Source organism: Ambystoma mexicanum, chromosome 3p (assembly GCF_040938575.1).
Source record: "Ambystoma mexicanum isolate Mex_15411 chromosome 3p, UKY_AmexF1_1, whole genome shotgun sequence".
NCBI classification, from domain to species: domain Eukaryota; kingdom Metazoa; phylum Chordata; class Amphibia; order Caudata; family Ambystomatidae; genus Ambystoma; species Ambystoma mexicanum.
Window position 1 is genome coordinate 176,264,190 of NC_090925.1, and position 72,089 is coordinate 176,336,278.

Genomic DNA, 72,089 nt, shown 5'->3' on the forward strand with positions numbered 1-72,089 from the left:
AACCAGTTTACCAGGCAAACTGACGCTGCTTGCACACCCTCCCAGCGCATTCTACGAGCAGCAAGAACCTGAGTCAGTGACCAAAGGTGAGTCACTTGTATTTTAAGCCACATTGTTGGGTCGTGGGAAAAACTATATAAAGTATAAGAGGGGTTCTTTTACAGCCACGGTTAAAGTCATCTTGTACCAAAACTGCATTGCCACAGAACGGTTATGATATGATGTAAGTAATTGTGTCATTCAGATCGCGCAAATATGGGGAGGAGGGAGGTGGGGAAAATCCAGGGGGTTAGGGGGAGGGGAGAGTGCAAGGAACGCGTAAGTGCTGCCAGGGAGGTGGCTCATAGGTGCAGGGAGTAGGCGGACAGTAGAGTTGCAGATACAGTCTCTAGATGGTTGGGACGCCCGGAGGCAGTGCAAGGGCAATTGATTGTGCACAAGCCTGGTCACGTAAGTTCATTGGGTGGCCAGGTAACCAGTTTGTGCAGCAGACAGGGGCATCGGCAAGGGAGAGGGAGGGAGAAAGCGGAAGCGAAAGCAATAACTTGAGTTGCTTCTGAAACCTTGGGTGGTCCCGCTTAAGTTTGAGAGAGGCAGGTAGGATGTTCTAGAGGGAGGCCCCAGCCGAGGACAGAGATCTACCGCCCTCTCTTCCTGCAGAAGCGCCTGACCCTCAGATTGTTGGAGGTGATGAGCGGAGGGCTCGAGAAGGAAGATGCTTAGAAAGAGAATGTTATATATAGTGTGGTCCCCGGCCACAGAAAGCCTTGTGGACAGTCGAAAGGGTCTTGAACTTGATCCCTGCAGCCACAGGGAGCCAGTGGAGAGATTTCAGCGCTGGAGAGATACGATCCCTGGGCTTGAGCCTAAGGATGAGTCTCGCAGTCCTGTTCTGGATTAGTTGTAAAGGGCGAAGAGTAGAGGCAGGCAGATTTAGAAAGAGGCTGTTGTAGTAGTCCAGCCTAGAGACAGTGAGCTTCTGAGGGAAAGTGAGAAAAGTAAGAATACCACTGAGGATGTGCAGCTGATAGTGTGACTTCTTAGAGACGTCAAAGAAGAGGGTGGAGTCAAAGATGACACCAAGGTTCTTAGCCTCACCGGAAGGTGCAGGTAGAGGGGCCGAGGGTGGGCAGCCAGAGTGTGCAAGGGAAGGCCATAGCAGGTTTCCCAATGAGAAGAATCTCAATTTTACTGCCATTAAGGCAGAGATCATTTGGAGGCACACCATTCCTGAAGTGCGGACAGTCAGGTATGAGAGAAGGAGCAGAAGAGGCTAAGGGGAGCCTGAAGGAGAACTGAGTGTCATCTGCATAACACTGAAAGTTACAACAGAAGGTAGAGATATGGTTGAAGTTAAAATGTGTCTTAGCAGCAAGGAATCCGGTGTGGAAATGTAAGATGTCTGCAGGGCCCTCTTGAAGATGAATCGAGGGGTTCTGCAGAAGTTTGTTTGTTTGTTTGTTTATTTGTAATGCGCGCCAGACCCATGGGTAACTGGGCGCAGTAAAGAGAATATGCAAAGCTTACAGTGTTACATAAAATTACAGTGTTACATAGAATTACAATGTTACATAATTTACAGTGATAGAGAGATAGGTATGTAGAGGCTTAGCAGGAGGCAGATCTTATCAAGACATGGAGGCATTGCTATAAAGCGAGGCGGTCAGTTATATACAATGTTACTATAATTATTTACATTTATAATATAGTTCTAATAATACATATATACATACAGATAAAGTAGCATGACACAAGTGTCTAGCAGTACATTACATATTTCTGTCGTTGAGGTGTTTGATAAGATTCATTCTAAAGTGTGAGAAAGGTTGGTCTGTTCTCAAGTTGAAGTATGAATAACCCGGATGGAGACTGCGCCCAATTATCGAAAAAGGTTTCTTTATTTTGTTCTCGGACTCGGGTTCTGAGTTCTCTAATCGTACTGCCTATATACACCAATTTACACACACAGATGATTGCATAGACCACATATTTTGTCCTACAGTTGATGGGTTGTCTGATTTTCAAGATCTTATTATTGCTACTTGAGAATGAGTCTGTTTTCTTGTGTGCATATTTGCACATCGTGCAGGCCCCGCATTTTCTAAATCCGTTGATAGTTGCTTTCAGCCAGTTCGATGATTCCTCCATCGTGTCTGGTAGATTCGAAGGACTTAGTCCTTTCAGCCAGTTCGATGATTCCTCCATCGTGTCTGGTAAATTCGAAGGACTTAGTCTGTGTGTGTGTAAGTTGGTGTATATAGGCAGTACGATTAGAGAACTCAGGACCTGAGTACGAGAACAAAATAAAGAAACCTTTTTGATAATTGGGCGCAGTCTCCATCCGGGTTATTCATACTTTTCTTTATGTTCAAGGGGGTTTTCCTTGGCTAAACCCACAATCCGGTGAGACCCGACCATTTGCATCAAACTAGTCACGTTTGAAAAACACCTAATCTCAACAAAGCTGATGTCGCCATGTTAGACAAAACCGCTGCAGCCAAGACTGCCTAAGAAAACTGTTCTCAAGTTGTGTGGCAGGGCATTCCACCATTTAGCGGCTAGCACGGGGAAACTGGTGCCGTCAATTTTGGCAAGTTTAAATCTAGGAATTACCAAGCAGTTGGAGTTGGGAGTTCTTGTAGGCCTACTGGAGATTTTTCTTTTTATTTTGTCAATCAGGTAGCTGGGAGCAGCGTTATTGAGGGCTTTGTGCGTCAAGGAGATCATTTTTAGATGAATTTTATTGTCGGTGGAGAGTCATTTGTGTTGCTGTCTGATAGAGGAGATATGTTACCTTGTATTTATGCCTAGAGCAGCTCTGAGGGCATTGTTTTGTAAGATTTGTAGCCTTTTGGTGATAGTTTTGTTAGCACCACTGTAAAGGGCATTACAATAATCAAGTCGGGATAATATTAAGGCTCTCGATAGGACCATGCAACTATCGTTAGATATGAAGGGTTTACCTGCTCTTATTAATTTACAGGTATAAGCTGTAGTGGAAGCTAAGGAGTTAACTTGTTTGGTGAAAGACATAGTGGAATCAAGATAGAAACCTAGTGTTTTTACTTCTCTTGAAACCTTAATGCTATTGCCATCTATGTTAAACATGGAGTAGTCCTTGCCTCACTTGTTGATATTGGCCTGCGTGCCTAGGATAATCAGCTCGGTCTTATCATCATTCAGGCAGAGGCCATGGGATGCCATCCATGCCTGAATAATGAGGTACACCCTATTCACCAACTCCCTGTCCTTACTGTGATCCCCAGAAAGCAGGAGGAGAATCTGTGTATCATCTGCATAATTAGTATAGGTGATACCTAGAAGGTCCAGATCATCGAAGAAGGGTTTAGTGAATATGTTGTATAGGGTTGGTGAGACGCAAGAGCCTTGAGGGACTCCGCACGTGATTGGTGAAGGGTCGGGAGAAGACTCTCATTGTTCTCTCGCTCAAAAATGATATAATCCATTTAGTGGCATGGGTGGAGAAGTGTGCAGCAATGTCCAGGTGTTTGCAAAGGACCTTGTGCTCCACTAGATCGAAAGCAGCTGAGAGATCAAGTAGAAGGAGGAGTGCTGTCTTACCTTGGTCTCTTAGTTCATCTATTGGGGTCTTTAAATCAATGAGGGCAGTTTCAGTTCCATGGAGTGGACGGAAACCAGATTGTCTAGATCCCAATAGATTATGTAATTCAAGGTGTCTTTGAATTTGTGTATAGGCAACCTTGTCTAGTATTTTCAGTAGGAAAGGTACCGTAGTAATGGGCCGATAGTTGGTGGGGATGAGGGGGTCTAGAGTTTGCTTCTTGAGAAGCGGGAGCACCCATGATTGTTTTAGATAAGCCGGGATGTTGCCTGTGGCGAAAGAGGCGTTTATCAGTTTTGAAATGAATGGTGAGAGGTCTCTGGCAGCATCTTTTATTAGTTGTGCTGGGCAGGATAGTTTTCTCTACCTCTAAGGCGGTGGTTTTAGTGAAGGAGAATTTGTTGGTAAGGTCGTTGGTAAGGTCGTTGGTGGTGTCATTGAGTGGCGGCCTATTTGGGAGGTTTAAGGATTCTTTTTTGAGTTGGATTTTGTTTTGCAGCGTGGTAATTTTGTTTGCTAGGGCAGTTTGGATATCTGTACACCAGTTCTGGTCCTTAATACAGGTATCTGGTGTGGCAATGGGAGACTCAAGTTCTTTCAGGATGGAGAAGAGTTCTTTCATGCTTGAGTTAGAGTTGGCAATGCGAGCATTGTAAGAGTTATGCTTTGCTAGGCAGATTTCATTTTTATAGTGCCGAGAGATGTTGGTTAAGTTAACTATTTTCTCCTCAGTTGGACAGAGTTTCCAGTCTGATTCACATTTTCTTTTGGTTAAGCGCAGGGCTTTAAGTTCTGGTGTGAACCAATTGTTTAAATGTGCCTTGGGTTTGCTTGTTCGCATTTTGAATGGGGCGACTTTGTCCATAGTAATATGCATGATATTATTGTATTTGTTGACCAATGCACTAGGGTCGAGATTGTCTGGCAGTGCGTTTAAGGTTGGAAGGATCAGGGGAATAATATTATCCACTGTAATATTCTTTTTGTTTCTTGTGGGGCAGGGTGGAGCCACTTGTAGGACAGGAATGGGTGATTTAGTGGTTAGTAGGTTAAAGGACACCAGGGAGTGGTCGGTCCAGGATAGGGGCGTAATAGAGGAGATTATGGCTGAGCAGTTGGAATCAGCGATCCAGTCAAGTATTCTGCCCTTCACATGGGTAGGTGTGTTAACCTTTTGGGTTAGCCTTTAGGGTTAAGGGTATTGGCAATAGTTGATGCATGAGCAACTGCTTGGTCATTGAAGCCAAGGTTAAAGTCTCCTAGAACCAGCAATTGTGAGGTAGTTTTGGTATTGTTGGACAGAAGGCTGTGCAAATCCTCCTCGAAAGTTCCAAGTGGACCCGGTGGTCTGTAAATTAGGTGAATAGACAAAGTGTGGGTATTGTTTATGGGGATTTTCGCAGTGAGAGTTTCACTAGATTGCATGGTTGTGGCAGGGACTAATCGTAATGATAGGTTTATTTTGGATATAATGGCGATTCCACCTCCACGGGAGCCTTCCCGATCCTGCCTGGATATGGTGTGACCGTCGGGAATGGCCAACATGAGTGAAAGACCTGCCGCATTGTGTAACCAGGTCTCGGTTATAGCAATAAAGTCTAGATTAGCTTCTATAATTAGGTCAGCTAGGTTGATGGCGTGTGCCACTAGGGATCTTACATTAAGGAGTGCTCCTTTAAAGGAATGTCCTTCAGGGTCCATTTGAGTTAGGGCGGTGTTTGATGAGTTAAAATTTGTCTTGAGCTTGAAAGTTTGGATATTTATGTTCACTGGAAGGGAGTGAGGGGGATTGGGACCATTACATATCTTGGTATGTTGGCCTTTCATTATACGCTTTATAGCGGGAAGGGATCTTCTAAGTGGTTCATAGAGTTTATTGAGTCTGGCGCGTAATTTGAGGTTTCTCCCGTGAGTTGGAATAGGCTGAGAAGTATAGGCTAGTTGGCCTGTATAGAAGTGGTATGTTAAGTTGATTTATACCCTGTACTGCTGCCATTTCCATGGTCTCCAGACACTACGAGTGCTCTCTAAATCCATACGTACTGGGAAGATGCTGAAGGTTCGCCCCTCCCATGTGAACAGTAGGCCAAAAGGAAATGTCCATTTGTATCTTGTCTGCTTCGACATATATCTTACCACTGGGCCCATCTGTCTCCTTTTTTGGAGGGTGGAATGTGCTAGGTCTTGGTATAGGTGTACCTCGTTGCCGTTAATATGTACCTGCCCCGCCTCCCTTGCAAATCTTTATCCTCCACTGCTTCTGAGAGATTTTTTATCCAAATGTTCGATAGCATTGAACGATTTTCCAAATACTCATTTTGTATTTCGAGATTATGTGTTAGGCGTGCTAGGTGGTCCAATGTTTTGTCATTTATTTGTGTATCTTCCTCTATGTTCTGTTTAGCTTTTTCCAGTGTGTCTGTCCTCTCTTCCAGCTTGGCCACATCTATTTTGAGTTCTTGCAAAGATTGTCTCATTTAATATGTTAGGGACTTGAATTGTGTTTGAAAGGATGACATAAATTGGGTTTAGAATTCCTTGAACCAGCCCTGCATTTCTTCTTTACTTGGCATTGTGCCTTCTTCTCTTGTGGTTGGCGTGGGTAGGTGTTGGACGTTTCCCATCTTCTTGGGTTTGATTCCCTAGGCCCTAGGCCCCACAGCTGTTTGATACTTGGTTCTTGTCGTGGGGCTTTGTTGAGCTGTTGATGCTGCATTCATCCTTGTTTTTGACATGTGAGTGCTCTGTGGGCCTCTTTTGAAGATCCCCACTTATATCTAGCGTGTTTACCTTTTGCTCAAGCAGATTGGTAGCCTTTTGAGGTCTTCCCTCATTTGCCTCTTTTCGCAATTTGCTTTCAGGCTCCGGGGGAGGGGTATTCTTTATTATTGTGGCCTGTTTCCCCTGTCTTTCTTGGTCACCACCTCACTGGTATTCTTCTCCTGTGTTCTATTTGGACCGTGGAGGGGAGGGTGATTGGTATCGGGGCAGCCCCATCTCTTTTATTTTCACCTAGTTACCCCCTACTGGAGTCTCTTCTCCCCTTGATTGTCGTCTCCCAGTTCCCCTGGTAGTTCGGTCCTTATCTTCCTGTTGAATCCTGTTGCCTAGGAGAGTACAATTTGCCTCCCCACTTTCTTCGTTTTCCTTGATGACTCAGGCTTTCTTAATGTTCTTTGCCCCTCCTCCACCTTCTTTTGCCCCTACATACCTGGGCCCCTGGCCTTTTATCCCTTCTTTTTTCCCGCCTTTGTTGCCAAGCTCCTCTTCCTCCCCCTTCCACGCATGGGGAGCGTTCCTTATGACTCCCCCACTCACTGGTTGCTTGCACCCTTCCCTCCCGGGTGGGGGAGGAGTTTGGGGAGGGGGAGATGGCTTCTCTGCTGCTCTTCGGGAGCTTATGCTTCCCTGGTACAGGATCGTTCTATTGATGAGGCGGCCGTACCTCAGTTCTTCCTTTGTGGCTGCTGCATATTTTTGCTTTTCCGCCGGGTGCTCCCGCTTCCCCTCTGTCCTTTAGCCTTGCCTCCTACTGCTTTTGCTACTCCGCTGGGTATATCGTTGTCAGGCTTCTGCTCCGGTATCACCTACTTTTCCTCCCGCTGTCCTGATAAGGGCTTTTGTTTCCGTGTATCGCTCTGTTCCCTTGGGCGGGGGTTTTCACTTGCCCATTACTCTGCTGTGTTTTTCTTGCCCCCCAGTGAGGTTCTTCCTCCGTGTCCCACTTCCTATGTGGAGGAGTTGGGTTTAGTGCAGTATCACGATCACGTAGGTTATGATGTTTTCTTCTGTTGTGGCCCGGTGGGGAGAGACGCTCACGCACGTCCGCCTCCAGCGGCCGCCATCTTGGAATCAGAGATGCAATTTCTAAACACAAATAGGAGATGCAAATACTGATGCATTTATAAATGTAGCAATATATGTAAAGCTCAATACTTAGAATACATGTGAACAATAACATGATGTCTGCACAGGAGGTTCATCAATGCTAGTGGAATTGGTCCTCCTACTGGTGCAGTTAAGCACCAGACAGATGGCATTTGTTCAATATCAATGACAAACGTAGCTTAGTGTGAAATAAAGTTCCTTTAATGTTACTGGCTTAAGCACATAAATAAAACTAACCTGGCTAGTTACATTACAGACTATTCTAATGGGTGTACTAATACGACAACATGATTAACCCATGCGCCTGCCCTAAACACTCCCAATTTCAAACTCAGCCCCACTTGTACATGACAACTTAAAACCTTTGTTCCACGTTTTCCAGAGTATCTTTGAAATAATGTCACCCTGGATCTCTTTAGCAACTAATACCTATGGGTCACTCTCCTTCCGTCATCTCTTACCATCTCTCCTATACTAGGTTTTTATCCAAACCAAGACCATGCAGTACCTCCAGTCCTCCTTCCAACTGGAACCTCCTCTGGCCTTACCATTACTCCTTTTGACTCCTGCTCTTAACTTACACCCTTAGTCATAACCAGCCCCAAACACTTCGGTTTCCATTCCCACAACTAGCTTTTCAGTCCCTGAATAGTGCCTACCATGCTCTTTCTTCTGTCCCCTAATCCAAGAAAACTCCCAACAATACTTATTTTTTTTTATTTAAAATGTTTATTGGTTTCCACATAAAATGAAAATTAGCAAGCTCTACATTAGTATTGCAATTTACAATTTAACCATTTACATTCTTTCCTTCTGTTTCCTAATCAACCTTCTCAACTTAAAAAAAAGAGGAGAAAAGGAGACCAATCAATCATCTTCGTATTTTAGAAGGAAAAATAGGAGAATTGTATAGGTCAATTATTTACAACTAGCAGAAGGATTTTCAAGAGTACAACTAAATAGTTTACTTCAGTCCAATGCAGGAATTGATGACTTTTGATTTCCAACAGAATTACCTCGATGAAATTTAACATCTCTAGGCACAGGTAGTTCTTTCTACCCGTAATTATCCATTCCCACCACATTCGATCTAATTCGGTAGGAGCCATTAGTTGAATCGTCGTCAGATGTAAGGTTTGTAAGGCGACTAGTTTTGGACAGGCTGTTACCCAGTGGCATAAAGTTTCAATAAATCTCATATCTCCACAAAACTGGCAGGCTGCTTCCTCTTGCATTATCATTTTCCTCTCCAGGGCTATTTCTTTTGTATGTAGAATGTTTAATCTTACTCGTAGTAACAAGTCTCGATAAAAGGACGAATTCAAGAATGTGGGTACGTTGTTTATACCCCTTTTTTCTTTTCCTTTTGATGGTCTATGCCAATCACGGTTTCTGGCTTGCACTGTTTCTATCCAGTCTTGTTCAATTATCTTTCTTTTTATTTTCATAGGGTTAGCAACGAGATCATCTTCACTTAGCTGGCGTTTGTGCATTATAATGGAGATTTTCGCGCGCCAATTTTGATATGTCTTATCATGTTCCCCAGTTTCATCTGTAAAGATTCCAAACGGTGAATTTATTTCAATTAACTTGGTTTTTCTATAGAGGGCTATTGATTTCCACAATACCATGCTCTCTAGTGATTGCAGTTTTAGTTCTTCACAAATTACTGCTATCTTGAGGGCGTTGGGGAGATTTAGGCATTTATGCCAAAAAAGCCCTCTGAGGACGGCCAAATTTCCCCATGGTAGACAAATCATACCTTCCGCTCTGTATGTTACTATAGCTGTGACCTTTTGTCTATAAAAGGTTAAAAGTCGTATCAGGGAGTATCTACCATATTTTTGGTGGATACATTCTCCTTGAGCAGCTAATATTTTTGGTTTTAGCCAGAGCAATTGATAATGTGCATTATCATTGCAGTTTTTATTAATCAATACTCCTAAGTAGGTCATTGAGCTGACTACTTCTAGTTTGATGTTATTAATCCACCAATTTTGGTTCCTAAGATTCGACAGACGAGCAGGACCTAACTGTAGGATCTTTGATTTATCAGCATTAATTGTCATTTCGTTTGTCGCTAAATATTGGTAAAATTATTGTAGTCTTCTTTTGTAAGCCTACTTGAGTAAGGTCTATGAACACAATGTCGTCTGCGTAAAGGATCCATGGGATTGGTTTACTATTTATTTTTGGTGGAAAAGCACAAATCTTATTTTGAGAAATTCTCAAATCAGCAATGTAAAGGCTAACGAGGAAGGCGGCCAGTGCGCAACCTTGTTTTTATCCACGCCGTGTAGGGATTTTTCTAGAGAGCGTTCCTCTGTTTGACAATCTGATTTGCACCGTGGTATTAGTGTAGAGAGTTTGGATTGCCTCGATTAGATCAATTGGACAATTCCAATTGTTAAGCTTCAGCTATAGTTTCTGTTGATTTACACAGTCGAATGCTTTTTCAAGATCTAAAAAGGCTGTGTAGATTCTTGAATTTGCTTCCAATGCCTTTACTTTAAAAATTCCCAAATATACAAGTGTTTAGGGATGTTCCTACCCCCTAAATAAATCCTGTTTGGTGTAGATCTAAGATTTGTGCATTATTTGCCCAGTTTGTTAGATCTCGCAGAAGTATGGAGGCAAATAATTTCGCCATTGAATCTAATAACGCTATTGGACGATAATTGTGGGGGTCTGAGTGATCTCCTTTCTTGTAGATTGGAACTATTAACGCCTCACACCAGGAAAGTGGAACTTTATTTATTGTTAAGACTTGTTTATAGATTTGCAGTAAGACCTTGCTCCATATTTTAGGATTTTTTGTCAAGAGGTGGTTTTATAATTCTCAACTCAATATCTTCTTGGTCTATGTTTAGTTCCCATGCTTGTGATGGTTTTAGATGTGTAGGGTCTGGTATTGTTTGTTGTACATGTAGAGGATTTGGTAATTTACTGAGTTGTAGTTCCTCATGTACTGCGAACAGGTTCGAATAATGGTCACACCAGATCTGCTCGTTAATTTGAGTTAGCATATTTTCTGCTCTAAATGTTCCCCCCTTGTTTAACAATGTCCAAATATTTCTGGTATTTTACGGCAAATTGTTTTTAGCATCTCTTCTGCTTGCGTTTGCAATCTTTGGGATTTTGTAGCAATCAACCAGTTCCTATATTTTTGTTTTCTTACCCACACCATCTCTCCAATGAGGGGGTCTTTTCTTATTTAGACTACTAATATCCGCTTGCATGGTCCTTTTAGTATTATATACCATTGGGTCATAAAGAGTCTTTCGAGTTGTTTCTCTGATTTTTCAAGGTTTCATAAAGTCTCTTAAGATCCACACATATTCTATTTGGTTTGAGTTGGTAGTAAGGGCTTGTTTAAGTGTAAAGCCAATCTTCGTGATTTCATCTGTATTAATTTTTAGCCTATTTGTGGCCCATGATACATCTACTGGGCTCCTGATCTTCCTGGGTTTGTTGCTACATTCAACTTCAAAAGCCATTCCAATTGAATCATGATCACTTGAGGATTGTGGTTCAATTACCAAAAGCTTAATTCTGTCTTTTAGGTTGCCCGAAACAAAAAAATAGTGAGACAGTATCTTAGGGGGCCCGTGCCCCAAGTGCATCCTCCTGGAGTAGCACCAGTTGTTTGACCATTGAGCATGTGTAAATCTCTTACATTTATTTGGAGGCACCAAAAGCCTGCGTTGTCAGTAAGTTCTTTTCCACTTTTCGGCAAGCCTTTATTATCTAAGAGATGGATATTAAAGTCTCCACAAACTATTATTCGGGCGTCCATTTCACCAGTTATCACCTTGCCAATTTCTTCACTTACAGACTTCATCAGATTTTTTCCTTGAAGTGAGTTGGAATTCCCATAAAAGTTTATCTGTGTGATCTTTTCGCTGGCATTGTTGTGGGTCCTTAGTAAGGAGATAATCTAGATGTATTGATTTGGACAGCTGCGTGAGAGCACCTGGTAATCAGAGTCCGTTTTTATTAAAGTTAGAAGGGCTGAATAGGGTCTTCAAAATAACCCTTTCCTTGCTGGATTTAGAAAGGGCTCAGAAGCATCACAAGCAGGGATGTTTCGCAACCAGGTCTCTTGCAAGCAGATTATCTCATATTTTAATAGGTCCTGTCTCTCTTCATTAAACAAAGCTTTAAAGCCATGCATGTTCCAACTGGCGATCCAGGACCAAGAGGTTACATCCAAGTTCTTCTTCTATTGGCTGTTGCGTTCTGCCAGGGTTACCACTAGCCAGGTCCAAGCCATCTCTTTGTTTAGAGCAACTGATTGTTTTTTGGTCTCAGTGTTACTAACCATAAAAGATATTTTCTTTAAGGCTTCTTTATCTATGGCTTTCTGCTTTACCATAGACTTTACTGGCTCTTGTGACTTTGCCGGGAGGTCCTGTTGGTTGTGCTCAGTGCGGTTTGTTAAGTGCACCTCATTTTATTTGTTTGTTGAACTTTTGGTCCTTGTGTCACGGGACCATCATTTTTCTGACAGCTCCAGGCTATAAGCAGCATATAATGTACCAATAAACAGAAGCAATCTTTTATGGAGATAATTTGAATTACAGACAGTGGTGCCCACCTCTTCCCAGCCTTATTCAATTTACAGATAACATGTGAGCACAACACAACAATTTACAGTGCAGAAATAGCAGTTTTAGTGATGGACACTGGTACATGGAGTGGATCGTTGACACGTCTGTGTTTAGGCCTATAAGAGGAACCTGTTAAATGAAGTTTGCGAATGGATGGTCTTTATCAGGACGGTGGAACTGGTTGTGGAAGAGAGTGTCCTGTTAGTCTTGTATGTGAAATGATGTTACAGTAAATAGCTCGAAGGCTAGTCTGCTGTTCCAAATGCAGGAGGTTCAAACCACAGGTAGCTGAGTGGATAATGATATGTCCAAATGCCGGAATAGGTGAGTTTTCGGCAGTCTCTAGTTGGTGATCCTGTCAAGCTTCGGGGTCTAATCCCGGTCGCATGTTCGAGGATCTCGCGTTCGGTGCGGTGCTGGAGGACGCTGTTAGTCGGTCATGCGCATGGAGTGAATGCCAGCTTGGATATGGCGTTGTAAAAACGACATCTGCGACAAACTACCTCCAACACACCGAAATACTTCTATTCGTAGACACCTGTTTGAAGGGGTGCACTTTGTGCACTTTTGGTGGAAATCAATCAATTATATACATTTATGTGTATATGTAAATGTGCTTCTGAGGCTTGTGGAATCTACTTAGATCACATGCTATGCATAGGCAGACATCTAGTGAAATCTGCAGAGTATTACAGCTGTTGTTTTCGAAACAAGAAAAGGGACGTCAACAGTGATTGCCAGTAATATTATCCCTAGTGTGACGTCGACTGTACCAATGGTCATACACGTGTCGAGGTCCCTCAGACTGGTTTTTTCCACCTTCATAGTTGGTCGCATATCACAGAGTTGCTTCTTGGCTATCACCATTTCTTCGAAAAAATTAAACTTAGAATATTCTTTCTGTCCTTTAATATCCGTCCACCGCAAGTTCTTTGGCAATGGCATAGAGGACGAATTACCATTGTCGACGACTACGACAACTCGTCTCGACAAACCTTCCCATGGCCTCGGAAGGCCTCATCGGGCCTCAGCCCTCGCAGTAGGGAGAGTGGGGGGTGGTTCATTCTTTAGTCTCACTAAGAGAATGCATATTCCCTTATCCACCCACTTATTTCACCAGGCTGCCTTCCCCATACATAATGGAGAATACACCTTTTAAGTTTTGCCCCTCCTGTAATCGATAATTCCCTTGGAAAGACTTGTACCAGGTGTGCAATCTCTGTCTCCCAAGGGATCACGCCGAAGGACAGTGCAAGTCGTGCAAACTGTTCATGCCCAAAACACTCAAGGACTGCAAAACAAAACACTGGGCCCACCACGCCATGCAGGCCGAGGCCGCCATGGACACCGATGGATCCTCCAGCAACAGCAGCATCAACATCTAAAGTAGCGCCAAGGGCGATTGGGTTACGTTGGATACCCGCATGCAAGCCCCCAACCCCAACAGGCAGGCCGGCGATTCTGCTTCGGGGACGACACCCGGCGGCACTAGCACGACTAAGTTGCACCACACAAAATACACCTCCCATGGCCGAAAGTTGATCACGACGCAAACCGGGAAGCCACACATATCGTCAAGGGGTAGGTCTGAAAGTTCCCTGTCCTCTGGGCCATCGCGTTCACTGTCACCACATGACAGGCCCCCGAAGCAGACAGGTAAGTCAAACAAGTCTGTTTCAGACACTTTGTCTAAAGCAACGAAGCCCTCACATGCAGATGATCGGGCGTCAAATGACGCGTTGACGGCCCCCTCCCATGCCGACCAACGACCGTCAAAACACGTGTCGAAGGCCTCGTCGAAGACTACACTGAGCTCCAAAATGAGCAAGCTCATTAAAAAACATGTCCCAGACACACTGTTAAAGAACAGGATGTCAAAAGATGTCTTCTTAAACACAGAAAGAGGGCTCTATTTCCGGGACTATGACCCAGGGCGAGGGCACCATTTCAGGGGCTATGCACAATAAAATACCCCCTGCATCAGAACCAATACCCACTCCCCCTGCCCTTGTTCCCCAAGTAATCCCAAATTCATCTCATTGGACAACAGATCAAATTGTCATGACGTGGAGGTCCTCCCTAGCTAATTTCTTTACTGACCACCCTGAGGTCTTGCTTAAACCTTCAGGGTAACCCACACAGTGGGTCAGTACCTACTCAAAGCGGGCCAGCTGTTACCCAGACTTCCACCAAAGAGCCCACTCAGACCTCGCTCAAGCTTCCAACTCGCAGCAGGACTTAGGGCAGCATGCTTATTGTTATACCATGCAAGACTCCCAGGACACTGGAACTTACACAGACCCAGATGACCAAGGGGACATGGGCGATGTCAACAAATTCTAGGATGACAACGACGAGGGTGTCTATGTGATTCAGCCGCCAGATCACTCAGACCCACTGGTGGCAGACTCACCGGTGGATTATCAAATATAGTACAATGACCTGCTCCTAAAGGCGGCAGAGCATTTCAAAATCGATACACAAGAGACACATGTGGATAAAGATTTTGTTGAAGACATTTTAGGGGATAAAAGTCACCTACCCAGTTTATCCCCCTACTTCAATCAGTACAGAGATGCATCCAGCCCTCTCTAATTACTCTTAATTTAACACGGGCAGTGAATCCGTGCTTTGAGAAAGTATTCCGCCCAGCACCCTCAGACCCCCTTTACATCAGGGGACAGTCAAAACCCGACTTTTCAGTGGTATCAACTGCCAGAAAGAGAGCAGGAACACCTCTGGCCTCTTCTGAAGCCCCTCCTGATAAGGCGTGTAAAAAGATGTATACTTTTGGAAGAAAGGTAGCCTCTTCAGCAGTTTACCAGACTAGAATCGATAATAACACCACTTCATTAGCTAGTTAGAACTGTCACAAGTGGGATGAGATGGCCAAGCAAATAGCTTCAGTTCCGGAGCCACTTAAAGCAAAACTGTCGCTCTCCATTGCAGAGGGTAAACAAATAGCAAACTGCATCCTCAAGAACAACTTGGATACAGAAGACAATGCAGGAAGAATAATAGCAGAGGGCATGTTGATCATGCGCCATGCGTGGCTATGCCAATTTGGCTTCAAGCTTGAGACTAAGGCTGTCCTCCTTAATATGCCCATAGGGCCGAACGTGTTGTTTGGCAAACTGGTAGAAGATGCTCTAAAGCGCGCAAAAGAAGAATATGAAACCCTACAATTATTGGGCCAGCTCACCAATAAACCCTCTGGACAAAGAGGGGGCTATAATTTTCACCGCTTTAGAGGGCAAAACTCTCAGCGAGCATCTGGTTACTACCAAGGTCAAAGCTCGCCCTGGGGTTCAACACAGGGACAGTCCTCTCAACTGGGGTTTTAAAGAGGCCAAAAAAGGTCTCACAGTAAGGGTAGATCCTCCTCCTCCAGAGGCGGTTCAACACCCCCCCAAGCAATGACCACCCACTACAGGTTCCCTCCAATGCTACTCCAGTAGGAGGCCGCATTTCATACTTTACCTATGTATGGCAGCGAATCACCACGGACAAGTGGGTACTTTCAACCGCGGCAGCCGGTTATTGCATAGAAATGATACAGCAACCAACCAACCGCCAAGACAAAGGAACACCTCCCAGGAAGAACAGCGTATCTTGTTGGAAGAGGTGAAAGCACTGCTTCTAAAGGGTGCCGTAGAAATCGTCCCAGCGAACCAGGTAAACAAGGGTATTTATACAGTGCAAAACAAAGGGGGGTCTGGGAATCTCTCTACCAGCATAAACACAGCCCAATGACCTGTTTTTGGGTGAATAACCCCTGGGAGAGACTCTACCAAGTCTTTAGCTCACTGTCCCTTTCACAGAGAAGAAATGTCCCTGCATAAGTCTTTGTCCTGCCCAGGGGCAGTCCAGCACCGAAATGCTAGGCAATTCTCTGAACAAGAGTACCAACAGTAACCCCATACACATGTTTCAGCCTTGCTGGGCATCATCAGTGAGGTGAAGCTGTGCCTCTCTAAGAACAGTGAGCAAGGGGTCCACTTCTGGATCGCCCTGGTAACTTAGGGTGAGACCCAAAGTTAATTTATGCAAAACAAGGGGGGTCTGGGGATCTCTCTACCAGCACGAACAGAGGCCAATGACCTGTTCTTGGGTGAATAACCCCTGGGAGAGACTCTACCAAGTCTTTAGCTCACTGTCCCTTTCACAGAGAAGAAATGTCCCTGCATATCAATCTTTGTCCTGACCAGGGGAAGTCCAGCACCGAAATGCTAGGCAATTCTCCTCTGAACAAGAGTACCAACAGCAACCCCATACACGTGTTTCAGCCTTGTTGGGCATCATCAGTGACGTGAAGCTGTGCCTCTCTAAGAACAGTGAGCAAAGGGTCCACGTCTGGATCGCCCTGGTAACTTAGGGTAGAGTGCACTTCCTTGTACCAAAAAAGGACCTTACAATGCACCCTGTCTTAGACCTGTGCTCTGCAAACACCTATGTCAAGCCACAGAAATTCTGCATGATTACGCTACAGGATGTAATGCCACGGCTAAAGCTGGGGGACTACATGGCAACCTTGTATATGAAAGATGCATACTTTAATATTACAATCTTGCAAGCGCACAGAAGATTCTTGCATTTCACAATAGCAAACCAGAACTACCTATTCAAGGTGCTACCCTTCGGCATAGCCTCTGCTCCAAGGGTATTCACCAAGGTACTTGCTGTGTTGGCGGCACATCTACGCAGAGCCAATCCCAGTGTATCCTTACCTGGATGACTGGCACAGGGGAGAATCCCCAAATTTGCAAGCAAAATACCCAAATAACAATCAATCTACTTTTTCAATTGGGTTTCTCAATCAACAAGAAAAAGTCAAGCCTTGTACCAAACAAGACCAAACATTTTCTAGGAGCTGTCATGAAAACAGAAGATGGTTTTGTCTTTCCGTCAAATGAAAGAGTACAAACAATACTGCTGCAAATACCTCAGAATCTAGCCGGTCGCCAGATAATAGTACGCAAAGCAATGCGCCTGCTCGGAATGATTGCATCATGCATTTACCTGGTCCCACACGCACGGTTGCGCACGCGCCCAATGCAGGAGTGGTTGGCGAAACAGTGGTCTCAGGCAAGCGGACAGTGGGACGATCTAGTTGTCATTTCACCAACCCTAGTACAAGCTCTACGCTGGTGGACAAAGAAGAACCTGTTAAAGGGAAAACCCTTTCATGACCTAGCAGTGCAGGCGGTTGTAACAACAGATGCATCACTCACCGGGAGGGGGGCCCATTACCTTAATCTCACAGCACATGTTCTGTGGACTCAGGTCACAGCCCAGAATCAGATCAACCTTCTGGAACTAGTAGCAGTGCCTAAGGCATTACAAGCCTTCCAAGCACACCTGACAGATCAGACAGCTCAAATACTCACAGTCAGCACCACTGCTATGTTTTACATAAACAAACAGGGGGGGCACACACTTGTGGGTGCGATTTCTCGCCGTCACCATAACCAGTACAAGGGGGACCCTATAAAAACTCAAACAGAAAAGAGTTGAGTAAACATTGCTTTATTAACACACAAGCATTCGCGAATGGGCCACAAGTTCAACCGTCTCGCAAAGCAAGTCGTCAAAGTGCCGCCCTTTCCCCTGCACATCGTGGTCCTTTTATACCCATCTGTTTTACATTGTCATACATTGCTGCACATAGATTATGTCCACCACAAGGCGGTTCCTCCCAGTCATGACTTTGCATCAACGGTCAACAGTTCAACATCTGCTATTGTGGTTTCCTGTTATCTGTTATTCGCTCTCTCTCGTGCCCCTCTGTGTCCTTATCTCTGTGCACGAGGCTGTGCTTACTCATTCCTTCCCCCCACCCGCATCCTGCAGACAGTTTCAGTTAGACTCAGCTCATTTCGACACACATGGACCAAGCACAATCCTTCTGCAAAACAAGCTCTTGTCAGGTTAAACAGGCCTCTGTCTAATTTACAATTACTATCCCTATATGGACATTCTCAACAACTCATGCTAGTCTCGGCATCTGCAAGTATCGCCATCAAAAGGAAAGCCTCTTTTCCTTTATAAACGCACATTCATTTAGCGCACATAGTGAAAAATACAAAACTCCAAGTGTGAGCACAATATTACACATGCGGGCTCACCTTCAATCCACCCTTTTGCTCACACTTGAGCATCAATTTAGGCATTTCTAATCATCACATAATGTGTATACCATAATCTTCTCCAGGCCTCCCATGTCCAGGCATTCCTGTTGTACATGGCTTTTGTTTGTTGCATTTAGGCGTGTTACGGTGGAGGAACACATGGAAACACAGCACGACACACATACCGGGAAACATTGGATGCAGAGACAAATTCCTACAACTATTGCCGCTAGAACCAGTATAGGCGTAAGAAGTTGCCATCCAATTTCTTTCAGGAGCTTCATCCACCAGCTATCTCCTGACCCTTCCTCCTGGTGGATGCTATCCGCCACTTTATGCAGCTTGTTAATCCATCCAGGATTCCTGTACTCCCTTCTGGTATGTAAACACAGCATTGGGATCCCACCAAAAAACAGACTCCGCCCCTTTCTGCAGTGAGTATGTCTAAGACATACCTATTTTGGAGAGCCACTAGCCGAATTGCTTTCATTTCATAAGTGATGTTTTCCATTAGGTCTGCAGATTCTTCGATTACGAACTCAAGGGCCCTGTTTAGCTTTTGGATTTCTTGACTGTTCAAAAAGATGCCCGCTGGAGGAACCAGGACCCCCATCAGATCTATAAACGTTTCCCATCCTGTAGGTTGATACGTAGGAATTTTTGGGTTTACTGCTCGTTTATTTCTGCTTAGTATTTCTTTATGCTGAGTAGACGGGGCATATACCATCACAGCCGGCATTATTCTGGCTATGTAACATACCCCAACAAAATCTTTGGCTAACCACAAATAAGCCCTCTTGTTACAGACGTAGGCATGTCCTTCAATCTGTAACAATCCCTTCGTGTAGTTATTTAGATTCACCATTTGACTGCACCCGAGATCATTCTTTGATTACCTCTTGCGCTCCTCTTAAAACATATATTCTTTGGCCTAAACTCTTGTGTGATGGTGATAGGGGGAGGAGGTTCTCTTACTATCTGTACCATAGCAGGTGCAAGCCTGATTCCCTCAGTTTTGATTTTATAGCGTATCTTTTCCTTTAGAAGGGTTTTGTTCTCTCCTCTAACATAACAAGCGGTATTCGGTATCATGTATTGCTGTGCTGACACTATTCTCATGTAAATTAATGTACACCCGGCATCCTCAGTAACTGGCGATGCGTACACTGGGATGCCTTCACTGCTATGTCGGGGCATGTGGGTGCAGATCCAGCAATCAGTTTTATTCACTACCCCATATGTTGTGTTTATTATCTTCACGTATTCATTTTTAGCATAGTCTTCCGGGTCGTGTTGGTCATAGGCATCTCGATTCCTGCTCTTGACCCAATCTGTTGTCCCTGTTTCATTTGACTCGGGCAACAGGTTCTTTAATTCATATCTAGATGGATGTTCCAGATACCAGAATATTATGGCAAATGCTATTAGTACTACTATCGTGCATACAGAAAACAAAATTTTGCCTCTTGTGGTACAAACTGGTATTTTCCTCTTACCTTCTGTGTTTGAGGAGCATACACTTATCCGTTCAGGGACTAAACCAGCATACACGGGTGTAGACATAGTTCAGTATGTGGCTCAATTATAGGTACGTATGCGTATCAGATGCAACCTAGCGATATAGCTGTATCCCCTATTTAAAGCACCAGTGTCCTTATTACTCTAATAGTGGTAGGTCTCACTGAAAACCTTCATCCGATCTGTCCCACGTCTCGTAGTGCCTGTCCCAGGAGGGGAACGCCGAAGGCCCTTCAGGCTACAAGCCCGTCGTCTTCAGTAAGGCACAATTCTGCTAAAACCAACAAGAGAGTCCAAATGTTCATCTCCCTAATGATCAAAGTTCAAAACAGTGTCCTTACACGTTGCTTGGCACATACACGTCACGGGATCGGAGGCGATGGGCACACCTGTCACAGGCATCTGGCAGTACACTTGCAACCTGCGGTTTGTCGGTTCCTTTTTCTGGAGGAATCAATAGTGGCAGCGTCTTCTTAATATGATTTGCGTGGTACCAGTGCAGTTTGCCATCAACTTTTACCGCAGTTTGTGTCACGAGGAGCACCTGAAACAGGCCCCTCCATCTGGGTTGCAGTCCGCTGGTGCGATCGAAGGCTTTTATAACAACCCAGTCACCGGGCTGCACGTCGTGACCTTCTCCTATCAGAGGAGATGGAGCTACTGCGTTCACCTGTGCATTAATAGAAATCAGTCTATTAGTTAACCCAATACAGTACTGTTGTAATGCAGGCCATGCTTGCTCAGACAATCTCTTAGGTGATATGGGGGTCCCAATATTTGGTGGGCACCCCATAACAATTTCAAAAGGAGATAAACCATGTGTACGCTTAGGCATAGTACGCATACTCAATAATGCAATTGGCAATGCATCCGGCCATTTCAGTCCCATTTCAGCACAAGCCTTTGCCAGTTTGTTCTTCAGTACCTTATTTGTGCCCTCTATAATCCCAGCTGATTGAAGATGAAAAACTGCATGGAAACGTTGATCAATACCAAGGGCCTTGCAAACTTTGCTTACTACTTCACCAGTAAAATGAGTCCCATTGTCAGACCATAGATATCTGGGGACCGTATACAAGGGCACCCAGTGTTTCATTATGCATTGTGCTGTGGAGGTGGCATTATTGTCCCGCAGGGGATATGCTTCCACCCATCCTGAGAACCCACATTTCATCACCAAACAGTAGGAATGTTTATTTACAGGCTCCAGCTGTATAAAGTCCATATACACCACCTCAAAAGGGCAGGTGGGTAACTTACTGTGGCCCGCCGGGGCCGGTACACCTTTCCCCACATTATATAAAACACATATTTCACATTGTTTTGCCCATTGGCGACAATACATTCCCAATCTTTTGTTGTACCACACAGTACTTAAAACTTCTTCCATAGTTCTTGCGTTAACGTGGGTTGGACCATGAGCCACACTCACTATCACAGGTAAGTATGCATCAGGTAGTACCCAAGTATTCGTATTGGTATGTGCCCATAGCCCATCTACCGTCTCCTTGTATTGATCATCCTTGTGCCAAGATAGTCTTTCTTCAATGGTTGCATCTGCTTGGATTTCCTTTACGCGCTCCTTCGTCCCTTCCATAGTCACATCCCTCCCCACTATGAGCTGTCGGGCTTCCCACCGAGTGTCCCTTGTGGCAGCTAGTTTAGCCATTTGGTCAGCCAAAGAATTTCCCTGCGTGACATAATCCAGTGTTTTTTTATGCGCTGAGCACTTCACTACGGCCACCATTTTGGGCAGCGTAAGGGCTTGCAATAATTCAGCAATCAATCGGGCATGTTTAATAGTATCACCTTGGGAGGTTAAAAACCCATGCTCTCCCCAGAGCTTACCAAAACTGGAAACCACCCCGTGCGCGTAGGCTGAATCAGTATAAATTGTCACTTTCATACCGCTGCTTAACACTAATGCTCTCGTTAGCGCAATCAATTCTGCTGCCTGGGCCGATTTTTCACACACTTTCCCACTCTCAATCAACCGTTCCCCTGTAGTTACTGCATACCCTGCTGTTGTCTCCCCATTTGGCAGTTTGAAACAGGAACCATCACAGAATAATATACCCTCATTATCAACCAGCGGGGTGTCTTGCAGGTCTGCTCTACCCTTAGTGTGTTCTTCCATTTGAATCACACAATCATGCCTAATGTCATCAGGTGAGGTGGGCAAAGGAAGCAGTGTCGCTGGATTCAAAGTGTTACACCGTTCAATTTTTACATTACTGGCAAACAGGATCATCTCATACTGTGTGAGTCTAGCTGTGGTCAAATGCTGTGTATGCACTCTATTCAGAAGAACATCTACCGTATGTGGAACCTTTACTGTTACTTCACTCCCTGGGATGATACCTGCACTTTGTTTTAGGGCTGTCGCTGCTGCAGCTACTGCTCTCATGCATGGGGGTAGGCCTCGAGCTACTGAGTCCAGAGTGCTAGAAAAATATGCACATGGTCTCTGTTTACCCCCTTGTTCCTGTGTCAAGACTGACACAGCGCAACCTTCCTGTTCATCAACAAAAAGGCAAAATCTCTTAGTATAATCAGGTGTGCCTAAGGATGGTTAGTGGCATAGAACATCTTTCATAGCTGTCAGGGCTTTTTCCATCTCAGGTGTCCATTCTAATGGGCCGTTTTCTTGTACTTCTTTTAAGGCTTTTAGCATGGGCTGGATCAATACAGAGAATTCAGGAATCCAGTGCCTACAGTAGGATAAAACACCAATTATCCTTCGGAGACCCTTTGCCATGTCTGGACCTTTTATGGACTGTATCAAAGCAATGCGATCAGTAGACAGGGTTCGCCCCTCTTCGGACAGCTCAAAGCCTAAATAATGGACCTTTTGTTTTACATACTGCATTTTGGCTAGGGCTACCTTGTGCTTATTCTCTGCTAAGTGCATTAGCACCAATCTGGTCACATAATGGCATTCCTCTTCGGTGGCTGCACATAATAGCAAATCATCAACATATTGTATCAGAGCAGTGTTAGCGGGTAGGGCTAGGTTATCCATCTGTGTTTTTAGTGCTTGGCTGAATATGGCGGGACTTTCTGTATATCCCTGCGGGGCTCTAGTAAATCGATACTGTCTATCTCGAAGAGTGAAACTAAACAGGTACCTGCTTTCTTCGGCAATAGGAATGCTGAAGAAGGCATTTTTCAAATCAATTACCGTAAACCATTTCGCTGTTTTGGGAATTAAAGTGAGTACACTTGAAATATTAGGGACAACTGGATATCTGGGTTCTACTATTTTGTTTATTTCTCTCAAATCAATAATAAAATGATAGGGTACGGCTTCATCACCTTTCTTGTGTACTGGAAGGATCGGAGAGTTACAATGGCTATCATTTGTTGGCTCTACCACCCCTAACCGTATCATGTCCTGTACTATTTGATATAGTGCCTGCTCTCCCTCGTGTGATATGCGATATTGTTTTATCCTGGGCAACCTGGCACCGGGCTTTAGTTTGATTACTACTGGGGAAACATCCAACACTCCTACATCATTCCCATGAGTGGCCCATAGTTCATTCGGGATGTCTTGGAGTTCCGGGCGCAGGGTTTGCATTACTCCTATCATACTCATAGGTTTGCTTATGGTCATTCTCACTCCCTGGGGGGAGCAATATATTGTGGCCCCTAGCGTTTTTAATGCATCAATACCTAACAAGTTTTCTGGGCAGTGATTGGTCAACAGCCACCCATTCTCCCATTTTACCCCATGAAGTTCCGCTTCTACTATTTCACTTACAGGAGTCTTTATTGGATTTCCCCCAAATCCAACTGATACCTTGCTTTTATCCGATAATGGGACAGCGGGGACGGCTCTGATATTCACGGAACTGTTTCCAGCTCCCGTGTCTACCAGACATCTCAAGTTTCGGTGGGGGCCGATCCTAATAGAGGCATAAGGCCCCCTTTGGTCTATAGGAACCTGCACCACTCCCGCTATCTCATTCCGGCATCCTCAGGACATATCGCTTGTGTTATCCTGAAAATCATCGTTATAGTATACCCCTTCTCCACATTCTTCACCCTGGCATACACCTTGTACTTGTGTCGTTTGTCGTGGCTGATACAGTAGATTGGGGGGAGGCGGGGCCGGCCAGGGAACATCCCCTCTTGCTTGTCCGTCAAAGGCATTGGGTTGAGGGGGTTTAAACATTCTATTGTCTTGGTTGCCGTACCCACCAGTCCTATTTCCTGGGGCAAATGTTGTCTGTGAAGGGGGCTGTACGCCCCTTCCTCTCCCACCACTCTGGGGACACTGGGATTTCCAGTGTCCGGGTCTCTTGCAGAAGGCACATACATCTTGGGGTAGCCCATCCCTCCTCCCATATAGCGCACCTCCTTGCACTGTACCTCTTCCTGTCCCTTGGCCCCCTATCATGTTGCTACTATAGCCCTGTGACGGGCTGTTATAATTGTAGTTATACCTGCCTTGGGGCCCTTGATGCAACTGTTGCATCAACACTTTGGTTTTTAAATCCTTCTCTTGTCGTGCCTTTTGTTGTCCCTTCACTCTTTCCCCTCTTTCGTAATACCTAGCCATTTCGAGGAGATCCCGGGGGTTTCTAGTCATCCATGTACTTTCTGCCCTCCTAATGTTCTCCTGAATTGGCCCGTGGAGCCCCTTTACAAAGTTTGTGGCAAAGTACCGTTGGCCCGTCTCAGACCCTATCTCTAGCCCACTGTGCGCTTTGAATGCTGCTTCATAACGCAGAAAGTACTGTGCTACTTCCTCACTTGCACCCTGTATCTTAGCGGACAGTTTCTCCACATTCACATCAAATGGGGGTAACACCTTTTCTAGAGCCCTCAGGACTGCCATGCCATGCCCCCTTAGGGGTTCAGGATATTCCTCATGCAGTTTTCTATTTTTGCTCGCATCCATTACATCTTTCCATTTTATTGTTTCATTGTCTTTGGCACGAAAGGGGGTCCATATTTCTTCTGGGACAATGGCTAACAATATGTTATCTACATCCTCTACGGTAAATAACCCTGGTCTGAATAACTTTCCTACTTCTTTGTAGAATCCTGCCGGGTCTATACGGGGGTCGGGGATGGACTTGGTGATATGCATTAATTCAATTCGGGATAAAGGGACATACACATAGGTGCGCATCATGTTACCAGTGGCTGCCTCTATGGTGGGTTGGCACTCTCTCATTGGCATTAATAGTAACTTTTCCGTATTTGTTCACTCACAGGGGCCTGCGCTGGTGGCGAAATAGAGGATTGATGACTAAGAGCTTTCTCTTTTATTTTTTTATAATCTTTTAATAGTTTCTCCACCTTAGCCATCCTCCATTCTTCCGCCCCTGAATCATCCACTCTTATATTAGATAGCAGTTTCTTATCCAATTCCTTCCTAATCCTATTCCACTGGGACACATATCTAGGCTCCTTTTCCTCTTCTATATCATCCACCCTAATAAGAAGATATTTAATTACATTTACTTGTATAGGCCAGCCAAGGCCCTCCATCAGACTCACCAGGGTGGACATGGACTGCGAGTGTATGGATGCTATCATACGATTAGCTACATTTTGGCCCGCCTGGTCTGCATCTTTGAGTTTAGCCTCTCTTTCCCTCACCTCTCTTTCCCATGCCCTCTTTTCCTTCTCCCATTCAACACCGCCCCTTATGACTTCCGCTATTATGTCGGACATACATCCCCATAACTGAACACTGGACACAGTCACTGGTAGTAACGCGACAGCGTCCTAATATACTGAGGGCAGATCCGCAGTACTCTGTCCTCTCAATTTACAGTTACCCTCATGAAAGGTATATAGTTTAGTGGCCACTGTCCTAAATTCCAAAGGTGTCAAACGCCCCAATTGGTCCCGTAGGCTGTCATTGAGCGGTATGCCATACAGCCCGGTCATAACGATTTGCAAGTCTCCATCTCTATCCTTTTCTACAGTAGTCGTTCTCCTATGGTCTATCAACCTATCTGGGTCTCCATACTTCATTGGGAATTCCACCCTTTCACCCTCACTGTCTGCCGGTGGAGCTGTAGCTCCTGGAAACAATAATTCAGTCGTTGTTTGTTCTGCTTCTAGCCCTATCACATCTTCATATCGAGGCACCGGCACGGCAGGATACATACCCCCACTGTTCTTAATCATCATATGTCTATCCAACTGATCTAGCCTCTCACTCTTCTCTTTTATCTCTAGATCATGTAATTTTTGATTTACCGTTCTCTTCTGATCCTTTGCTTTTTGTTTATTCTGAGCATTGCGCCTGCGCATTGCTTCTACCCTCCATAGTCGTATAGCCTCAAACTGTGCGGGTCTAACCCGTCTTTTTACTAACTCTATTTCTATTTTGGATATGCGGTCTATGTCAAAGGACCCGGTATCTGGACAATTATGTTCAATCGAATCTTTTGTATATTCAGACCACTCCCTTAAAAACAATGTCGAGTCCAATCCATGTTTAATCAACATATCAAATGCAGGGGTTCCTTCAAGGGGGGCATAGTGTCTCTTGCCTATACCTCCCTTGTGGGAAGCCGTTTGACCCATCTTGGCGGTATACCGCAATTGCCTAAAACACTCACCTTTCCCAAATATGCACCTATTGGCTAACAATAATAATACATCCTCCTGGCGTATCTAACATATCATATCATCATTTCAACATTACTTCTTCATAGACGGACTTACCACCGTCCTCTTCACAAACCCTGAATCATTATTTCCTTATTCCATCATGCATCCGTCCATACCACTTATCTTAAGGGTCCCGCCAGAGTGTTCCGGACCCGAAGGGCGACAGCCTGCTGTTCCACCTCCGACGGAGCCGGAAAAACAAGGATGACGCGTTGGTTGCAATCAAAGGTGCGGATTCAGTTGTTGGGGCCCCGTGATCAATTCCTTCTCCGGTTCCGCCGCGGCGTTCCTCACCCAGTGACGGACTGTCGCTCCTTCGCATCCCACTCTGACACCAAAATTGGTGCGATTTCTCGCCGTCACCATAACCAGTACAAGAGGGACCCTATAAAAACTCAAACAGAAAAGAGTTGCGTAAACATTGCTTTATTAACACACAAGCATTCGCGAATGGGCCACAAGTTCAACCGTCTCGCAAAGCAAGTCGTCAAAGTGCCACCCTTTCCCCTGCACATCGTGGTCCTTTTATACCCATCTGTTTTACATTGTCATACATTGCTGCACATAGATTATGTCCACCACAAGGCGGTTCCTCCCAGTCATGACTTTGCATCAACGGTCAACAGTTCAACATCTGCTATTGTGGTTTCCTGTTATATGTTATTCGCTCTCTCTCGTGCCCCTCTGTGTCCTTATCTCTGTGCACGAGGCTGTGCTTACTCATTCCTTCCCCCCACCCGCATCCTGCAGACAGTTTCAGTTAGACTCAGCTCATTTCGACACACATGGACCAAGCACAATCCTTCTGCAAAACAAGCTCTTGTCAGGTTAAACAGGCCTCTGTCTAATTTACAATTACTATCCCTATATGGACATTCTCAACAACTCATGCTAGTCTTGGCATCTGCAAGTATCGCCATCAAAAGGAAAGCCTCTTTTCTTTTATAAACGCACATTCATTTAGCGCACATAGTGAAAAATACAAAACTCCAAGTGTGAGCACAATATTACACATGCGGGCTCACCTTCACACTCTCCAAGTCTGTCCACGCTAGCACAAAAAATCTGGAAGGGGCCATGTTGCTAACTTCACAACATGTTCCAGGGGAACTCAATTCTCTAGCAGACTCACTAAGTAGAGATCCTCTACCAGAAGAGCATGAGTGGCACCTCTACAAAGATATCATAGAATGCATCTTCACACAATGGGGCTACCCCCCTCTAGACTTGTTTGCCATAAACAATGCCCAGACTTTGCGTCGAGGTCCCCCAACACGACTCCCAAGGGGAACGCCCTGTGGATGAACTGGTCAGGGAAATTTGCCTATGCTTTTCCCCCAGCTCCTCTGATGATCAAAGTGATTAACAAAATGCACAAAGAACTAGTGACATTAATCCTAGTTGCTCCCATGTGGTCGAGACAACCTTGGTATCCACATCTGCCCATCTGGCGATGTGTGACCCGATCAAACTCCTGTGCCCCTTCAACATGCTCACACAGCACAGGACTCAGTCTATGAACTTGTCAGCTTGGCTCCTGAAGTCATAGAGTTTGGCCATTTAAAACTACCTCAAAGGTGTATGGATATCCTCAAGGAGGCACATAACCCAGACACTAGACACTGTTAGTTTAACAAGTGGAAAAGATTTGGAATTTGTTGCAAGTCAAAACAAATAAACCCAATAGAATGTACTCCATCACACATTCTTCATTACATGCTTCACTTACTAGACTCATGGCTAGTATTTAACTCAATCAAAGTTCACCTGGTGCCTCTATCCGCGAACACCACTTCTCAGAGTAAGGTGTTCTGGTGGAAAATCGGGGTCATTAAGGCTTTCATGGAGGGAGTAAAAAGACTACCCTCCTATTTCAAACCCGCCGCCAGGGTGGGACCTAAATGTAGTACTTGCAAAGCTCAGAGGGGCCCCCTTTGAGCCTATGCATAAGTCCAGCCTTAAACACCTCACATATAAGCCGTCTTTTCTGGTGGCTATCGCCTCCATAAGGAGAGTCAGTGAGCTGCAAGCTTTGTCATTGCAAAACCCTTTCTTTGTTATCCACAACATTTTTTATTAAGAACGCACCCTAGGTTTTCACCTACGTTCATTTCAAAATTCCATGTCAATCAGGCCATTGAACTACCAGCTATCTTCCAAAATCCATCAAGCTCGGCTGAGAAAAAACTCCATACACTAGAAGTAAGGAGGGTGGTCCTTTACTATGTAAACAAGAGCAGACCGCTAAGGAAAACAGACTAACTGTTTGTCTCCATAGCTCCAGGCAGGGAAGGAGACCGCGTGTCCAAAAACGCCATCTCCAGGTGCATAGTCAGACGCATACAGCTCTGCTACGCTCTATCAAATAAGTCACTGCCTTTCACACCAAGAGCTCGCTCCACCAGGGGTACAGGAGCTACCTTGGCTTTTATCGCAAACGTCCCGCTGGACGCCATTTGCAAAGCAGCTACATGGAGCTCCATCCACACTTGTACTCAGCACTAATGCATTGACACTCTAAAGCAGATTCCCAGGTGGGACAAGCAATGCTAAAACATCTATTTGCCGCTGTACCTTCTTACAACCCACCACCTTCTACAGACACTGCCCGCTAATCTATGCATAGAATGTGATCTAAGCAGATTCCACAAGCCTCAGAATGGATGTATTACACACCGTAATCGTATTTCTAATGCTTGTATCTGCTTAGATTCACATACGCCCGCCCTTCCTCGCCTTGGATTAGAAGGTGCATAGATGTTTTCTGGGTTTATCTGATACATAATCTGCTTTACTACACCTGTACTCATGCTACACTTCATGCAACCTCATGTCAGAAACAAATCAATCTGAGGGATCTTGGTGGGTGAAGCACCATGGGTACAGTAGACGTCACACTAGGGATAATATTACTGTCAGTGTCCCTTTTCGAGTTTCGAAAAAAACAACTGTAATGCTCTGCAGCTTCCACTAGATGTCTGCCTATGCATAACATGTGAATCTAAGCAGATGCAAGCATCAGAAATATGATTACGGTGAGTAATGTATCCCATGTGGGGTGTGGGAGGTGGGATGGTGTGGGTGTGCTCTAGAGGGGCTTATAGGGCATGCCCCCTTTAAAAAGAACTGGCTGAAATCATGTCAAACAAAATGTCATGCTGCCATGTCACTGATGTGGTCTGTGGATACTTTTTTGGTGGGTGCATCTGCACTGGCGGCTTCACTACCAGGGGACAATGGCAGCGGGAGTCGGATCCGGGGTCTACAGAGATGCAGGATCACAGTCGCTCCTATCGCCATGAGCGTCTCCATTTCTGATGCTCTGCACATGCACGGGGGGACAGTGCCACACTCTCGCGCATTGTGGTTGACGTCCCGGTTTGCTACGGCAACAAAACCAAAAGCCACTGGTGCAAGGAAATAAACACACTGCAGACACAAAAAGGGACGTGTCGTAACGCTCTCTGTGCACAGTGTCCCTGTTTCACTGCACATTTCTCATTCTTGCCTCCTTCTGCCTTCCTGTTCCCTTGTACTTGCTGGAGTTCTCCCTCATTCTGGACCTTGACCCCTTCCTGAGCCTTCCTTTTCATTGGCTTTCCCCAGCCTTGTCTTGTCTCTTGACCTTGCCTCCCTTGCTTCTACAACCGTTCGCATCTCTTGACTGTTCTTCTCCCTGCCTCTGGTTCCATTACTCCTGCCTAGCTGGACACTGTTAAGATGGATTTCTAAACTCTGACCTGGTGGGCAACGTTTAGGAGGTCACCCTAGTTTAGTGGAACAGAGGAACCTTCTGGACAAACCCCACCAATCTACGGTAGTTTACTAGATGGTCAAGACTATGGGCCTCATCACAAGTTGGGCGGTAACGCCGGTGCTATTAGCGCTAGCGCTAATAGCCCTACTGCCGAACACCACAGCGCTAATAGCGCCGGATCACGGGTTTTTGGCGGAACGGGTATTGCCCATTCCCCATTGAGCCCATTCGGGAATTCCCCATTCCCCATTGTCTCAATGGGGAAATTTCGCGCTCATACCGCAGGCGGATTTCCCACCGGCGGTAAGAGCGCGAAATTTCGGCGGATTTCCCCCCAGCTCAGAGCTGGGGAGAAATCCGCCAAGGCCATGATCTGGCGTACCCTTAAATGCGGCAGTAATAGCTGTCATGATGCCTACCCCCGGAGCACCAGGCCAGGCCCAGCAACCCCGGGAGCAGGCATCATGCGCCAGGCTCATAGGCGCCAGGCTCATAAAGGAAGGTGTTTTGTGCACTTACTTGATGCAGGCCATGCTGCAAGATTCAAGCCTCCATGAGACCTGAAAGGGACTATTTTTTCATTGGGACTATTTTGCCACTCGGGCGTGGCCAGGGAAGGATACTTACCTGGAACTACTTTGGGGGCTATTTAAGCCATGCCCAGACAGTAGCTCATGCTTTGCGTTGTTCTGCATCCAAGCAGCTGAACGCTCACCGTGTCTGCTCCTGCATCTGGTCTCCAGCCACGCCCTCCTCGATCCTGGAACACCTGTAAGGAAAGAAGAGAAGAGAAAGGTGAAAACCAAGAATTTCATCAAACTTCTTACCTGCATCCGGAACCTTCACACCAGCGTTCCTGAGAAAAGACTTTCATTTAAAAGCACCGCGTTGCTCGCTGCAGCGCCGCGCTTCACTCACCTGTCCTCGGGAGTTCTTCTGGCTCCACCGCGACTGTCTGCACCGGTCGCCACATCTCTGTGCCTAGGGGAGAGAAGAAGAGACAAAAGGTGAGCAGAAGGAACATATGAGGAAAGCCTAATTTTCCGCCATAACACTTACCGGTCTCCTGTTGGTGGACCATTCCTCATTTCGGGTCAGCGCCGCTTCGTTGTCAGGTACCGCACCCCGGCCCCTATGGGGAAAGGACAAAAGACATTACTGGGGGAATATAAAGACATAAGAGGGATCGCCCCCATCGCTAACTCATCTGAGTTTACCATCAGCAATTCAATCCCTCAATGCATCGCCTTCATTCTGCACCTGAAATAAAGGACAGATCACAGGTTAGGAAGGCAACAGAAAAGGAGGCTCAACACTTGAACTTTTGTAATCTTCATACTTACGGCGTTCCGCTCTGAAAAGTCAAGTGGATTTTGCCAGCGCCATTCCTAAAACCAGTGAAGTAACTGGACAAACACGCGCCCCTGCACCAGAAGCAGGATGGAGAGTTCATCCTTTCAAACCATAAGGTGAGCTTCAACCGGGGATTTCGGAGGAAGTTAGAGAGGAACGAAGGGGGGAAGGGGGGAGCAAGCACACTATTCTGCAGACTGTTAATCCCCTTTCTCATCTGCAGAAGGATATTCCTACTGGCCACACAAGCAAGATTTGAGGGTCCTGTTCAGTCAGTGTTCCGAGTTCTGTGCATCACGCTCGAAGAGGCCACAGCAACCCAGACTAGACCAGCTCCTCCGTGGGAGTCAGGGGAGCATTACAGAACGCGAAGCCTTCCTACAAATTCCAACCCATGCGCTATGGAAACTTCTGAGACTGATCAGTTGGCCCAACTACTGGGGGAATTACGGGCCGAAGTACACGCCGCTCGTCAAGAGACTAATGCTCTCAGGAGGGAAGTGATTGTATCAAAGGAAAAAACTGATGACCTGGCTAGACAGTTTTTGCAAGGTCAAGCTGGACACACTTCTCTACCCGATTCCGGGGGGAACCCCGCTCCTGTGGTTCCCAGTAACCCTGTGCAGATTAATCTACCTGGAAACATGCCGCTGGCCCCACCCGAACGCTTTGCTGGGGACCCCAAACGATTCACCGTATTCATGAATCAGTGTCGTTTGCACTTCCTATGCAGACCTGGGGCCTTCCCTAATGACCAGACCAAGGTAGCCTTTGTATTGTCATATCTCAGCGGCTGTGCTGCCGATTGGTCAGTTCCATTGGTTACTCAAGATGACCCGATTCTCTGTGATTTTCAAGGATTTCAAGCAAGCATGAAAAGGTTATTTGCTCGACACTCTCAGGGGCAGGCTCTGGATGACGAACTCCTATCCCTGCGACAGGGCAATCAGGACCTCCTATCCTACATTGCAACCTTTAATAGACTAATTGTGGAAACTGGGTGGCCAGAGGATAAAAGAATCACGTTATTTTATCGAGGTCTACGCGGAGAACTTAAGGATGTCCTGGCCCAAGTTGTAAATCCGCCCCAAGAATGCACAGAATATATAGACTTAGTGGTCCGATTGGATCACAGACTTCAAAACAGAAAAGCAGATCGGTCCAAGTTTGAGACCCGGGTGTTGGTCAAGACCCACGCTAACCCCAAGGGTGCTGATGTCTCTGAGCCTATGCAAATCGGAGGGGTTAAAGGACCTTTAACTCAAAAAGAACGTGAAAGAAGACGGCAGATGCAATTATGTCTTTATTGTGGGTCCTCTGGACACTTTCTACGAGATTGCCCGGCAAAACCGCCCAAGAAGGTGGTAGGAGCCGCTGATAAAAACCATGAAAACTCTGTTTCAGGAAACGACCACGCCCGACAAGCGTAGGGGTCCGCTTGCCGAGCTTGAAAACTAACTCTCAGACCTCACATTTCATTGTGCCAATGGTCCTCGTAGATCCAGAACAGCCTAAGCGGTTGCATGCAATAAAGGCATACATCGATAGTGGGGCTATAGGAAATTATGTGGATTGTGAATTGGTCTCTAGGATTAACCTCCCTCTGCATCCTAAAACCAGCAAAGATGTCCTCACCACAGTCGATGGAACCGAAATTGCCTCTGGACCGGTAACACATTCCACTGCTGAGGTGACACTTATAGGTCCGGACGGCCATCGGGAGGCAGTTGTGTTTAATGTAATCAAGGCTCCACAGTTTCAGGTTATTCTCGGAATCCCTTGGTTAGAGACACATAATCCTCGAATTGATTGGCGAGCGAAGAGAATAACCTTCCCGAATTGTGCACAAACCTGCTACCCAGAAAATCTGAAGATCATTCTAGCGCATGTAACCTCTATCTCCATGCAACTACCTCCAGAATACCAAGACTTTCAGGACGTCTTCCAAAAGGAACAGGCCAACACGTTACCTCCCCACAGATCGTATGATTGCCAAATCGATCTGGTGTCCGGTGCACAACCCCCTTGTAGCAGGATTTATGCCCTTACTGAACCTGAGACTATGCATTTGAGACAATATTTAGATCAATACCTAGCCAATGGTTTCATTCGCCCGTCAAAGTCTCCGGCATCCTCGGCTTTGTTCTTCGTGCCCAAAAAAGAAGGCGACCATAGAACTTGTATCGACTACCGCGCATTGAACCAGATAACTGTTAAAAATCGTTACCCTCTGCCTCTGATCCCTGAACTCCTTGACCAGGTGAAGGACGCTTGCGTATAGACCAAGTTAGATCTCCGAGGGGCTTATCATCTGGTGCGAGTAAAAGAAGGCGACGAATGGAAAACGGCCTTCCGTACAAAATATGGATTATTCGAATACCAGGTGATGCTTTTCGGGTTGTGCAACGCGCCTGCTGCCTTCCAATTCTTCATGAACGATGTCCTTCGGGAACTCATCGATGTTTGTGTTGTCGTATATATCGATGACATTCTTGTGTACTCCTCTTCGGAATCTGATCACAGAAAGCATGTCAGGGCCGTCCTTGAGAAACTGCGCCAGCACAAACTGTTTGCAAAGCTGGAAAAATGTGTTTTCCATACCACCGAGGTTGAGTTTCTTGGATTCATCCTGACACCTAAAGGGATCCGAATGAACTCACGAAAAGTGGATGCCATCCTCAAATGGCCATCACCTAGTTTGGTGAAAGGTGTCCAAAGCATGCTTGGTTTTGCTAATTTTTATCGCAGATTTATTCCGTAATTTTCACATGTGGTACAACCCATCACTGCACTCTTGCGAAAAAATAAACGCTTCGAATGGACCGAGGAAGCCGAACAGGCCTTTCAGGAATTAAAAGCTAAATTCACGTCCGCACCTATTTTGAAGCACCCGCGTCCCGATCTCCCTTATATAGTCGAAACCGACGCATCCAGCTTAGCCATGTGAGCTGTCCTGTCTCAGAGAGACCCTGAAACCAACCAACTGCACCCCGTAGCATTTTGGTCCAGAAAGTTCTCCCCGCCTGAGGTAAATTATGCAATCACCGACAAGGAATGATTAGCCATTAAGTCCGCCTTTTAGGCTTGGCGGCATTATCTTCTTGGCGCCAGGCATACCATCACCGTGATCAATGATCACCGAAACTTACAATATTTAAAAACTGCCAAGGCTCAATCGTCACGTCAGCTCCGATGGACTTTGTTCTTTGCTGAGTTCGATTTTGTAATCACTTACCGCCCCGGCTGTAAGAATGGCAAAGCGGACGTGCTATCTTGAATAGGAATGGGAGAAATAGACACAAACTCAGAACCTGTGCCGATAATTCCCGAACAAAGAATTTTGGGGATAACCTCTTTACAAACCCTTGAAAACATTCAAGCACGGGTAAAACAACTCCTGGAATCTACAGCCTTGCAGGATTGGATCCAAAGGGGGTCTTACTTTTCGGTCAACAATGGCCTACCTTACTTCCAAGGACGCTTATTTCTGCCAGAAAAGGAATTGCAAGAACTGGTTATTTCCCGTCATCATGATACCCTGATTGAAGGACATCCTGGCATTGCCAAAACTGAGGAAAAAATTAAACGACAATTCTGGTGGCCTTCCTGGCGAAAGGATATTAAATCTTTCGTGATGTCCTGTGGAGTTTGCGCCCAAAACAAAAGCCAAAAGACAAAACCCGCCGGTCTTCTTCAGCCTTTAGATATTCCACCAGCACCTTGGCACACCTTGTCACTGGATTTTATCACAGACCTGCCCCCTTGTAATGGATACAATACTATTCTGGTTGTGGTGGATTTATTTTCCAAGATGGCCCATTTTATTACGTTGAAAGGATTACCTTCAGCTTCTGTCCTAGCCAAGGAATTCCTCGAAAATATCATCCGTTTGCATGGATTCCCGTCCATACTAGTCTCCGACCGGGGAAGCCAGTTTATTTCTCATTTTTGGAGAAAGTGTTGTCAACTGGCACAAATCGACGTAAGACTCTCAACCAGCCACCACCCACAGACCGATGTTCAGACGTAGAGAACGAACCAGACCCTTGAACAATACCTACAATGTATGTTGCACCAATCGGAGGGTAATTGGAAGGATATTTTATGGGTGGCCGAATATGCATACAATAACTCGGTACACTCTGGAACTGGACAAAGCCCCTTTTATACCCTATATGGACATCACCCTCGTACTTCAGACCTGGACTCACCTCTGAGCCTTGAAATGCCCGCAGCGGACCGTTTGCATTCCACGATAACTCAAGCCTTCAAGGATGCAACTGCACATTTGCAACAAGCGAAAGGGAAATACAAAAAGAATGCGGATCTGCATCAGAGTGAGGCGCCTCCATACCAAATAGGGGATCAAGTATGGTTGGCTACCAAACACTTATTGCTCAAGGGACCTCGAACTTTTAATCCAAGGTATTTGGGCCCTTACTCGATCAAAGCTATAATTAACCCAGTGGCAGTCAAGCTCGATCTACCAGCTAACATGCGGATTCACCCCGTTTTTCATGTGTCACTTTTGAAACCAGTGCAACCAGGAACCAGATTAATAAAGCCACCCGAACCAATCCAAATAGATGAGGAGCCTGAATTCGAGGTGAAGAACATTTTGGATTCTAAGATCTCAAAATCAAAACTTTTCTTTCTAATTGATTGGAAAGGGTACGGGCCTCAGGAAAGGTCTTGGGAACACAGCGACCACGTACATGCACCTCGGCTGGTAAAAAGGTTCCATCGGAATTTCCCAAACAAACCGAAACCTCCAGAGGGAACGACCTTGGGCGGGGCCTTGGGGGGGGAGTGCTGTCATGATGCCTACCCCCGGAGCACCAGGCCAGGCCCAGCACCCCCGGGAGCAGGCATCATGCCCCCGGGTATAAGCCCAGCGGCCCGTTATAGGGGCTCTTTGGACTCTGTCCTGGCGCCGTTGGCGCCAAGCTCATGTTGGACATCAGTCCTGACGCCATAGGCGCCAGGCTCATAAAGGAAGGTGTTTTGTGCACTTACTTGATGCAGACCATGCTGCAAGATTCAGGCCTCCCTGCGACCTGAAAGGGACTATTTTTTCACTGGGACTATTTTGCCACTCGGGCGTGGCCAGGGAAGGATACTTACCTGGAACTACTTTGGGGGCTATTTAAGCCACGCCCAGACAGTAGCTCATGCTTCACGTTGTTCTGTATCCAAGCAGCTGAACGCTCACCGTGTCTGCTCCTGCATCTGGTCTCCAGCCACCCCCGCCTCGATCCTGGAACACCTGTAAGGAAAGAAGAGAAGAGCAAGGTGAAAACCAAGAATTTCATCAAACTTCTTACCTGCATCCGGAACATTCACGCCAGCGTTCCTGAGAAAAGTCTTTCATTTAAAAGCGCTGCGTTGCTCGCTGCAGCGCCGCGCTTCACTCACCTGTCCTCAGGAGTTCTTTTGGCTCCACCTCGACTGTCTGCACCAGTCGCCACATCTCTGCGCCTAGGGGAGAGAAGAAGAGGCAAAAGGTGAGCAGAAGGAACATATGAGGAAAGCCTCATTTTCCGCCATAACACTTACCGATCTTCTGTTGGTGCATCATTCCTCATTTCGGGTCAGCGCCGCTTCGTTGGCAGGTACCGCACCCCGGCCCCTATGGGGAAAGGACAAACTACATTACTGGGGGAATATAAAGACATAAGAGGGATCGCCCCCATCGCTAACTCACCTGAGTTAACCATCGGCAATTCAATCCCTCAACGCATCGCCTTCATTCTGCACCTGAAATAAAGGACAGATCACAGGTTAGGAAGGCAACAGAAAAGGAGGCTCAACACTTGAACTTTTGTAATCTTCATACTTACGGCGTTCCGCTCTGAAAAGTCAAGTGGATTTTGCCAGCGCCATTCCTAAAACCAGTGAAGTAACTGGACAAACATGCGCCCCTGCACCAGAAGCAGGATGGAGAGTTCATCCTTTCAAACCATAAGGTGAGTTTCAACCGGGGATTTCGGAGGAAGTTAGAGAGGAACGAAGGGGGGAAAAGGGGAGCAAGCACACTATTCTGCAGACTGTTAATCCCCTTTCTCATCTGCAGAAGGATATTCCTACTGGCCAGACAAGCAAGATTTGAGGGTCCTGTTCAGTCAGTGTTCCGAGTTCTGCGCATCACGCTCGAAGAGGCCACAGCAACCCAGACTAGACCAGCGCCTCCGTGGGAGTCAGGTGAGCGTTACAATAGCGCTACCGCCACATTTAAGGGTTACCGCCAGACTCGTGATGAGGCCCTAAGTCTCAGGAGGGGTGAGAGTGATCAGAAGCCCACAATGAGCGCACACAGTAAAACTCCACTGATTACTCTTAGACAGGTGTATATCAAAAATACTTTTATTTTAGGCCTTCATAACTAAACACGAATAAACCACAGTAATAATTAAACAGTTACCACACAAGCTTTTCAAAATATAACATATATACAATATGTATTTAGCCAAATGCTCATGAAATGGGGGGAAAATAACCACAACCTGCAACAGAAGATGTAGTTCAACACAACTATCTCATTAGGCAGTTCTTCAAAGTCAATCCCTATCTTATGCAGTCCAGCCCTAAGAAGTGAGGATCCTTATGCTCAAATGTACAACAGTGCGTAAACAACGTGCGGTCCTGCGTAAAGCGAAAAGCAGGTTCTCTTCAGGGAGCTGTAGTTGTTCAGGAAGGGGGTTGAGGCGGTGAAGAATAACGCTCTACTCCTTAAGGAGGGTCTACCCTTGCAGATAGAGCAACTTTCAGAGTACGGGAATAGCTGGGGAGTGCAGGCTAGCCCAGCTAATATGAGTATCTTTTCAGGGATGCTCATGCGTAAAATTAATGTATGTGCCAGGGGGCCACCAGTAAGTGATGCAAGTACTTGCCGACCCTCGACACAGTCTGGCTCAAACTTTGCCAGTCTAGGCCAGTACGCTAGTAGGATTCACCCCTGCAGATACAAGATGCTTCAGCTCTCAGTGGATGTTGGATGGGACGATTGTCCATGGTGGAACAGTAGCCTTTTCTCAGCTCTCGAAGAAAGGAGGATAGTTCCGGTGCAGCACATCTCAGGACACGGGGGGCAGGTCTGCAAGCACTTAAAGCGACAATCACCACAGTGGGGCGACAGGGACTGCACATGCTCACGGCATGGCAAACGCTCATAAATCGCAGCCCAGAGGAGCCAGCACAACAAGATCTGGTGGGAGAGGGACCAGGACCACAAGTAGGCGATTTCCAGAATCTCGAGCTCAATCTGGGACGCCAACACTCCTGTACGATACCCCGGGTTCAAGCCGGTCAGTTCGCTGGATGGCTCAGGAACACTTCCGAAGAGTCTCTTTGCGAGGGTAAGCAGGAGGTGCCGAGAGTAGTTGGTCCCACTAGCCCAAGGAGGCCTTCTTGGTATGATACAAAAGCAGAGGTCCAACAGGACAACAACTGGGTCGGGGTGCCAAACCTTCCAGCACTTCTCCGGCAGTTCCTCAAGTCTGCTCTTTCATTCAGGATACTTGGATCCTTCTGTAGTTCAGTGTGAACTTCAGTTGATCGGCCTGGAATGGATGCAGAGCCCTTTCGCTTAGCCAAGATTTGTTTTGCGCTCAAATCTAGGATAACCAATGGAAGATCTGGCTCAAATGCACGCCAGGTCATTCAGGCCTACCAGACATACTTGCACCAGTAGTGTGGATTGGGACCGGACAGTCCCAACCCTTTTCCTGGGCACTAGCACACGTGACACGCAGGAGCCTGTTAAAGATGTGGTTTTCACAGGAGGCTGCTTTCCCAAATAAGGAATACCCGGGTCTCTCGTCCTGGATGAAGGCAAAGGGACAAAATGGTCAAAGGACAGAACGAAAGACTTTGTGGCACAGCCATTTTCGGCACTGGCCACAATCTTTGGCCAAACGTGCAAAACGTGGTATGGTCCATAAAAACAAAGTAAAAATACTTTAAAAGTAAACTGCTGCCACCAGTTCATCTTAGGTATACTTGTACAAACACCAAAATATCCTTATTGGCTAGGGAAATAAAACAAAAGGACCCCTATGTTCGGTACGGTAAGGTACTTGGCACATAGATAAAAAGTTACCAAGAAATTGCAACATAGTCAAAGACTAAGGGAAACATAGTTTCCCAGTACTGACAGCCTGAAGGACGTGTCAGTTTCCCCATAACAAATTAGCAAAAGCCCAGTGGAGCGCAGCTAAAGGCTGTGCTCCACTGGTAAAAGTCAGGTGAGGTAAGACAACAAAAGCTAAAAGTTTGGGGGGGTCCATAAAAAGAGGGAAAATGACACCTTAAGGAAATCTTTACTAATAGACGCTACATTGTACCAATACACCAGCTGTTGCCTGTGTATCAACCTTCAGCTGAGGTTCATAGTCCCAGCCATTGTCCGCAGGCTACCCGGTACATCGCTTTTTGTTGTCTATACATCACGTTAACCCGGGGAACCACCTCATGGTGTAGGGAGCTGGTTCCCAGGGGCTATCCCGTGTTCCTTCCGGGGGGTGCTCGGGAGCTGCTTTCTGCTCTGCCCTTGCTGCTCTAAAAGGCTGGATCTGCTGAACAGGAGTATGCCTGTTCTGAGTCGTCCTAAATGTCAACCCATTACTGGAACCCAGCACCGATGTGACCAGGTACTTGATACTAAAGTGTATGAACAGAGAACAAGTAGATTCAGAACCCAACACATCATGACAGGTATGTTCCAATATGTTCCAACATGGGTTTTTCCATAGAATTTTTCCCAATGAAAAAATGTGCATTGAATGCATATTTTTGTGGGGTAAACGGTTAATTTTTGGTTGGGGTGTGTTTTTAAGGGTTAAAAAGGGGGTTAGGGAACCCCCAAAAAAATGTAAAATAAAAAGAATGCATACGATGCACATTTTTTCATTGGAAAAAATGTGATGGTACTTGCCTACGATGGAAAAAATTTGATGGAAAAACATGTAACCATCATTGCCCTTTGCTGATATTTGGTTGCCGAGAGGGGTTGGAGGAGCGCACTAAAAATTACTTTACTTCTATGCAAATTTAAAGCATACAGTAAAGACCAAAATGTGTAGCCTTGCGCCCCGTGATCGCCATATATTCTGATAGTCACATGACGAGCCTAAGCAGTGTCGTAATCCGCTCGTGTCATGTGATCATTGACGCATCACAATGTAAACAGTCAATTAAAGTGAGCATGTTCCAATCTAGTGTATGGCACAGGAATCCTTACCTATTTAATATTGTACTTACAAGTGAAATTGTTCCACAGGATAAGTAATGTCCATAAGTTAGCTAATTAAATGTAACAATTACTTCCAATAATCTTATGCGTGTTGGAATCAGTTAAGACTAAGAAAATGAAAGCTACACTCTTGCCTATAGCAGAGTAAACCTTACTAAACTAAATAGTCACCCTAGGTTTTTCAGGGTCATCCAGACGTGGACCCCTTGCTCACTCTGCTTGTTGTCTGAAATAATCTGTCAATATCTCAAGAATTGACTAAACAGAATACTTTCAATAGTGGTTTTTGGATGGAAGCTGGAGCCAGAAGTATACTGTTCTTGTCGGTTGGTTTGGAGTAGATTATGGTCTTCAAGTTACCATTTTCAGCATACATTTTCACATCCAAGAATTCTAATCTGGAAACACGTTCATTCTTTGTAAATGTAATCCTCAGACTTATTTGACTCATGAAATCAAATAACTCCTCAGTTCATGTCTGGTACCTGACCAGATCCCAAAAATGTCATCTATGTAACGTAGGTAACATTTTAGGTGTTTCTTCCATCTGGTATTTGTGAAAATATGTTCATGCTCCATACATGCCATGTAGCTTTTGGCATAGCTGGGTGCTATGGCTGCACCCATGGACGTACCAGCTACTTGAATATAGTGGCGATTGTCAAACCTGAAGAAGTTATTGTTCAGTACAATCGTTTCAAGACAAAGATCTTATCAGCAGGACATTCCAAGGCTGACACTAGTAGCCATTCCACTGCATCTATTCCATCTTGGTTGTTGATATTAGTGTATAAATCAGCTACACCCATAGTAAATAAGATTTTGTCTTCCTGAAAGTTAAATTCCTTGATCTTAAGCAGGAAATCATTTGTATCTTTAAGATATGACTGAGTTTTCTGGACTAATGGTTGTAATATTAGGCCAATGTATTTGGCCAAAGGTTCAAGTAGACTGTTAGTCGCTGCAATTACTTTAATCTAGGCTTTCAGGACCCTAAAGATGACAAAGCAACTACCCTTGCCAATGCGATCTCTGAATTAGGCTTCACATATAACAGCACCGCACATAGCAAAGGAAGACCCTTAGATTGGTTGGCCTACCTAAACTGTTATACTAATATCCTCTCCAACACACCTTGCTCATGGACGGACCACCACCTAATCACATTCACTATCAAAAAAGACAACCTGATGGACCAACATACCCCATTGCTCCACCAACATGTATGAGAAATAATTGAAACATAACTGTAAAGAAATTACTTCCTCTATTTTATTTTAAAATATTTTTATTGGCATTTCAAATGCATTAGATTCAGTAATAGTTAACAGTCAGCTTATACCAATTAGGAACCATGTAACTGATAAAGTAACTTAAAACAAACAACAGTGGTCTTCATCGCCTTATTCCATCTTCCAGCGTCTTTTTAGGGCTTGGTACCCGGGGGGGGGGGTGGGAGAGGAGAGGGCTCATTATCAAGGAAGTGATGGGACTACTGGTTGGGAGCAAATTAGTTTGTCGTTGCATGATTGTTCCAAACATGCATCCAAGCCCTAACGGCAAGACCATTTTACTCATGGGGGTTTGTCATCGGACGGGTGGAAAATGTCCCATTTTAGGGATTTCCAAGCTTCATAAGCAATGCTTGGATCGTCTCCTATCTTGTCCATTCCCTCTCCCCAGATTCTCGTTTCGGCCTCCGACCAGTTTTCCAGCTGTTTATGCCATTTGGTGTATTGGGGGCCTTTCGGTGTTTTATATGTCATTGAAATAGCTCTTTTAGCCAGCACGCAGGCCATATCCATGAATTTTACAATGTGCCTGATTTTGCTTATTCGTGGGTAGGCTCCCAGCATGCATTCCTGCGGTGTCCATTCATATTGGGTCAGACCCGCTCTTCTGCAAGCTTGTACGGTTTTAACCTAGAAGTGTTGTATATTGGGGCAACTCCAGAACTTATGTGCCATTCCTGCCTCGTCCAAGCTGCATTGGGAGCAACGTGGGGTCCTGGACCTGTTGAATTTGGCAATTCTGTTCGGGGTCAGATATGTTCTGTGCAGGACATTTAGCTGGATTAGTCGGAATCTCGCGTTCCTTGACACCTCTCTGGGATATTGTAGGATTCTTTCCCATTCCTTTTCGGTTATGCTTACTTCCAAGTCTATTTCCCATGATCTCTTTAGGGTATCACTTTTGGGGTTGGGTCTGTCCGTGAGTTGTGCATATATCCTGGAAGTTGGTCTCCAACCATCTCCCAGGTTGTGCATTAGGGTTAGGGTTGGTTTTGCTTCGGGTTCCTCCGGCGAGGTACTCTATTTCAATTTCGCCACATCGCTGATTTTTTTCGATAACGTAGGTATTGGCCTTTGGGTAGTCCTTTGTTCAAGACCATGGATTCAAACTCTCTAAAGGCATTTTCCTTGTATATGTCTCCCCAGGTATAGATGCCATATATTTCCCATAGTCACGTGAGAGCCAGCTCCACCTTTATTGGAGCAGACGTCGGCGGTCATCAGTGTTTCCGGTGAGTATGGGTTCTCAATCTTCAGGAACTTCAGAGTCCTGTCCCACACTCTTCGGCCTAACTGAATGAGCAGGGGAATCTTTTCTGAGTGTTTCCATCGGACCCAGGGGGTTTCTTTCAGGTGTATCAGGGCTATTAACTGACCAAGGAGATCAGTCTCCAAAGTGGATTCATCTGCTAGCCATTTGGCCACAAAGTTGAGCTGGGCGGCCAGGAAGTATCTTTCTAGGTCTGGGAGCTGGACTCCCCCTGCCCTATATGGCAGCATCAGCGTATCTAGAGATAGCCCGGCCTCCGGGGTACTGTATAGGATTTTAATCCAACGGGTGAAGTGTTCGCCCAGTCTGAATTGTTACAGGGAGGCCAGGAGCGACTCACAATATATTGAATTGAACGCTTTAATAGCATCTAGGGAGATTACTGCGTAGGGTTCCTGTGAGCCTGTTGTTTGTGCTACGATGTGTTGTAGTGTGCGTAAATTGGCCATTGTCCTACGATCCGGGACAACCCCATTCTGGTCCCTGTGTACTAGAGTCCCGATGACCCTCGATAGTCTATTAGCCAGTATTGTTGTCAGGATTTTTATGTCGTAGTTGAGGATGGCTGTCGGCCTATATGATCCGCACTCAGCTTCTGGTTTCCCAGGTTTGAGTATGGGGATCACTCGTGTCTCATTCATACTTTTTGGCAGCAATCCGGTCTCGAAGGCTTCTTTATAGACCTTGTGTAGGGTCGGGGCTAGCTCGGCGGTGTATGTTTTATAGAACTCCAGGGGTAACCCGTCGCTCCCAGGGGTTTTGCAAGTGGTCAATGTTTTGATCGCCTCTTGTATGTCCTCCAGTGTTAGTTTCTCATTAAGCAAGTCCCTTTGAGCTAACTCGAGCGTGGGAAGGCCTATCTCATCTATTGTGTTGTCTATGTCGTCCAGAAGTATCATTGAGTTGTGGCTATACAGGTTGCAGTAAAAGTGTTTGAATGTTTCATTGATCTCAGATTGTGTATTATGTGTTGTGCCTAGGTGATCTAAGATTTCGACAATTGGCTGTTTCGGGTTCTCTTTTTTACATAGCCACCAAAGTAGTCTCCCGGGTTTATCCCCCTCTGAATGGGCCCTAGTGGTTTTAGCGATATAGTCAAATTTAGTTAATCAGGCCCAGGCTTCCTGGCAATCTTTCCTGGTAGCTGACATTTCTTCTTCCAGTTCTTTGGTCTTGTTGGCCCTGGCCTCCAACTGTCTAATCTTCTCCTCGCCGGCTTCCAGCTCTTCTCTTAGTGTTTTCCTGATCCCACCGGCGCTTGCTATAAATAAAAAATGCCATATCATATCATATAACCTCCCCTCTCACAACCACTTTCAGGGTCTCCCAAATGGTGCTCCATTTGCTTACGCTCCCCACGTTATTGTCTGTGTATTCAACTATTTTGTCCCGGAGCCCTTCCTTAAATGCCCTATCCATTAGTGCTTCCATTGGCATCCGACACATTGGTATGGGTGGTCTGGGGCCCCTTACTTTTCATACCATGAGGAGCAGAGAGTGGATGGATATGGTTCTGTCGAAATAGGAGACGGATTCTACTTGAGGCAAGTGTGTCTTGTCTATCAGGAGGTAGTCAATATGTGTGTATACCCCGTGTGGGGATGAGAAGTATGAAAACTCCCTACCTTCGGGATGCAGGTCTTTCCACACCTCAGAGAGGTCCAGGTCTCGTATGACATTTTGCAGGGTGTAGGAGGATGGGTTGGACGGCTGCTTCGGAGGACCATATCTATCAAGGGTAAAGTCTCGTACACTGTTAAATGCGCCTCCCCAAATGAAGAAGCAGTCTCTGTAGGATGCTAGTTTCAGTTGCAGCTTGGCAAGATACACAGAGGTTCCGCAATTAAGGAGGTATGTGTTGACTAGGCAAATTTCACGTTGCTCGATGCTTCCTCGGAGTATGAGGTATCTGCGCTCAGGGTCGGCTTCCATGATCAGGAGCTTGAAAGGTCCAGAGCTGTTTATCCACATGTGGACACCCTGAGCATATTTAGAATATGTTGCTCCATAGCCCTGTCCTCCCCACCAGTTTGGTATCTGAGAGTCGACTTCGGCGGTGAGGTGCGTTTCCTGAAGAAGAGCGATGGAGATATGTTTTCTTCTCAGGAAGGATTTAATCCTGTTTCTGCGCATATAGGTGCCCATCCCTCTAACTTTCCATGTTATTTTCTTGATGTCCGCTGCCATAGTTATTGAGCCGCGCCAAAGGGCGTTTGTGGTGTGCCCATTGTTTCTGTGTGATGGTTGCGTTGAAGACCGCAGAACATTTCAAACAAGAACAAAGGTATAAAGAAACTAAATATGTCAAACTGGACCAACTGTCCCTAGCAGATGCACTGTGGCTGCAATGCTCAGGTGCCCCAGCTCTTTCACGGCCCTTCTGGGTCATCTTGAGCGGGTATGGGGTGTCAGTGATGTGCTGTCGCGAGTCTGTTCTTAGGGGAGGTGCCTAGGACGGGCTGGTTGTTTGGGTACCTCCCGCCCTTTGTGCTAACTTTGGCTCGATCCATATTGTCGGTTCGTCGTTACGTGATCCGGAAATGTCGTGTAAGTTACGGTGCTTTGTCTTCGCCATCTGCCATGTTGTTGTGTTCCAGTCACATGTTAGCCGCTGCCGGCGATTCCAGGAATATTGCTCTGCCTCTGTGAATTATTTTGAGTCTTGAGGGGTACATTAGAATGTATCAGAAATTACTTCCTCTATTATAGCAGATCATTGACTTCATGCCTACAAACTCTGAACCTACTGCCCTAGTAGACCTATATAACCGTACCCTGCTCAATGCTATCAACACCATAGCACCACTCAAAATGCGCAAAGCTCTCCATTAAAGAGGTTTAGGACATAATTTCAAAGTTGAAACTGTCAAGATGCCAGGGAGATATTTGTCCGGCACCCATCAACAAAGATGCAGCAAAGCACCTGGCCCCCTTCATCACAACTCTAACTAACGCCTCATTCAAATCAATCGTAGTCCCCACCAATTTTAAAGACGTGTGGGTTCTTCCCCTCCTAAAAAAAAACACTTTAGACCCAAACATCCCCACTAAATACAGGCCTATTACAACAGTGACATTTCTCTCAAAAATATTGGACAGAGCAGTCTACTGGCAGACCCAGAACCATCTAGAAAATCACAAACTTCAGGGCCTCAGGCATTCAGGCTAACCGACCTAAACACTGCACAGAAACTGCCCTGATTGACCTCAAGACTCAAATGGACAACCTAAAAGATGATGGCAAACTCGCCCTCTTACTTTTACTAGACCTTGTGGCTGCATTTGACTTGGTTTAGCACAAAGTCTTATGCAACTACCTCTCACCAGCAGCTAATTTCTCCGACAAAGCAAACGCCTGGATTCAATCTTTTCTAAACAATAGATCCATGAGGGTCTTTGCACCTTCAGCCTCTGCCAATCCAGCTCTGGTCACATGCAGAGTCCCTCTGGGCTCCTGTGTATCACCAACACTATATAACTTGTTTACAAAACCTCTGTTTCACGACCATGACCATTTGGGTGTCATCTACACGAATTATGCAGATGACACGAAAATACTCATCCGTATTACTGGGCACTACATTAAAGACACCAAAGTCCTAAATGACATTTACCTCATCATACAAGTGTGGATGGCTAAACATGGACTTTGCTTCAACTACGACAAAACAGAGTGACCCCTTTTAGGTGCCCAATCCAGACTTAACAAACCTGACGGACAATACTTATCTTTTAACATTGACGGCAATAACATAATGGTATCTAAGATATTTACCTAGACTCTTCACTTACCATGACCAGACAAATCAATGCAATAGCCTCCTCCACTGCCTACACCTGCAAGTTAATCAACGCATGCAGACCATTTCTGTCCATATCTAACTGTACTTCCATAGCCAGAGCCTTAGTTCTTTCCAAAATTGACTACTGCCATGCACTCTACCTAGGCACAAGCAAACGTAACCTTAACAAGCTGCAAGTAATACAAAACAATGCCCTTAGATCAGCCTTGAACCTCCCTAGGTCTCAACACATCTCGGACATAAGACAGAACACCCAGTGACTCTCTGTCAACCAAAGGATATAGTACAAAACTCTATCACTTGCACATAAGTGCCTCGCCAACCTGGCTCCTAGCTATCTGACTGACAAATTCACTTTAGCACGTCCCACCAGATCTGCCCAAGCTCACTGCTTAAAGATCCCCAGGTTTAAGCTCCAGAAAGCGGGGGGCAGTAGCTTCCCTGTACTAGCTGCTAAATTGTGGAACACCCTACCACCTACATTAAGTACAGAACCCTCCTTCCACCTATTCAGTAAATACTCTAAAACATAGCTTCTTTCGCAAGTCTAATTATCATATGAATAAACTCACCCAAACATCATCTGTAACCTCTGCTCTTGTGTCTACCACTCTCTAACCGTAATAATCTGTCTCGAACAAATGCACCATATGCATCTATAAGTAGTGCGTCTTGTATCATATGTACCTGTAAAAATGTGCTCACATAATAATCTGACTGTAACCAATGTACCATAGGTAACTATAAATATTGCTGCTGCTATTATATGTACCTGTAAAGAATGTAGTCATGTACCTGTAAATAATGCATCTTCCATCATATGTACCTGTAAGAAATGCACCCAGATGCCCAGGGCTTGGTGCGCTAAATAAATAAATAAATAAATAAATAAATAAATAAATAAATTGGGCATCCAGGAGGGTTAGTTAGGCTCTTGTGGATCTTTGGTAAAATGTATAGGACAGGCATTATTGGGTAATTGTTTGTTAAGTAGCACTGAGTGTTGGAATTTATGAACTCATTGTTCCCAGCTTCATAAAGTACACCCCGAATGAGTGTTATTACTTGTTCTGTCGAGTCACAATCAACTAGCATGTAGGTGTTCATATCGCTGAGTTGGTTTTCATAATAACTAATGCACCGCCTTTGTCAGCCGGGTTCAATATTATGGGCGTCATTACACGGTAGGCGGTAGGGGATTACCGGCACCGGTAAGGGCACCGGTGCCGGTAATCCCCTACCGCCCTACTACAAGGTCCCTTAGCGGGTCCCTTCCCTAACGCCTCAGGTGTTAAGGATGGGACCCGCTAAGGGATCCCAGAGCTAATAACGGTACTGCAATTTGCGGTACTGTTATTTGCGCCATCCCCATTCCCATTGAGCCCTAAGGTTGCTCAAATGGGAATGGGGAATGGTTCCCAGAATAGGGACTTACCAGTCCCGCAAAGGTCAGAATAGACCGGTAAGTCCCTATTCAGGGATCCCGGACCTTGAAAGCGGTAAGGTGGTAGCCATGGAACTAATAGCTAATAGCGCCATGACTACCGCCTACCGTGTAATGAGGCCCTATCTCAGGATTTGACCAAAGTTGATCCAGTACCTTTTCCAGTACCTGTTGTTCCCGATGTGTAAAAGTTGCCCCTGCGGTTCTTCTTGAAGTTAATTTTTTTAAGTCGGTGAGGACATATCGCAGTAAGGTCTCCAGTGTAGAGTTCTGTACCAGTGGTATAAATGTACTTTTGGGGCGTATTCTAAGTACTCCATCTTGTCTGATAGCTCTTCTTGTTACAATCACTCAAAAAATTGCTTGAGCTTCATTTTCCTAAGCAAACGGGAAGAAAAAAACAAATCTTAAAGAAATGAGCAATTTAATGTGGAACATATGAGAGTCCTTTCTGAAGTGTCTTCCTTTGAAATTTAGTTAAATGGAGAGCTGAGATGTTAACAACTAATTCTTCTTCGGAGGCAATTGTACTTTCCTCGTGGTTTTTTTCTTCTTGCTCCTTCTTGTGATTTGTCTCCTTAAAAAGAGGATGAAGAAGCTCCAATGTTGGTTTCTCTTATCGTATCTGTCGGATTCCTTGACAATGTTCATGCTAGTCCTTCTTCTTGTCCAATATCAGGATTAGTCAAAAGTTGTTCTGCCTCAACCTCTGCACTGGAAACATCCAAAGAGGATGTCCCAGAGTGGGGTTTCCGTGGTTTTTTAGCTACATTTGGATTGGATGATCTTGGTTGGTTGTCTCTATGGTGGTAATATTGTTTCCAGAAATATCCAATATCCAACTTATAATCAACGGTGTCTCTTCTAAATGTTCTTATTTTTTTCGATTCAATCTCCCGTCTATAATTATCCAATTTAAGATTGATTTCTTCCTGTTGCTGATATTCCCCACACTGCACTCCTTCCTGAAATCTGATCCCTTGAATGATATTACAATGCTCTTCCCCCAATGTGACCAATGCTCAGGATCATGAAACAAAACAAGACTGGGTGGGAGAACAAAACATAAGCTCGGGGTTTGAAATAGAGATTGGATGAGCAGGAGCTAAAACCAGCTCCTCGGTCTTGGGTATCACCTTGTAGGCAGGAGCTGCCGCAGGGGAACCAGGAGCTACAAGACAGGCTCCTTTAACTTTTTTGTCCATTTTAATTAAATGCATGTTAGATGTGGTCTAATTCTTCTTAATTTATATTCTCAAATACTGAAAGCTAATTTCACATTTACATGTCTGGAAAGCACCCGTTGACCCTGGGAGCCAAATGTAACACCTGGTAGCTGTTGGTTTCAAGCTAACAAGCTAACCAGGCTCCACTGTGTTTGAAGAACAGATAAATAGCTCCTCTCAATTTCGAACCCTGAAGCTCAAGAATGCTGCCCTTAGAATGGTGACCACATCCATGAGTTAAATAACCATCATTGATCATATCCTCTGCCTGGAAAGTTGGCAATCAATAAACTCCCCCATACACTTATCCCCAACTAATATCCTTTGCTGAAAGCCTATACCACTAATACTCCTAGCTTTCAGACACTTTCCTTTCATGCAACAAAGGGAGGTAGGAGGAGGATGGGTAAAACTCCATGTTTAGAGCTGCCCCCATTTGTCCACCTCATCTACCACTCTTAGAAAACCAGCAAACCTCACCAACCCCAAAAATTAAAGGAATTTTGCTGGAAACATACAATCTATCCAAGTACTGCTGGCATGCAGTGGTGATTGCCTGCAAGCAGGCCTGGTGGATTTCCTATCCCTGTCTATCCAAGAGGTTGGGCAGTCTTGCCATCTGTGGTGGGTCAGAAGAAGGACTCCTTGTTGGGTAGAATTTCTCTTACTGCCATTCTACCTCTATATTTGTGGACCCCTAAACCTTTTGCTTTTGTTTCAGCCTCCTGTCCTGACGTTTGTCAATGGAGCACAGCCTTCAGCTGTACGCCACTGGGCTTTCGCTCATTGTTCTGGGGAAACTGATTTGTCCTTCAGATAGTCAGTACTGAGAAACGTTGTTTCTCTTGGTCTTATGACTTTGTTGCCACTTTTGGCAACTGTATTTCAATGCGCAAAGAACATTACTATACCGCGCACTGGGGTCCTTGCGTTTTCGGGCCCTAGTCATCCACTAAGGATTTTTCGGTAACTGGACAATATGCCTAGGACTAGACTGGTGGCAGCAGAGTTTTTTCATGCATTTGTATGAACTTCTACTGAGCCATACCGTGCTTATCGCATGACTGTGGTTCATGTCCCTCATGGCCATGCCACAAGGTCTTTTGTCTTCTCCTTTGGCCATTTTTCCGTTGACCTTCCTCCTGATCTTTGTGACCCAGGGAGTCCTTATTTGGGCATGTATGCAACCCCAAAACCACGTTTTTCAAGGGCTAATGCATGTAATGTGTGTAGGTACCCAGGAAGTGGTCTAGAACTGTCTGGTCCCAATCCACACTACTGGTGCCGGGAAGTCTTGTGTGCACAAGGGCATGAGAGCCACAGCAGTCTCTGATTGGACCACTGCTGGCGTGCATGAGTGTGGCATATGTCCTCATTGCCCAGCTTGGTGCGAACATGCACTGCACTTTAGGATAGGAGGAGGGTTTGTGAGAGCAGACCGGCAGATCAGCAATAGGTCCAAATCAACCTATAAACAGAGCCCAGTACCCAGAGTAGCGAAGCAGAACGCACAGAAAAGGTTTGGCACCCTGAGTTTGTTGTTGTCCTGGTAGAGCCTTGCTTTGCGCTCGAACTCCGAAGACCTGCAAAGGTGGTTCAACCCCTTGGAGTGGTAGGATCAATCACTCTCGATGCCTCCTTGGTGCCCTGCAAACGAGCCTTCTCAGAAGTGTCGCTGAGTCCTCCAGTGGACTGACTAGCTTGTACCTTGGCACCTGTGCTAGAGTGTTGTTTCATTGAGTTTCGGCTGGTGCTCTGGGGAAATCCTAGTTTGCACTGCAAAGCATCTTCTTGCCAAATCTCATTGTCTCAGCTGCTTTGGCCATGAGAGAGAAGTGTGTGTCAGACCACGCATCTTGGGTGCCCCTATGGCACTGTACGACAGTGGCAGTCGCTGCTGGTGCCTTTCCCGCCTTTCTTCAAGTGTCCTGAGACTAGCTGCATCAGTGCTTTCTATGTCCTGCATTCAAGATGAGAGATCCAGCTCTAGTTGAAAACTGGACTTGCATCTGCACCGCCTGTGCACTTTGAAGCTTAAACAAGTAGGTGGTTTTGTACTCCAGGCGACCTTCTTCAAACCTGCCAAGTTTGATCCCGGAGTGACCTAAGGGCGGTGAGTAATCGTACCACTTACCGATGGCCACAAGTTCATCCAAACCCTTTTTACGCATGAAGGATCCCTTGTGGTCCTTTCCTTAGTTAGCTTCAGTGGCCTGCATTTCGTAAAGCTGTCCGAAATGTCAGGAACTGCTCTGTTCTCTGCAACAGATCCTCCCCAGACCCTCAGAACTGAATTTCCCTCACTCCAGAACCCCCCTCTAACTTTACCACTCCATTGAATATTGTACTTTGTGCTTTTACGCATCACTGAGCGCTTTTACGCACAAACCTCACATTGAGCACAAGGCTCATATCTATGTAGGGCTGGATTTATAAAGTTAGGGAAATCCATCTCTGGCGTTTGGCAATATGTTAAAGTTTGTCTGCTTTCCCTCCTTACAGGTTTTGGCAGGAATCTGCAGTTTACTGCATTGACCGAAAAGTGACTACATATATATTTTACATAGTGTGTGTTTAAGTAGTGATATTACTGTGTTTTCCATTATTGGCTTGTGTTTGTTCTGGGCCTAATAAATTGTGTATTTTTGATAAGCATGTTTTTTGTTTTTGTCATACAGATTTCTAATTAAGCAATACGCCCTTCGCCCTACATGCAGTAATGACCCCAAACCCCTCACCGGCGAGAGTCTTATTGCTATTAGTACCCCAGTCTTTTAGTCCGGGGTGCTAATAGTGACTTTTTTATGGCATGATGCAACTGAAAAAAAAGAGGAAATCAAAAACAAATGGCCGCCACAGAGTGAGGAGAAGGAACTATACGTAGTCCCTTCTCCCTTTCCATAGCGGCAATTGAAAAAAGAAAAAAAAAAGTAAACAAAAAAGATGACCGGCAGGAAATGGGGATAAGGGACTCCATAAAGTCCCTTCTCCCTTTCCATGGTGGCCAGGACGCTGCTGCGAGCGGTGCCACAACAAAGGTTTTGTCGGGTTGGTAACAACCTGATGAGGGCCAGTGAGCTTGCTTGTTACAAGCTCATTGTCCCTCACAGGTTACTAATGGGTAGTATTTCCTTTTTGTCATCCTGCAACAACTGTGGAATATTTCTATATAAAATCTATTTTAAGTATATACGCACACACACACACACATTTGATTATTTTATCGCATTGCAAATGACATTGCTGTGTTTGTTTTAACAATGTCTAGCGATTGGCCTCTGCAACAGCAATGTTATTTATGTACCTTATGCAATATATACCATCTTCTGCATATACCTTTCATATATTGAAGTGATTGTGTAGGGCTGTTAGTGGGCATAGTCTTTTGGTATGTGTGCCTGTTATATATGGCATGAAGATTTCTTTTTTTAAGGATGTTGATGTGTGGGTTTACTTTTATTAGTGCATTTGCAGGTTATGACAAAGTTTCTCGCCCCTCTCAGAGTGAAGTGGTGGGGGAGCAAATGGCAATGGGTGCCACTGCTGCCCACTTTATGATGCTTGACCTGGGGGGTGGGCTGTGTGGTGGAGTGGATCCCCCCAGCATACCACACTTGGATTGCAGAAAATTGTTACATTGAATCTATTAGGGGTGCTGCCCCTTTAATTGTTCCCAGTGCAGTAGTGTTCCAAGTGCACAATACCACACTACCTGTGGGCCCTAAACCTCAGCTCAAACTTGGTTAATCAAATGTAATGACCCCTCCTGTATGGGGAAGGTTGCGAAGCGCTGCTAGCATAGAGTTACAGTCATCATGGGGATCAGAAAATCTTCAAATAAACATAAAAGGAGACCAACTTGAATGCACTTATGTTTATGCTAAGGAAACCTCTGTTCTTCCAGTTCAGGCTTGTGAGCGGGAGAACACGAGCCAATCTGCTGAGCACGTTGCTCTGGCATACTCAGTTCCCTCTCCATATGCATGTCATACATTTGATGGGTCACCCCACAGAGACACATACAAGGGAGATGGGCCAAGAACATGGCAGAAAGGTCACTGAACATTAAAGCTTAAGCAGTCATATTCCAAACGGAAAAGCCTGCACACCGGAGTCCTGGAGGAGGTGGGATTGAGCTCGTATATAAGGTATGGGGTCTGGCAGAAAGGTTTGACTGATTGGAGAGAGCGCGAACATGGTGATGGAGGCTGGAAGAAGGGGATTCATGCATAGAGGAGGAACTAGCATGTGGCATCAGACTGAGGAGATAGGAGAGGAGACTAGAAAGGAAGGGAGAAGTAATTAGCTATTAACCCCCCTAGGAAAGAAGTTATCTCGTGGTAGGGCAGAGAGGCAGGCTCCCTGGTGATGGAAAAGAGCAGAGCAAGAGAACTGGACGTAGGACTTTTAGGTTTCACCTGGAATCTCCCAAGCCTCCTTGCTCTTGCTGCACAACCCTACTTGTCTCTAGAGAACTAATCAGGGTGAAAAGTAGTTACCAAAGAAATCCAGGGACAAGAAGGAAGGGCCACATAAAGCCACACACCATGAGAGTCTGCATTATCTCTGCGACAGGACCCGGTTGTAAAGACTTAATTTCAACCAGTGGACAATTTATGAACAAAATACCTTTAGTACAGTGTAACCCAAGAGATGCCATGCTGTGTGTTAGTGTTCCTTGTCATTTTGCCAAAGTCTTGTGTCCACTTTCACTAGATCAGACCTTTCTGGCCCAGATTCTCATAAATGAGAGAAAATGAAAAAAGCACAGAGGTTGCTTTTCTCAAAGGTGACCTGCTCTTTTCAGGAGGGGCTGGACAGTGGCACAAAGATGTGCTGTCCAGCCCTCTTGCATAGGGTTACACATAGTTTCAGGGAGGGCATTTCAAAGAGACCGGACTGAAATGCCTGGGGGGGAGCATTTCTATCCCTATTTGGGATATGGAAATGCAAGTGCGACAGCGGAAGTTCAAATGGTGGCTGTCACACTTCAAGAAATAATCATAACAAGTTCAGAAATGGCCAGGCCATGATTTGCGTCTTTCCCTGTGCCTGTTCCCAACAGGTGCATTTAAAAGTGCATCCTTGTTGTGTGCTTTTAAGTGTGCATAAATGCCCCCTGATCTATACAAATGCACAAACGAGTGAAAAGGAACATCGGAAGGAACGCATCTAAGATGCGCTCCTTCTGATGCTCTTTGAGAGTGGGCCTGCTGCTTCTTTGGTACAAAAAAGGTTTGTGTCCATCCCTAATCGATTCCACTTGGCTTTAGGACAGAGCAGAGGCATACTTGGGACCAGGTTATCTCAGTTTGCCCCTGTGCAAAAATGGGGCACGTTAATTTAACACCAAATGTGCTGCTTGTATATTAGGGAATGGAGAAAACAGGTTGTGCCCTAACACATATTAAAGGCCGTCAGACTAACACTTTAGGCCTCATTACAAGTGTGGCGGTCCGGAAACAAGGGTGCCGGTTAAACCAGCCGGCACCCTGGTTTCTGGACCGCCACCCTATGAGTCTGCCTGCTGGGGCCGCTGCGCCTCAGCCCAAACAGGCAGTGCTTCCGAGTCCCCATTCCCATTCAGACTCCATGGGAATGGGGACTTAAAAAATCTGCTGCCTGGCTTCCCGCTCTGCCAGGACTTGTATTGTCCCATTGGCACCGGGAAGCCAGGCAGTGAATCTGGTGTTATGGGGTCGGCGGTAACCACTGGCCTCGTACTGAGGCCCTTTCTCTTAGGTGCTATTAGCTCCCAAGGTAAACATTTTAGGAGCCAATGTCAATTTTTAGACACCACAGTTTGAAAACTATTGAATAGAAGCAAACACATTTCCTATATCATTTATTCAATAAAGAACCCTAGAAATTGGTCACTTACGTTTGTATCTTTCTCTAGCATGGGGTCTGGCATGGATTCACATGGTCATGAATATTCCCCGTCGTCAGGCTGGGAATCCTCAGTAAAGAAAAAAATCAGCATCAGTTTCGTTACTGATCTGTCTTTCTTAGTAGTAACCAATCACTGGTCTCTGGGTCATACTGCCCCCAGCCAATGACTGCCCTCTCCCTAAACCCCGCTCCTGGCAGCCATCCTCAGATTTTTACCGCACGTTCAAGTGTTGGGAGTCCTCGTACTATAGCTCTCAAGCTTTTTCTGCGTTTTGCGTTTAGTTTTATCTCATTTTTTCGGTCAATCGAGCCTCAAGCACCACCGTTTCTACTTCCAGTCAACGGGGACCCGTTTTGGAATTTTCTACGCCACTCAAGGGAGAAGTTTTCGTTGAGTTACGCTTCTTGGAGGATTCCAGAAGTTTCTGAGGCCTGCCTCGTGGACATGGCCCAGGAAAAGGGAAGCTCGACACCTGGATCCAAGCTGTTTAGGAACTGCCCTGGATGCAGATTACAGAATGTCTTCAAGGAGGACGAGCATTCTAGATGCCTCTACTGCCTTCACGAAGACAAGACGCACGTGGAGAAGGGCTGTGCCTTTTGCATGAACATGACGGATCGGACTATGAGGGATCGTTGGACCCGTCTCGTCAACTGGCTGCAAGGAAAGAGCCCAGCAGGTGAGAAGAAGAAGTCCGAGCGGTCTTCTAAGTCCTGTGAGGGCGCTCCGGTGATGGGTCCCAACAAAAGGCAAAGCACTGCGAGTCCGCGGGCACTGAGAGCGCTGAACAGTCGGGCTCCTCGGCTGCCAGGCAGGGCGCACCTTCACTGGTGCCATCAACCATGAGCCAATGCTCTGGCTCGGGGAAGAGAAAATCCGAGAACCCGGCTAAACTCCTGGAGAGGCCCCGGTCGATCTTGAAGGAACCAGCCGAGGGGCAGCGAGGCGGTGACCCACCCCCCATGGTGAAGGCCTCAAGCGTGCACAAGGTGGTGAAGGCCTTGATTCACCCGGCTAAGGCCTCTATCGAGGTAGTTGCGACGGCCCTGGCAAAGCCTGTGGAGGCTACCCCACTGCTGAGGTGACACTTATAGGTCCGGACGGCCATCGGGAGGCAGTTGTGTTTAATGTAATCAAGGCTCCACAGTTTCAGGTTATTCTCGGAATCCCTTGGTTAGAGACACATAATCCTCGAATTGATTGGCGAGCGAAGAGAATAACCTTCCCGAATTGTGCACAAACCTGCTACCCAGAAAATCTGAAGATCATTCTAGCGCCTGTAACCTCTATCTCCATGCAACTACCTCCAGAATACCAAGACTTTCAGGACGTCTTCCAAAAGGAACAGGCCAACACGTTACCTCCCCACAGATCGTATGATTGCCAAATCGATCTGGTGTCCGGTGCACAACCCCCTTGTAGCAGGATTTATGCCCTTACTGAACCTGAGACTATGCATTTGAGACAATATTTAGATCAATACCTAGCCAATGGTTTCATTCGCCCGTCAAAGTCTCCGGCATCCTCGGCTTTGTTCTTCGTGCCCAAAAAAGAAGGCGACCATAGAACTTGTATCGACTACCGCGCATTGAACCAGATAACTGTTAAAAATCGTTACCCTCTGCCTCTGATCCCTGAACTCCTTGACCAGGTGAAGGACGCTTGCGTATAGACCAAGTTAGATCTCCGAGGGGCTTATCATCTGGTGCGAGTAAAAGAAGGCGACGAATGGAAAACGGCCTTCCGTACAAAATATGGATTATTCGAATACCAGGTGATGCTTTTCGGGTTGTGCAACGCGCCTGCTGCCTTCCAATTCTTCATGAACGATGTCCTTCGGGAACTCATCGATGTTTGTGTTGTCGTATATATCGATGACATTCTTGTGTACTCCTCTTCGGAATCTGATCACAGAAAGCATGTCAGGGCCGTCCTTGAGAAACTGCGCCAGCACAAACTGTTTGCAAAGCTGGAAAAATGTGTTTTCCATACCACCGAGGTTGAGTTTCTTGGATTCATCCTGACACCTAAAGGGATCCGAATGAACTCACGAAAAGTGGATGCCATCCTCAAATGGCCATCACCTAGTTTGGTGAAAGGTGTCCAAAGCATGCTTGGTTTTGCTAATTTTTATCGCAGATTTATTCCGGAATTTTCACATGTGGTACAACCCATCACTGCACTCTTGCGAAAAAATAAACGCTTCGAATGGACCGAGGAAGCCGAACAGGCCTTTCAGGAATTAAAAGCTAAATTCACGTCCGCACCTATTTTGAAGCACCCGCGTCCCGATCTCCCTTATATAGTCGAAACCGACGCATCCAGCTTAGCCATGTGAGCTGTCCTGTCTCAGAGAGACCCTGAAACCAACCAACTGCACCCCGTAGCATTTTGGTCCAGAAAGTTCTCCCCGCCTGAGGTAAATTATGCAATCACCGACAAGGAATTATTAGCCATTAAGTCCGCCTTTTAGGCTTGGCGGCATTATCTTCTTGGCACCAGGCATACCATCACTGTGATCAATGATCACCGAAACTTACAATATTTAAAAACTGCCAAGGCTCAATCGTCACGTCAGCTCCGATGGACTTTGTTCTTTGCTGAGTTCGATTTTGTAATCACTTACCGCCCCGGCTGTAAGAATGGCAAAGTGGACGTGCTATCTTGAATAGGAATGGGAGAAATAGACACAAACTCAGAACCTGTGCCGATAATTCCCGAACAAAGAATTTTGGGGATAACCTCTTTACAAACCCTTGAAAACATTCAAGCACGGGTAAAACAACTCCTGGAATCTACAGCCTTGCAGGATTGGATCCAAAGGGGGTCTTACTTTTCGGTCAACAATGGCCTACCTTACTTCCAAGGACGCTTATTTCTGCCAGAAAAGGAATTGCAAGAACTGGTTATTTCCCGTCATCATGATACCCTGATTGAAGGACATCCTGGCATTGCCAAAACTGAGGAAAAAATTAAACGACAATTCTGGTGGCCTTCCTGGCGAAAGGATATTAAATCTTTCGTGATGTCCTGTGGAGTTTGCGCCCAAAACAAAAGCCAAAAGACAAAACCCGCCGGTCTTCTTCAGCCTTTAGATATTCCACCAGCACCTTGGCACACCTTGTCACTGGATTTTATCACAGACCTGCCCCCTTGTAATGGATACAATACTATTCTGGTTGTGGTGGATTTATTTTCCAAGATGGCCCATTTTATTACGTCGAAAGGATTACCTTCAGCTTCTGTCCTAGCCAAGGAATTCCTCGAAAATATCATCCGTTTGCATGGATTCCCGTCCATACTAGTCTCCGACCGGGGAAGCCAGTTTATTTCTCATTTTTGGAGAAAGTGTTGTCAACTGGCACAAATCGACGTAAGACTCTCAACCAGCCACCACCCACAGACCGATGGTCAGACGGAGAGAACGAACCAGACCCTTGAACAATACCTACAATGTATGTTGCACCAATCGGAGGGTAATTGGAAGGATATTTTATGGGTGGCCGAATATGCATACAATAACTCGGTACACTCTGGAACTGGACAAAGCCCCTTTTATACCCTATATGGACATCACCCTCGTACTTCAGACCTGGACTCACCTCTGAGCCTTGAAATGCCCGCAGCGGACCGTTTGCATTCCACGATAACTCAAGCCTTCAAGGATGCAACTGCACATTTGCAACAAGCGAAAGGGAAATACAAAAAGAATGCGGATCTGCATCAGAGTGAGGCGCCTCCATACCAAATAGGGGATCAAGTATGGTTGGCTACCAAACACTTATTGCTCAAGGGACCTCGAACTTTTAATCCAAGGTATTTGGGCCCTTACTCGATCAAAGCTATAATTAACCCAGTGGCAGTCAAGCTCGATCTACCAGCTAACATGCGGATTCACCCCGTTTTTCATGTGTCACTTTTGAAACCAGTGCAACCAGGAACCAGATTAATAAAGCCACCCGAACCAATCCAAATAGATGAGGAGCCTGAATTCGAGGTGAAGAACATTTTGGATTCTAAGATCTCAAAATCAAAACGTTTCTTTCTAATTGATTGGAAAGGGTACGGGCCTCAGGAAAGGTCTTGGGAACACAGCGACCACGTACATGCACCTCGGCTGGTAAAAAGGTTCCATCGGAATTTCCCAAACAAACCGAAACCTCCAGAGGGAACGACCTTGGGAGGGGCCTTGGGGGGGAGTGCTGTCATGATGCCTACCCCCGGAGCACCAGGCCAGGCCCAGCACCCCCGGGAGCAGGCATCATGCCCCCGGGTATAAGCCCAGCGGCCCGTTATAGGGGCTCTTTGGACTCTGTCCTGGCGCCGTTGGCGCCAAGCTCATGTTGGACATCAGTCCTGACGCCATAGGCGCCAGGCTCATAAAGGAAGGTGTTTTGTGCACTTACTTGATGCAGACCATGCTGCAAGATTCAGGCCTCCCTGAGACCTGAAAGGGACTATTTTTTCACTGGGACTATTTTGCCACTCGGGCGTGGCCAGGGAAGGATACTTACCTGGAACTACTTTGGGGGCTATTTAAGCCACGCCCAGACAGTAGCTCATGCTTCACGTTGTTCTGTATCCAAGCAGCTGAACGCTCACCGTGTCTGCTCCTGCATCTGGTCTCCAGCCACCCCCGCCTCGATCCTGGAACACCTGTAAGGAAAGAAGAGAAGAGCAAGGTGAAAACCAAGAATTTCATCAAACTTCTTACCTGCATCCGGAACATTCACGCCAGCGTTCCTGAGAAAAGTCTTTCATTTAAAAGCGCTGCGTTGCTCGCTGCAGCGCCGCGCTTCACTCACCTGTCCTCGGGAGTTATTTTGGCTCCACCTCGACTGTCTGCACCAGTCGCCACATCTCTGCGCCTAGGGGAGAGAAGAAGAGGCAAAAGGTGAGCAGAAGGAACATATGAGGAAAGCCTAATTTTCCGCCATAACACTTACCGATCTTCTGTTGGTGCATCATTCCTCATTTCGGGTCAGCGCCGCTTCGTTGGCAGGTACCGCACCCCGGCCCCTATGGGGAAAGGACAAAATACATTACTGGGGGAATATAAAGACATAAGAGGGATCGCCCCCATCGCTAACTCACCTGAGTTAACCATCGGCAATTCAATCCCTCAACGCATCGCCTTCATTCTGCACCTGAAATAAAGGACAGATCACAGGTTAGGAAGGCAACAGAAAAGGAGGCTCAACACTTGAACTTTTGTAATCTTCATACTTACGGCGTTCCGCTCTGAAAAGTCAAGTGGATTTTGCCAGCGCCCTTCCTAAAACCAGTGAAGTAACTGGACAAACATGCGCCCCTGCACCAGAAGCAGGATGGAGAGTTCATCCTTTCAAACCATAAGGTGAGTTTCAACCGGGGATTTCGGAGGAAGTTAGAGAGGAACGAAGGGGGGAAAAGGGGAGCAAGCACACTATTCTGCAGACTGTTAATCCCCTTTCTCATCTGCAGAAGGATATTCCTACTGGCCAGACAAGCAAGATTTGAGGGTCCTGTTCAGTCAGTGTTCCGAGTTCTGCGCATCACGCTCGAAGAGGCCACAGCAACCCAGACTAGACCAGCGCCTCCGTGGGAGTCAGGTGAGCGTTACAATAGCGCTACCGCCACATTTAAGGGTTACCGCCAGACTCGTGATGAGGCCCTAAGTCTCAGGAGGGGTGAGAGTGATCAGAAGCCCACAATGAGCGCACACAGTAAAACTCCACTGATTACTCTTAGACAGGTGTATATCAAAAATACTTTTATTTTAGGCCTTCATAACTAAACACGAATAAACCACAGTAATAATAAAACAGTTACCACACAAGCTTTTCAAAATATAACATATATACAATATGTATTTAGCCAAATGCTCATGAAATGGGGGGAAAATAACCACAACCTGCAACAGAAGATGTAGTTCAACACAACTATCTCATTAGGCAGTTCTTCAAAGTCAATCCCTATCTTATGCAGTCCAGCCCTAAGAAGTGAGGATCCTTATGCTCAAATGTACAACAGTGCGTAAACAACGTGCGGTCCTGCGTAAAGCGAAAAGCAGGTTCTCTTCAGGGAGCTGTAGTTGTTCAGGAAGGGGGTTGAGGCGGTGAAGAATAACGCTCTACTCCTTAAGGAGGGTCTACCCTTGCAGATAGAGCAACTTTCAGAGTACGGGAATAGCTGGGGAGTGCAGGCTAGCCCAGCTAATATGAGTATCTTTTCAGGGATGCTCATGCGTAAAATTAATGTATGTGCCAGGGGGCCACCAGTAAGTGATGCAAGTACTTGCCGACCCTCGACACAGTCTGGCTCAAACTTTTCCAGTCTAGGCCAGTACGCTAGTAGGATTCACCCCTGCAGATACAAGATGCTTCAGCTCTCAGTGGATGTTGGATGGGACGATTGTCCATGGTGGAACAGTAGCCTTTTCTCAGCTCTCGAAGAAAGGAGGATAGTTCCGGTGCAGCACATCTCAGGACACGGGGGGCAGGTCTGCAAGCACTTAAAGCGACAATCACCACAGTGGGGCGACAGGGACTGCACATGCTCACGGCATGGCAAACGCTCATAAATCGCAGCCCAGAGGAGCCAGCACAACAAGATCTGGTGGGAGAGGGACCAGGACCACAAGTAGGCGATTTCCAGAATCTCGAGCTCAATCTGGGACGCCAACACTCCTGTACGATACCCCGGGTTCAAGCCGGTCAGTTCGCTGGATGGCTCAGGAACACTTCCGAAGAGTCTCTTTGCGAGGGTAAGCAGGAGGTGCCGAGAGTAGTTGGTCCCACTAGCCCAAGGAGGCCTTCTTGGTATGATACAAAAGCAGAGGTCCAACAGGACAACAACTGGGTCGGGGTGCCAAACCTTCCAGCACTTCTCCGGCAGTTCCTCAAGTCTGCTCTTTCATTCAGGATACTTGGATCCTTCTGTAGTTCAGTGTGAACTTCAGTTGATCGGCCTGGAATGGATGCAGAGCCCTTTCGCTTAGCCAAGATTTGTTTTGCGCTCAAATCTAGGATAACCAATGGAAGATCTGGCTCAAATGCACGCCAGGTCATTCAGGCCTACCAGACATACTTGCACCAGTAGTGTGGATTGGGACCGGACAGTCCCAACCCTTTTCCTGGGCACTAGCACACGTGACACGCAGGAGCCTGTTAAAGATGTGGTTTTCGCAGGAGGCTGCTTTCCCAAATAAGGAATACCCGGGTCTCTCGTCCTGGATGAAGGCAAAGGGACAAAATGGTCAAAGGACAGAACGAAAGACTTTGTGGCACAGCCATTTTCGGCACTGGCCACAATCTTTGGCCAAACGTGCAAAACGTGGTATGGTCCATAAAAACAAAGTAAAAATACTTTAAAAGTAAACTGCTGCCACCAGTTCATCTTAGGTATACTTGTACAAACACCAAAATATCCTTATTGGCTAGGGCAATAAAACAAAAGGACCCCTATGTTCGCTACGGTAAGGTACTTGGCACATAGATAAAAAGTTACCAAGAAATTGCAACATAGTCAAAGACTAAGGGAAACATAGTTTCCCAGTACTGACAGCCTGAAGGACGTGTCAGTTTCCCCATAACAAATTAGCAAAAGCCCAGTGGAGCGCAGCTAAAGGCTGTGCTCCACTGGTAAAAGTCAGGTGAGGTAAGACAACAAAAGCTAAAAGTTTGGGGGGGTCCATAAAAAGAGGGAAAATGACACCTTAAGGAAATCTTTACTAATAGACGCTACATTGTACCAATACACCAGCTGTTGCCTGTGTATCAACCTTCAGCTGAGGTTCATAGTCCCAGCCATTGTCCGCAGGCTACCCGGTACATCGCTTTTTGTTGTCTATACATCACGTTAACCCGGGGAACCACCTCATGGTGTAGGGAGCTGGTTCCCTGGGGCTATCCTGTGTTCCTTCCGGGGGGTGCTCGGGAGCTGCTTTCTGCTCTGCCCTTGCTGCTCTAAAAGGCTGGATCTGCTGAACAGGAGTATGCCTGTTCTGAGTCGTCCTAAATGTCAACCCATTACTGGAACCCAGCACCGATGTGACCAGGTACTTGATACTAAAGTGTATGAACAGAGAACAAGTAGATTCAGAACCCAACACATCATGACAGGTATGTTCCAATATGTTCCAACATGGGTTTTTCCATAGAATTTTTCCCAATGAAAAAATGTGCATTGAATGCATATTTTTGTGGGGTAAACGGTTAATTTTTGGTTGGGGTGTGTTTTTAAGGGTTAAAAACGGGGTTAGGGAACCCCCAAAAAAATGTAAAATAAAAAGAATGCATACGATGCACATTTTTTCGTTGGAAAAAATGTGATGGTACTTGCCTACGATGGAAAAAATTTGATGGAAAAACATGTAACCATCATTGCCCTTTGCTGATATTTGGTTGCCGACAGGGGTTGGAGGAGCGCACTAAAAATTACTTTACTTCTATGCAAATTTAAAGCATACAGTAAAGACCAAAATGTGTAGCCTTGCGCCCCGTGATCGCCATATATTCTGATAGTCACATGACGAGCCTAAGCAGTGTCGTAATCCGCTCGTGTCATGTGATCATTGACGCATCACAATGTAAACAGTCAATTAAAGTGAGCATGTTCCAATCTAGTGTATGGCACAGGAATCCTTACTTATTTAATATTGTACTTACAAGTGAAATTGTTCCACAGGATAAGTAATGTCCATAAGTTAGCTAATTAAATGTAACAATTACTTCCAATAATCTTATGCGTGTTGGAATCAGTTAAGACTAAGAAAATGAAAGCTACACTCTTGCCTATAGCAGAGTAAACCTTACTAAACTAAATAGTCACCCTAGGTTTTTCAGGGTCATCCAGACGTGGACCCCTTGCTCACTCTGCTTGTTGTCTGAAATAATCTGTCAATATCTCAAGAATTGACTAAACAGAATACTTTCAATAGTGGTTTTTGGATGGAAGCTGGAGCCAGAAGTATACTGTTCTTGTCGGTTGGTTTGGAGTAGATTATGGTCTTCAAGTTACCATTTTCAGCATACATTTTCACATCCAAGAATTCTAATCTGGAAACACGTTCATTCTTTGTAAATGTAATCCTCAGACTTATTTGACTCATGAAATCAAATAACTCCTCAGTTCATGTCTGGTACCTGACCAGATCCCAAAAATGTCATCTATGTAACGTAGGTAACATTTTAGGTGTTTCTTCCATCTGGTATTTGTGAAAATATGTTCATGCTCCATACATGCCATGTAGCTTTTGGCATAGCTGGGTGCTATGGCTGCACCCATGGACGTAGCAGCTACTTGAATATAGTGGCGATTGTCAAACCTGAAGAAGTTATTGTTCAGTACAATCGTTTCAAGACAAAGATCTTATCAGCAGGACATTCCAAGGCTGACACTAGTAGCCATTCCACTGCATCTATTCCATCTTGGTTGTTGATATTAGTGTATAAATCAGCTACACCCATAGTAAATAAGATTTTGTCTTCCTGAAAGTTAAATTCCTTGATCTTAAGCAGGAAATCATTTGTATCTTTAAGATATGACTGAGTTTTCTGGACTAATGGTTGTAATATTAGGCCAATGTATTTGGCCAAAGGTTCAAGTAGACTGTTAGTCGCTGCAATTACTTTAATCTAGGCTTTCAGGACCCTAAAGATGACAAAGCAACTACCCTTGCCAATGCGATCTCTGAATTAGGCTTCACATATCACAGCACCGCACATAGCAAAGGAAGACCCTTAGATTGGTTGGCCTACCTAAACTGTTATACTAATATCCTCTCCAACACACCTTGCTCATGGACGGACCACCACCTAATCACATTCACTATCAAAAAAGACAACCTGATGGACCAACATACCCCATTGCTCCACCAACATGTATGAGAAATAATTGAAACATAACTGTAAAGAAATTACTTCCTCTATTTTATTTTAAAATATTTTTATTGGCATTTCAAATGCATTAGATTCAGTAATAGTTAACAGTCAGCTTATACCAATTAGGAACCATGTAACTGATAAAGTAACTTAAAACAAACAACAGTGGTCTTCATCGCCTTATTCCATCTTCCAGCGTCTTTTTAGGGCTTGGTACCCGGGGGGGGGGGGGTGGGAGAGGAGAGGGCTCATTATCAAGGAAGTGATGGGACTACTGGTTGGGAGCAAATTAGTTTGTCGTTGCATGATTGTTCCAAACATGCATCCAAGCCCTAACGGCAAGACCATTTTACTCATGGGGGTTTGTCATCGGACGGGTGGAAAATGTCCCATTTTAGGGATTTCCAAGCTTCATAAGCAATGCTTGGATCGTCTCCTATCTTGTCCATTCCCTCTCCCCAGATTCTCGTTTCGGCCTCCGACCAGTTTTCCAGCTGTTTATGCCATTTGGTGTATTGGGGGCCTTTCGGTGTTTTCTATGTCATTGAAATAGCTCTTTTAGCCAGCACGCAGGCCATATCCATGAATTTTACAATGTGCCTGATTTTGCTTATTCGTGGGTAGGCTCCCAGCATGCATTCCTGCGGTGTCCATTCATATTGGGTCAGACCCGCTCTTCTGCAAGCTTGTACGGTTTTAACCCAGAAGTGTTGTATATTGGGGCAACTCCAGAACTTATGTGCCATTCCTGCCTCGTCCAAGCTGCATTGGGAGCAACGTGGGGTCCTGGACCTGTTGAATTTGGCAATTCTGTTCGGGGTCAGATATGTTATGTGCAGGACATTTAGCTGGATTAGTCGGAATCTCGCGTTCCTTGACACTTCTCTGGGATATTGTAGGATTCTTTCCCATTCCTTTTCGGTTATGCTTACTTCCAAGTCTATTTCCCATGATCTCTTTAGGGTATCACTTTTGGGGTTGGGTCTGTCCGTGAGTTGTGCATATATCCTGGAAGTTGGTCTCCAACCATCTCCCAGGTTGTGCATTAGCGTTAGGGTTGGTTTTGCTTCGGGTTCCTCCGGCGAGGTACTCTATTTCAATTTCGCCACATCGCTGATTTTTTTCGATAACGTAGGTATTGGCCTTTGGGTAGTCCTTTGTTCAAGACCATGGATTCAAACTCTCTAAAGGCATTTTCCTTGTATATGTCTCCCCAGGTATAGATGCCATATATTTCCCATAGTCACGTGAGAGCCAGCTCCACCTTTATTGGAGCAGACGTCGGCGGTCATCAGTGTTTCCGGTGAGTATGGGTTCTCAATCTTCAGGAACTTCAGAGTCCTGTCCCACACTCTTCGGCCTAACTGAATGAGCAGGGGAATCTTTTCTGAGTGTTTCCATCGGACCCAGAGGGTTTCTTTCAGGTGTATCAGGGCTATTAACTGACCAAGGAGATCAGTCTCCAAAGTGGATTCATCTGCTAGCCATTTGGCCACAAAGTTGAGCTGGGCGGCCAGGAAGTATCTTTCTAGGTCTGGGAGCTGGACTCCCCCTGCCCTATATGGCAGCATCAGCGTATCTAGAGATAGCCCGGCCTCCGGGGTACTGTATAGGATTTTAATCCAACGGGTGAAGTGTTCGCCCAGTGTGAATTGTTACAGGGAGGCCAGGAGCGACTCACGATATATTGAATTGAACGCTTTAATAGCATCTAGGGAGATTACTGCGTAGGGTTCCTGTGAGCCTGTTGTTTGTGCTACGATGTGTTGTAGTGTGCGTAAATTGGCCATTGTCCTACGATCCGGGACAACCCCATTCTGGTCCCTGTGTACTAGAGTCCCGATGACCCTCGATAGTCTATTAGCCAGTATTGTTGTCAGGATTTTTATGTCGTAGTTGAGGATGGCTGTCGGCCTATATGATCCGCACTCAGCTTCTGGTTTCCCAGGTTTGAGTATGGGGATCACTCGTGTCTCATTCATACTTTTTGGCAGCAATCCGGTCTCGAAGGCTTCTTTATAGACCTTGTGTAGGGTCGGGGCTAGCTCGGCGGTGTATGTTTTATAGAACTCCAGGGGTAACCCGTCGCTCCCAGGGGTTTTGCAAGTGGTCAATGTTTTGATCGCCTCTTGTATGTCCTCCAGTGTTAGTTTCTCATTAAGCAAGTCCCTTTGAGCTAACTCGAGCGTGGGAAGGCCTATCTCATCTATTGTGTTGTCTATGTCGTCCAGAAGTATCATTGAGTTGTGGCTATACAGGTTGCAGTAAAAGTGTTTGAATGTTTCATTGATCTCAGATTGTGTATTATGTGTTGTGCCTAGGTGATCTAAGATTTCGACAATTGGCTGTTTCGGGTTCTCTTTTTTACATAGCCACCAAAGTAGTCTCCCGGGTTTATCCCCCTCTGAATGGGCCCTAGTGGTTTTAGCGATATAGTCAAATTTAGTTAATCAGGCCCAGGCTTCCTGGCAATCTTTCCTGGTAGCTGACATTTCTTCTTCCAGTTCTTTGGTCTTGTTGGCCCTGGCCTCCAACTGTCTAATCTTCTCCTCGCCGGCTTCCAGCTCTTCTCTTAGTGTTTTCCTGATCCCACCTGCGCTTGCTATAAATAAAAAATGCCATATCATATCATATAACCTCCCCTCTCACAACCACTTTCAGGGTCTCCCAAATGGTGCTCCATTTGCTTACGCTCCCCACGTTATTGTCTGTGTATTCAACTATTTTGTCCCGGAGCCCTTCCTTAAATGCCCTATCCATTAGTGCTTCCATTGGCATCCGACACATTGGTATGGGTGGTCTGGGGCCCCTTACTTTTCATACCATGAGGAGCAGAGAGTGGATGGATATGGTTCTGTCGAAATAGGAGACGGATTCTACTTGAGGCAAGTGTGTCTTGTCTATCAGGAGGTAGTCAATATGTGTGTATACCCCGTGTGGGGATGAGAAGTATGAAAACTCCCTACCTTCGGGATGCAGGTCTTTCCACACCTCAGAGAGGTCCAGGTCTCGTATGACATTTTGCAGGGTGTAGGAGGATGGGTTGGACGGCTGCTTCGGAGGACCATATCTATCAAGGGTAAAGTCTCGTACACTGTTAAATGCGCCTCCCCAAATGAAGAAGCAGTCTCTGTAGGATGCTAGTTTCAGTTGCAGCTTGGCAAGATACACAGAGGTTCCGCAATTAAGGAGGTATGTGTTGACTAGGCAAATTTCACGTTGCTCGATGCTTCCTCGGAGTATGAGGTATCTGCGCTCAGGGTCGGCTTCCATGATCAGGAGCTTGAAAGGTCCAGAGCTGTTTATCCACATGTGGACACCCTGAGCATATTTAGAATATGTTGCTCCATAGCCCTGTCCTCCCCACCAGTTTGGTATCTGAGAGTCGACTTCGGCGGTGAGATGCGTTTCCTGAAGAAGAGCGATGGAGATGTGTTTTCTTCTCAGGAAGGATTTAATCCTGTTTCTGCGCATATAGGTGCCCATCCCTCTAACTTTCCATGTTATTTTCTTGATGTCCGCTGCCATAGTTATTGAGCCGCGCCAAAGGGCGTTTATGGTGTGCCCATTGTTTCTGTGTGATGGTTGCGTTGAAGACCGCAGAACATTTCAAACAAGAACAAAGGTATAAAGAAACTAAATATGTCAAACTGGACCAACTGTCCCTAGCAGATGCACTGTGGCTGCAATGCTCAGGTGCCCCAGCTCTTTCACGGCCCTTCTGGGTCATCTTGAGCGGGTATGGGGTGTCAGTGATGTGCTGTCGCGAGTCTGTTCTTAGGGGAGGTGCCTAGGACGGGCTGGTTGTTTGGGTACCTCCCGCCCTTTGTGCTAACTTTGGCTCGATCCATATTGTCGGTTCGTCGTTACGTGATCCGGAAATGTCGTGTAAGTTACGGTGCTTTGTCTTCGCCATCTGCCATGTTGTTGTGTTCCAGTCACATGTTAGCCGCTGCCGGCGATTCCAGGAATATTGCTCTGCCTCTGTGAATTATTTTGAGTCTTGAGGGGTACATTAGAATGTATCAGAAATTACTTCCTCTATTATAGCAGATCATTGACTTCATGCCTACAAACTCTGAACCTACTGCCCTAGTAGACCTATATAACCGTACCCTGCTCAATGCTATCAACACCATAGCACCACTCAAAATGCGCAAAGCTCTCCATTAAAGAGGTTTAGGACATAATTTCAAAGTTGAAACTGTCAAGATGCCAGGGAGATATTTGTCCGGCATCCATCAACAAAGATGCAGCAAAGCACCTGGCCCCCTTCATCACAACTCTAACTAACGCCTCATTCAAATCAATCGTAGTCCCCACCAATTTTAAAGACGTGTGGGTTCTTCCCCTCCTAAAAAAAACACTTTAGACCCAAACATCCCCACTAAATACAGGCCTATTACAACAGTGACATTTCTCTCAAAAATATTGGACAGAGCAGTCTACTGGCAGACCCAGAACCATCTAGAAAATCACAAACTTCAGGGCCTCAGGCATTCAGGCTAACCGACCTAAACACTGCACAGAAACTGCCCTGATTGACCTCAAGACTCAAATGGACAACCTAAAAGATGATGGCAAACTCGCCCTCTTACTTTTACTAGACCTTGTGGCTGCATTTGACTTGGTTTAGCACAAAGTCTTATGCAACTACCTCTCACCAGCAGCTAATTTCTCCGACAAAGCAAACGCCTGGATTCAATCTTTTCTAAACAATAGATCCATGAGGGTCTTTGCACCTTCAGCCTCTGCCAATCCAGCTCTGGTCACATGCAGAGTCCCTCTGGGCTCCTGTGTATCACCAACACTATATAACTTGTTTACAAAACCTCTGTTTCACGACCATGACCATTTGGGTGTCATCTACACGAATTATGCAGATGACACGAAAATACTCATCCGTATTACTGGGCACTACATTAAAGACACCAAAGTCCTAAATGACATTTACCTCATCATACAAGTGTGGATGGCTAAACATGGACTTTGCTTCAACTACGACAAAACAGAGTGACCCCTTTTAGGTGCCCAATCCAGACTTAACAAACCTGAGGGACAATACTTATCTTTTAACATTGACGGCAATAACATAATGGTATCTAAGATATTTAACTAGACTCTTCACTTACCATGACCAGACAAATCAATGCAATAGCCTCCTCCACTGCCTACACCTGCAAGTTAATCAACGCATGCAGACCATTTCTGTCCATATCTAACTGTACTTCCATAGCCAGAGCCTTAGTTCTTTCCAAAATTGACTACTGCCATGCACTCTACCTAGGCACAAGCAAACGTAACCTTAACAAGCTGCAAGTAATACAAAACAATGCCCTTAGATCAGCCTTGAACCTCCCTAGGTCTCAACACATCTCGGACATAAGACAGAACACCCAGTGACTCTCTGTCAACCAAAGGATATAGTACAAAACTCTATCACTTGCACATAAGTGCCTCGCCAACCTGGCTCCTAGCTATCTGACTGACAAATTCACTTTAGCACGTCCCACCAGATCTGCCCAAGCTCACTGCTTAAAGATCCCCAGGTTTAAGCTCCAGAAAGCGGGGGGCAGTAGCTTCCCTGTACTAGCTGCTAAATTGTGGAACACCCTACCACCTACATTAAGTACAGAACCCTCCTTCCACCTATTCAGTAAATACTCTAAAACATAGCTTCTTTCGCAAGTCTAATTATCATATGAATAAACTCACCCAAACATCATCTGTAACCTCTGCTCTTGTGTCTACCACTCTCTAACCGTAATAATCTGTCTCGAACAAATGCACCATATGCATCTATAAGTAGTGCGTCTTGTATCATATGTACCTGTAAAAATGTGCTCAGATAATAATCTGACTGTAACCAATGTACCATAGGTAACTATAAATATTGCTGCTGCTATTATATGTACCTGTAAAGAATGTAGTCATGTACCTGTAAATAATGCATCTTCCATCATATGTACCTGTAAGAAATGCACCCAGATGCCCAGGGCTTGGTGCGCTAAATAAATAAATAAATAAATAAATAAATAAATAAATAAATTGGGCATCCAGGAGGGTTAGTTAGGCTCTTGTGGATCTTTGGTAAAATGTATAGGACAGGCATTATTGGGTAATTGTTTGTTAAGTAGCACTGAGTGTTGGAATTTATGAACTCATTGTTCCCAGCTTCATAAAGTACACCCCGAATGAGTGTTATTACTTGTTCTGTCGAGTCACAATCAACTAGCATGTAGGTGTTCATATCGCTGAGTTGGTTTTCATAATAACTAATGCACCGCCTTTGTCAGCCGGGTTCAATATTATGGGCCTCATTACACGGTAGGCGGTAGGGGATTACCGGCACCGGTAAGGGTACCGGTGCCGGTAATCCCCTACCGCCCTACTACAAGGTCCCTTAGCGGGTCCCTTCCCTAACGCCTCAGGTGTTAAGGATGGGACCCGCTAAGGGATCCCAGAGCTAATAACGGTACTGCAATTTGCGGTACTGTTATTTGCGCCATCCCCATTCCCATTGAGCCCTAAGGGGGCTCAAATGGGAATGGGGAATGGTTCCCAGAATGGGG